We start from the raw sequence: 69970 nt of genomic DNA, 5'->3' as shown, positions 1-69970 counted from the left end.
CAGTACAGCCTGGGACAGCAGTGAGTGCGCACGCAGAGGGGAGGTTGGGCTGGACAAGGGCCGGGGCAGAAACCTGGGCCCCCGGGGGTGGGTGCTCACCCTGCATCGAGGCCCTGGCTGCGAGCGCCTTGGGCAGGGCACGCTGCTGCTGGCACCGGGCCTGGGTGCAGCCCTTGCTGCCTCCCAGCTGCCTCGTTCCCTCTCCTGCCTGTCCCCAGCTCCCTGCGGCTCCTGCATCCACTCCCCCCGCCACCAGCTCCCTTCCTCCTTCCCTCCCTCCCAGCCACACTGAATTCTTTCTCTCTTCTGCAGGCCATGGCTGTCACAAACCGCTCACTCTGGGTTCTGCAACAGCTCATCCTGAATGTGCATGTCGTCAGTGATGAGATGGATGAAGCCACACGTGGCCGCATGGAGCACCGTACCAAGCAGCTGAGCCGGGACACGACTCGGCTGCTGCAGGAGCTGGAGCAGAAGAGCCAGGAGCAGAGGAGCAAGGAGCAAACTCCCGTGGCCTGGAGAGGCCTGCTCTTTGCTGCCTTGCAGCACTGGCAATTCTGGGCGATTGCTGGCATGCTGCTCCTCCTGATTCTTTGGGTCTGCTGGTGCCTCAGGAGGAGCCATGAGGAGGGCAGCAGCAGTGAAGAGGACAGCTCCAGCAGCAGCAGTAGAGAAGAGGAAGAGCGGGAAGAGCAGAATGAAGAGGAAGAAAGTGAATACACAAAGGACCTGACAAGGCATTTTGAGGAGCACATACAATGGCCTAATCAGAACCTGTTCACAGTGTCTGAATCTGTGAGGAGCCTTGTGAATGCTTTTATCCTTGCTGCCAGACAAGTCTTGTCAGACAGCTCCTTCCCAGTGCTGGAACCATGCTTTGGCATAGGCAGCGCACATGAAGGCTGGAGTCCCGATGAAGAAAACATCGTCTATCAAGTGCTTGTGCCCCTGGGCCCCCCGTCTGGCCACGCCTTTCTCCCGGAGCTCTGCAGTCCGGGGCAGGTGCCAGAGAGGAACTTCCGCATCCGCGTGGAGCTGCAGTGTACATGCCTGGCAGAGCAGCTGGAGGGGGGCATGCTGTGCTTCCTCCACCACGACAATGAGGAGCTGAGAATGTATCAGGGCCGCAGCCTCCTACAGACCCTCTGCACCGGCTCCTACCTAGATGTGGAGAAAACAGCTTGCAGGCTTCATGAGCTGGTGAAAGCATGCTGGGTGCTTCTGCCTCATTCACACCAGTGGCTTTTAACTATGCTGCCCTACAGCCGCTCCTGCAAATTCAAGATAGCAAGAGCAGAGAAGGAAGCCATCATTGAAATTATGTTGGGCGTGCAGCAAGGCGACTCGGACATCTTCCTGAGCAGCCAGGCTAGTGAGGCTATCTTCACCCCAAGCACAACCTGGACATTGAGCTGTGCTGTGGCAGAGGCAAAGTTCTTTGAGCTGACGACCAGGCGGGCCCCAGATGGCAGCTTCCACCTCAGATGCCTGCAGCTCTGCGCCCGCACTCTGGTGGGCACAGGCTTTTCCAGCTGTACCTTGAAGACAGTGGTGATGCACCTCCTGAACACCACACCCCTGTCAGGCTGGCACAAGACACGTTTCCTGCTAAGGCTGGATGACATCATGCGGTACCTGTGCCACTGCTTGGAGGAGAAACGCCTTGACCACTTCTTCTTTGGGAATGAGAAGATTCCTGAGGAGATCATCTTGCCCCCAGCCTTGCAAAGAGCCGAGCCATTCAACCTCTTCCAGCATCTGGCACAGGATCCGGATGCCCAAGCTGAGGCAATGAGGCAGTTCATGGACCTGCAAGATCGCCTCACAAGAATGCTGACCTACGGCCACTGAAAGTGGTCTTCGTGCACAGAGCTGTGTTTGCAGGGTGCAAAGCTGACAGCAGATGACAAACTTGTACCTGAGGGAAAAAGAGGGGAGAGACAGAAAGAGGACACAGAAAGCACAAGGAAAACTGTGCCGCAGGCCTCTCAGAGGAGTGGCAGCGTTCTCCCCTTGACGTTCTCCCCAGCGCAGCAGCAGGTTATACCTGTGGCGGCGTCCTGGGTTCAGCAGTAGCAGTCAATTTTCTCCTTCTTAGGATCCTGTTTGCACTAGGGTCTCTGACTGTAATGCATGTAACCATGTTGTCGTGGTTTAAACCCAGTCAGGTAACTTGTTCACTCACTCCCAGTGAGTGGTGCCGAGCTGACAACAACCGAGGTCCGTCCCTCCCCCCGGAGGAACAGGGAGGAGGATCGAAAGAGTGCAACTCCCACGGGTTGAGACAAGAACAGTCCAGCAACCAATGTACAACACAAATCACCACCGCTACTATCAACTACAACAATGATAAGGGAAAATAACAAGGGAAGAGAATACGATACCACCGGCAGGGAAGACGAGTTCCACCCGGAAGCCCGTGTCCTTCCGGGTAACTCCCAGTCACCCCCCACCCCGGCCATGACGTGCTGTGGTATGGAATACCTCCCTGGCTAGCCCGGGTCAGGCGCCCCATCTCTGCTTCCTCACAGCTTCCCCTCCTCCCTGGCAGAGCATGAGCCTCACAAAGTCCTTGGTCAGGGTAAACATCACTTAGCAACAACTGAAAACATCGGCTTCACCAACACTGTTCTCAGGCTGGAAGTCAAAACACAGCGCTGCACCAGCTACCACCAAGGAAAAACATGACTGCTACTGCTGAACCCAGGACACATGTCTAAACCAAAAATCATTTAAACACCTTCCCGCACAACAGGACTCTTCTTGAGAATAAAGTTCATTTATTAATGAAACACGGATCTGTGCTTTTGCAATGAGAGAGAAAATATCACAGTGCACAAACTGGCAGAAGACCAACTATGTGCAGGACAATTTATTTTTCCCTTTTAAGCTAAATTTCCAAACACCCTTTGCTCTAATTAGCCTTCTCTTTTCTCAAAACACAGTCAATCTGTTCCTCTTCTGGGTTATTTAGGACAGGATTCGTGTCCATATGCCTGATTTATTCTGATTTTACCTGCAGATGCAGTTCAAAGACCCAGCAGTTGCACTTCAATAGGGCTTGCAAAAATGGTGTTCATGTATGATGCTTCTCTGGTCACAAAGATCATGCAGAAAATCTACTTTCAGCAGTGGTCCCAAACTTGGTGTACTCCCAGGTCACCCAGGAACGCAGTTCAGGCTGTCTGTAGATCCCATCTCACCTTCAAATGGGATCACTAAGGATCTGTCTGCTCTAAGAAAATCTCTTGTGGGCAGAGTATTTCACATCTTCTCTTGCTTTCCCTCCTGCTCACAGTCTTGTCAACAGGAGTTTTCAATGATTAAGCTACAGTTTATGCTAACAGTGACAGCAAGAGTGTGCTGAAGGCTAAGGTAAACTTGTGGAAGTGCCTTGTAATTCAGAACAGTGGGAAAAGTGTTGAAGTTACCTTGCCTGAATAATACAAATTCATATTACCAGCATGATGCTGAAAACATGGGGTTGATTTCCTGTGTAGCTCATTCTTGGGTACTGTGCTGCGGGGGCTGCGGTTATGTATTACACAGGTTATCTCCTCTCTAAGGTGCATTTGGAAGAGCAAGTGATGAGAGGGAATGAGCAAAGTCAGTCTGAGCTGTGTGTGCACAGTGTGAAGTGGGAGAGAGCCCTCAGCAAAGCTTGTGCTGGCTGGACACCAGGCACAGTCTGGTACGCAGGACTAGATGGGGCTGGTGAGCTGCCTTTCCCTTACAAGCCTTACATTGTCAGATCAGACTTAGAAATGTTTTCAGCTGCAAGGTGGGATGACGCAGACGTGAACTTTTGGTTGCAGAGAGAAAGCTGCTCACACAAACGAGCATGATGCTGTGCACGTTTATTGCAGGGAGAAAGCCACAGAGGACTGCATAAGCTAAGGTCAGCGGTGCAAGTACCCAGGTACCTTACAGTCTCGTCCTTTCAGGCTCCCCGGCTCTCTGGGGAAGCAGATGTACAAATATTCCATCTATTTCCAACAGCCAAAGTAACTCCTTTTACTAGCCTAAATAAAAAGGCAGGCAGGAGGCTTTAAGTTCCTTTAGGAATTTGTAGGGCAAATAGGGATGCTGAATTTGAGGCACTGCATTTTAGTATAAAGTTTTGTCCCCATCTTTGACTCCTTGGTAGTCTAAGGTGGACCTGCACGTTGTGTCTTCTGCAAAGCTTGGGGTTGCTGTTTATATTTCACCCTTTTTCAGGCAGGGTGGTTTTGAAGCTAAAACTCTGTTACCCTGTTTGGGGCTTTAGGATGTAGAGTAGAGGAAAATTTCAAAACAGAAGTTTCATGGTACGAAGCATCCGAATGTTGTAATATGGGAGTCAAGGCTAGTAAGCATTATCTTGGGCTTTCTTGGAGATAAAAAAAAGGCTCTTACTCAGATTCTTAAATTCACAGGCATGATTGGGACTGGAGTTGAGAGCTCAGGGTGAAACTTCTTGCATGGATGGCTAGATCAGGGTCTTACTGATGACTGTTGGATTTTTTTCACTATGCTATTTATATCGTTCACACATGCTGTTCGTTCTGTGTTGTGAACTGTCTTTGCATCTTCAACTGCAGTCATCACATACATCTCTCAGATGTCACGGGGAGTTGAATCTCAGCAATCTTCTCTTTGAAGGCTATGAGATTTCTCCTCAGAACTGCAGGATGAAGACCAAAGCTTGCTACAGTGATGAGGAGGAAAGTTCACCTTAAAACTGCTTAAGGAAGAGACTTACAGTTGGTCTTGTTCAGGCTGAACTCATATACAGTTTTATAAGTCTTGGAAACAGGGTAAATTCAGGTAGAGGCTGATGATGGGCTCTGAAGTCAATGGAAGCTGCTCCAGCGACTTGAAGGGTGAGGGCCCATCCACAGGGACAGTGTTTCATGTGTGCATTGGTAACGAAGAAAAGACATAGCCTATTCATTGTTTTATGTGGGGAAGCCTTACTGTGGGTGTGAATCTTCCTCAGCAACAGATCATGTGTGTGTAATGTTTCGGAAGACCTGAAATATTGGCTTTTGCTTGTTTTCAGTCAAAGTTTCTTTTAGGTTTTTTTTTTTTTTTTTGCAATGAGCGGGAATCAACTAAGGTTGATGCTTGATTTCAACTGACTTAGTGTAAGGGTAGAGCCACGACTATAGTTCCCATACTAACAGTGTGCTTTAGCTGGTGCAAACCCTTCTGCTGAGCCTGGGAACAATATTATGGGTCCCAGAACGTGTCAAAAAGCATCATCTCTGTGCTGCCCTACACCTGTGGGGTTTGATTTTTGCCATTTATACATGGCTTTTGACTTGAACTGTTCTCTGTTGGGGCTTGAGGGAAGAAGACCAAAGTAGCCTTTTTGAAGAAAGTGCCTGTCTGTGAATTCGGGAATGGTTTTTTCTTCCTGCTTCTGCATCCTTGCCTGTATGTTGTGTGTAATGATACTTGCTTTCATTTTGTATATATTTTTTTCCCATTCCTGCTGATAGGAGTGTATTTAATATAAAAATTGCTTGATATAAATTGATTTGTTTTCTTCTTTTTAATAGGAATACTGCAGTGGATTGAAAGCGAGATAAGAAAGAGCTGCTCCTGGGAAAAGAAGCCTCTCTGCAAGGCTGTCGTGGTTTAAACCCAGTCAGGTAACTTGTTCACTCACTCCCAGTGAGTGGTGCCGAGCTGACAACAATCGAGGTCCGTGTCCCCCCCCCCACCGGGGTTCTCCCCCACTCCCGGAGGAACGGGGAGGAGGATCGAAAGAGTGCAACTCCCACGGGTTGAGACAAGAACAGTCCAGCAACCAATGTACACAAATCACCACCGCTACTATCAACTACAACAATGATAAGGGAAAATAACAAGGGAAGAGAATACGATACCACCGGCAGGGAAGATGAGTTCCACCCGGAAGCCCGTGTCCTTCCGGGTAACTCCCAGTCACCCCCCACCCCGGCCATGACGTGCTGTGGTATGGAATACCTCCCTGGCTAGCCCGAGTCAGGCGCCCCATCTCTGCTTCCTCCCGGCTTCCCCTCCTCCCTGGCAGAGCATGAGCCTCACAAAGTCCTTGGTCAGGGTAAACATCACTTAGCAACAACTGAAAACATTGACTTCACCAACACTGTTCTCAGGCTGGAAGTCAAAACACAGCACTGCACCAGCTAGCACAAAGGAAAAAAAAAAACAAAACATGACTGCTACTGCTGAACCCAGTACAAAGGCCAACCCTGAAGATGTGGACTGCCGTTGTATTCTTCCTGCTGATCTCTTTCTGTATATGCGAGCACAGGTTTTCTGTCCTGAAAGGGAGAGGAGTCCATGTAGTGCGAATAAACATGCTTACAACTGAAAAGGAGTGCAGGCAGGCTTGTCAAAGCCTGGGTGCTTCAGGTGAAGGTCTTGTCCCTTAGCTGAAATTTCAGCTGTGTTTTCTGTTCCTTAAAGGTCTCCTCTGCTTCCCTGACAACTGTCATTCTTAATTTCAGTTGTTTACAGGCATTTACAGTTACGGCGGCTCTGTGCAGTCCAGTGGTGCTAAATAACTGATTAAACTGAATCCAGAACAACCATTTCCCAGGGCCCTTCTACCTTCTGTAAGAAACAGCATGCATGTGTTCTTGGTGAGCACTGGCAGCTTGCAAACAGTGTTAGGTCACTTGACTTGAAAATGATTTTTCCATGCTGCCAGATGTTTGCAAGTGAACAGTGCTCTTGTAGATGGCTGCACTGGGATGAGTAGTCTGTGCTCACTGGTATTTATGTGTGGTTTTTCTACCTCAGAAGAAACCAATCGTATCCTGCAATGAAGGGTTAAACAAGTTTTGCAGAATGAGAGCCTTCTGCTTTCTTCTTCTGGTGTCTTTAAAAAGCATTAAACTTCTAAATGAGTTTTTCAGAATTGTCCTTATGAAGGCCCTGATCTTATCTAGCCACACTTGAAAGCTTGTGGCACCTACAAACAATTGGTGATAATGTGGTGAAGATGAGACCTTGATTCAGGTGGATGAATGTCTGACAATCGGATTGATAGGAATATCATAAAGATGCCTTTTTCTAAAGCCCAGTGGTTTCAAACCTTTATTTTAAACATGAGACTTCCCTTCGTGGTGGAAAGAAAGCACCTTTGTAAACTGTTTTATTTAGGAGGTAAAAGATGAGTGGGTTTGTCTCCCAGGCACCAGAGCTGTGAAAACTCCTGCTTTTTAAGGTGGTAAACCATAGAAAGATGACACATTCACACCGACTTTGCTGACACTTAGGGTATGTAGCACTGCATGTTTGTCTGTTCCACCTGAGAATCTCTAAACACTGCCCATGTAATTTTAACTTCCTGATATTTTGATAAGGGTAGAAAAGTTGCTATCAGCTGCCTCATCCTGGGGATGTGAGGAATTTAGTCCATGGTCAGGGCTGGGAGATGATCTGAGTGCATGCTTCATCCTGTGACTGACTTCAACCACGTTTTTTTTTATGCCCTTCACCTTGTTCTCTCCTGCTCTGTTTTGTACAGAGCAAGTCCAGTTGAGTGTTGCCTTTATTGGGCAGAAGGGGTGGACCCTCTGGAATTAGGTGACCCTTTCCACCCTCAGGATGGACACAAAACTAAACCAAGGTTTTATGTTCTGTATTAAACCCACTGAAGCAGTTTATTGCTAGTTGTTACTTGATGGCCCATCTGCTGCACTGCCTGGTGTCAAGGGAAATGGAAAATATGCAAGCTCTTCATATCAGTGTATTAGCCATGTGCATAGAAAGAAGGACCTGAAATGTCTTTAAGAAAAAAAAAAACAAACCAAAAAACAACTTCAGGTTTTAAGATCAGCATTACTGCTCTTGTTCTCCATTCCCACCTTCCCCTATTTATTTTTGTGCTTTCTTTCATTACAAATGTGAGGCCTGAGGCTTAGGTGTCAGAATAGTTATACCTATGTAACTGTCAGTAAAGGAGCAGTGGTTGTTATTTTTTAAGGTAGTGTAGTGTTAACTTACAGGCCAAGGTTGCATGGGGAGGCGTCTCACAGCTACGTTGCTTGGAGAAGTGGAAAAATAACATTCCTGGCTGGTTAGGCTCTATTCTGCAGATGTTATGACAGCAAGGGTACAAATCACATCACTAACTTGGAGTAGTGTAACTGTCACAAGAAGAACTTTTGCTAGTATATTCACGTCTCAGATATGCTCTGCAGAAAAGGGAATGTTTGCTGGTCTAGCTATTCCAGCATTGCCTTCAAGCACCCACAGCATCAGCCAGGGTACATAGTTAGCAAACTAACATATCACAAAACAGAACCCTAACCATTCTGTGATTGTATCAGTATCATGAAACAGTTTGACACTTCAATTGCATGCTAATAAAAGCAGCAAAACTCCCTAGGGCTGACAACATGGGTAGTAGATTTAACCTCCATTTGTTGTCTAATGCAATGGGTTCAAGTCTCCAGATACTGCTAGGGCAAGCATCTTAGCAAAGATCTGGCAATCCAGGATTCCCAGGTGCTTCATGAATGTGGTGAACTTGTGTTGGAAGGTAAGACCATGCTCTTGCATTTGCATCCTCAGCCATATTCAGAGCTCTCTCAAGTTTCTTCTATGGCAGCCAGTCCAGAGCTGAAGGGGAAAATCCTGGTCATCTGAGCAATCTGGCTCTGAGAACATACTTTTGGGCTATCCTGCATACTCTGGGAAAAATAAAGGAAAAATATGACATGGCTGCAAGAGCAAATATTCCTGCTCACTAATTCCACAGTGCAGCTGCTTACCTGGCTTCTGTTTGCCTATGTGTATCTGCAGTTTCTTTCCAGTAGCAGCAGGCTTAAGCATGAAGTAAACCAGTTTTAGGGAAAACCTTGGCATCTGCCTACATAGTTTCCTTTCAGAATAGCTCTGAAGAACATTTGTTGTCCTTCCACATTTTTATTCTTTTTTTTTTTTTTCCTTCTGTCTCCTAATTAGAAGTAAGCAAAAAGGAGCCACTGGGTGGCATGTGTCTTGCAGTGTACATGTCGGCTGGAGCTTCAGTCTGGAGTTGCATGAGAGAGTATTAATCAGTACAGCTCAGTAGAGGTCTCTGGTTCTCCTGGGGAGCAACAGGGAAGTCATGAGCAGCTGGATACCATCCTGAAGGCATCAGAAACCAGGGTGTTTTAATGATGCTGACCACATTTGTCTCTTGATCTTTCTGAACTGACTGACTTAGACAAGTAGCCAGTGCAAGAGAGGCTGGTGGCTTTTTGTTTTCCCCTTCCCAAGAAATGGGAAATGGCATGATTTACAGTAGTAGATGGCCTGCATTTCTCCACTAGTGTGGCTTGTCAGGTGAGGGACAGGAGGTGGGATTTGGAATTGGGGCACATCCAAATGTGCTTTCATTTCTGAGGAGTGGGTTTTAATTTCTTGAAATGTAATTGGTTCAGCAAATGAAGAGTAAATTTCTGTGGAACTCCAAGCACTGAGATGAGAGCCCTCTCCCATGGGTGATGAGTGGCTTCTCAGTTACAGCTCACTTCCCCTCACCCTACCCCCCTATTCAGACATGTGGATTAATGCTAGCATTTAGATGGGTCCAAACTGTACAGCACTCTCTTTGTCATTGTCTGGGTGAGTAAATTGCTGTTGTTAGGAGATGTTGATACCAAAAGACAAGCAGGTAGGTAGGCTGCAGCAGCTATATTGATTGAACTAATCTTCCAGTTGTTTTCACTAAGGCTGTTAGGATCCCTTAAGGCCTGACCTTCCAGCTATTGTGGTTGGGGTTTAGTTTTGTTTTTAATTCTTTAATTACAGACCTGAAGCAGTGCATTCAGTATACAGTGTGTAGTGACCCAACTGGTTAGATTCTTTAACTGGCAGTGTTCAAGGCCAGGTTGGACAGAGCCTTGGACAACCTGATCTAGTGGGAGGTGTCCCTGCCCATGGCAGAGGGGTTGGAACTCGATCTTAAGGTCCTTTCCAACCCAAACCATTCTGTGATAACATGACTTTATTTTCTCTGTTGTTTTCAGGTAACCATCACTGTAATTGGTTTGTGCCCTACCAAAATTATTGCATCCTCTTCCGCTGTCACCAGCTGAGTGTGTGCCACAATGCTGGGGAACGAGACATCAAAGATCTGCTTGGAGGTAATTCCATGCTTCAGGCTCCTGCTAAATCCAGGATCCTTGTCCTTTTGCTTTAAATGCCTGTGTTTACACATTGACTGGCTTTTCGCAGAGAGAAATGGGTTGCGAGATGCCTTGCAGGACGATTCTGTAGGTGAACTTAGTCCACTGGAAAAACTGTTTCTTCAGCCTTGTGAGGACTCTGGCACTTACAGGTACATGATCTGTCTTTGAGTAACAGTTTGTCACCATATTGAGCACATCATTCATTCAAGCTGTTTGCACTCCACGCACCCTCCTTTGGAACATAAAGGCATAACAGATGTATTTACATTTTTTTAAGAGAAAGGAAAAATGCTTTGGCATTGCTTTTCCAGAGATTGCAGGATTTTGCGCCAGAGGCAGCAGGCTGTTTCTATAATGGGAGCAGCCTTAGTAGCAATTGCTCATGGTGACTTTACAGTGCCAGGGTCTTCAATTTTAATTAAGTGACACAACAACAAAATGGAGCTTGTTGGAAACTGGGGAATCAATTTTCTACAGTATGTTTCAAGAGTTTGCTGTACCCAAGTTTTTTGTTGATTTTTGGTTGGTTGGTTGGTTTTGTTGTTGTGGTTTTGTTTTTGGTTTGGGTTTGGTTTTTTTTTTTTTTTTTTTAGAAAAAAGAAGTTTGTCCATGGTTCTTTTGGCTTGGCAAAGTTTTCTTTGCAGTATAGCTACAGACCTTTGATAAGCAAAGGTCTTTGATGGGATTTAGGTCTCTATAAATCTAGGTCACTAATTGTGAAGGAGATTCTTCTGAAGTATGAAAGTGTAAGCGGAAATTTCCACTCAGTTTTGAGAGATGGAAATTATGAATCTAAGCATGAAGGCTTTGTTGATGCTGTGTAACTTTGAAAGTGTGAGAGCTTCTTCTCAGGAGCTGGCACTTGTAACGCTACTCCTGTTGATAATGTGCTTCTACATTGCAACTCTGCACTTCCTTACTCCCCTTTTGTGGAGATAATTCCTTGGTTGGGCAAATGCCAGTGGTCTGAGGCAAATACAAATGACAAACAACATCTTGCCCTTTCCCCCCCCCCCCAAAAAAAAAAAAAAATTGCTGACTTTAGGACTGATTTATTTCAGTTGTACTACATGTGCTGCAGAATGTGTTCTGGTTTGCATGTTGGGGTTTGAAGTCAGATTTGATCTTGAGAGTTTTAGTCTTACGACACTCATTGTTTTTGTCTTTTTGAAGGAATCCTGTTTCACCACCAAAGCTATCCACAGAAAAAGAGGAGGATGCTGAATGCACAAGTTGACCAAAACAATGTGGAAAACCTGTCCTTACCTGTTCAAACTCACAAGATTCATCTGAGGGATTTTCTTGGGGCTGACAGTGGAAATGTAACAACAAATGCAACAGAAACAATTGCAAGCAATACTAACACTGCTGCCACAGCCGTAACAACAACTGCAAGAGAAACAATTGCAAGCAATGCTACCACCACCATAGCAACCACCACTGCTGTCACAGACATAACAAAAGATGTTATAAATGCAACTGTCCTCACTTCAGCTTATGAAACAACTGCTGAAGCCTCAAATGCCCGTGAAGTTTCTGGTCATCTTTCTACAGCTATGTCATCCATTCCCTCTTTTCCCACGTCTGGTAACATCTCTGCTTCCACATCCAGCCATGTCACCAAGCGTGTGGCCACCACTGAAAAATCAGGAAATAGTAGCTCTGTCTCAGGGTTGTCCCCCACTTCTGCTCTTCTCACTGTCACTTCAGGTACTCCAGTGAGTCAGACAGAGCAGTTTAATCCAGCCATCACCACCACCAGCACTCCCTGCTCTAGTAGCCCCACCACTACTGAAGCTGGCCTGAAGACACTGACCACAACACTGGCCACCTCCATCCCACCAGCTGTAGGAACATCTGCCACTACTTCCACTCATGCCATGAAAATTACACCCTTGGAGAGTTCTCACTCTGTGAATCCACTCCCTGTTACATTGCCAAATCTAGATTCAGAAGCACGTATAGCCACAACATCCTTGAGTAAATCGACTTCTCATATGGGCTCTACAAGAAGTGCCACAGTTTTAATTACTGCCCATATAGCAGAAACTGTGCCTGGGCATGGGATAGAGTCAACAGCTCACATTTTTTCAACAGCCATCGTTCCAGCAGGTGCACCCAAAGCAACAGTTTCGGGCCTTGCAGAAACTCAGGACATAGACAATGAGTATCTTCTCATTGCAGCAGAGCCCCTGACTCAGTACTTGGTGGATAAAAGTTTGCTTCTTGCAGTGCTTTTAGTTGGTATGGTGTTTTTCATAACTGTTATAGTTCTTTTCCTTATGCAGGCCTATGAGAGCTACAAGAAGAAGGATTACACGCAGGTGGATTACCTGATCAATGGAATGTATGTGGACTCTCAGATGTGAAAGGGTGGGGATAAAACAGTGGGCAGAGAGATGGAAAGGAGACTGAAGGCCTGCCTGACTTATTTTTCTTTCCTGTTTGCCTATAACACAAACTGAAAGCGCTTCCAAATTTACTTGTGCAATTGAGGAGAAATGCCATGTACTGTATTAAGAAAAATGTTATTTTTTATTCAGCTGTGCCACAGGTTGCTGTAAAAATAATTTTAAAAAGAAGTATTCATTTTTAAAACTTCCATAATGCACAGTAGCTTTGGCTGTTATTTCTCATTGCAAACCAAACCTGACAAGGGGTAAAAGCCATCATGCTTGGAACATGCTGTGGTACTTTCTCAACTTTTTACAGTGCAAGTTGCTTGTGTTTCATTTGTTTCACATGGGCTCTTCTGAAAATGTTTTGTGAAGTGCCCTGAAATCTCAAGATGAGAAGTGGGGAGTATTGCTGCAACAGGTAACTTCTAATCCAAGGTGTGTCATGTTTCAGTATGCCTCTTGCTTGTAAAGAGGTCTGTTTACAAGGCATTGTGAACTGCGTTTACTGCTAACCCAAGATATCTTTTAGCCATGGAGCAGATTATTGTGCCTCTGCACTTAAATTATATTATTTTTGTATTCACTTAATAAATGGGGCCCTGGAAGAGCATATCTTATTGCATTTCTGTTTTCGTTCCTGTCACTGACAGTTCAGAAGCAGGCAAGTGGCTTTGAGGGCAGATTAGCTCTACTTCTATGTTTCAGGTGTGGGAGCTTTGAAGGCCTCACTGGATGTATGGACATGTCAGAGAAGATGCTGATCCTCTTCCAGGGTACTGCTTCTGTAATATCAGAGCAGCATGCTTCCAGTCTCCCGGGTATGCAGGCCCATTTACTGCTTATTGTCTTTCACATGTAGAGCATCAGGCTCTGTTCAGGTTTTTGTTCTGCATTCAGGACCAGCTCCTAGTTGCTAGTAGTTTGGAAACCTTATTGCACATGGTGTTGCAGCTCACCTGCTAAGATCTGCATCTGAGAGTGTGAGTAGAAACAATTAATTTTCAGGAAGTATTTTTCAGTGATTAATGCGTCTTATTTGAATGACACATACATACCAATAGCAAAATGCTAGATCAATGGAACGTATGTGGACTCTGAGTGGAGTGTATTATTTTTTTACCAGACTGATATCTTGCCTCTCACTTTGAATTACTTTACTCTTCTTTAATTCTGCTTGCATGTTATCTTGAGGCTGATAATAGGCAAACCTCAGAATTTGAGCTGTTGGATTTTGGTTTGGTTATTTATCCAAATTCTTTGGCTGTTTAGAATTTGGAGGGAGTCATTACCGTGGAAGAGGCTACTTTGTATTGTATAAGAAACTTCTTATTCATCATTCTCGTGGTTTAAACCCAGCCAGACAGCTTGTTCACTCACTCCCAGTGAGTGGTGCTGTGCTGGAAGCAGTCGAGGACTGTGTCCCTTTCCCCGCTGCCAGAGGGATGGGGAGGAGAATCGAAAGAATGCAACTCCCACGGGTTGAGACAAGAACAGTCCAGCAACCGATGTACAACACAAATCACCACTGCTACCACCAATGACAACAATGATAAGAGAAAATAACAAGGGAAGAGAATACGATACCACCTGCCAAAAAACGAGTCTGACCCAGAAGACCCCGTGTCCTTTCGGGTAACTCCCAGTTACCACCCCACCCTGGGACATGACGTGCTGTGGTATGGAATACCTCTTTGGCTAGCCTGGATCAGGTGTCCTGTCTCTGCTTCCTCCCGGCTTCCCCTCCTCCCTGGCAGAGCATGAGCCTCACAAGTCAGGGTAAACATTACTTAGTGACAACTCAAAACATTGGTGTTATCAGCACTGTTCCCACGCTGAAAGTCAAAACACAGCGCTGCACCAGCTACCAAGAAGGAGAAAAATCGACTGCTACTGCTAAACCCAGGACAGTATCCACCCCTTATTCCATACCATTCACTTCATGCTCAGATCCCACATACACACACAGACCAAGAGAAAGAGATCATTTTTTTAGTGCATGGACCAATTCCTATAATGCTGCCGATTCAATTCCGTCCATTGTGTCAGGTTCCATCTCTTGTAAGAGTCTTTCAGGGCAGGAGAGGCTGTGTGCAGTATTGGATCGTTGCCTGCTGCTACCGGTCGTTCCTTTACTGCGGAACTCGTCTGGTTCTATCAAAGTTTATCCTCTGTTGGGATGATGGTAGGAGGGAAGTCAGGGCTAGTCGCTGATGCCCTGAAGACATCTAGTTGATGGGCTACAAAAGTATTACATAGCAGGCAACTGCATACAATTAAGTTCATTGGCTGTTTCCCCCTAAAATCAAATCCCCTTGAGGTATACATCAAGAGTTCCCCGTCGTCCTGCATTACCCACCAAGTATATCCAGGTCCCTGAGCAAAAGCAATCCCACGAGTGGATTTGCTTTGACCTGAAGCAGGAGTAACCCAGACTGTCTTCCCCAGCAAATTCGCCATATGCACCACAGGAACCTTGTCCCCCTCTCCAATATGTAAAAGTTCCGACTGGGCTGGTCTAGCCCTGTTGGCAGATCCTCTGGTGTTGACCAACCAGGTGGCCTTTGGTAAGTGTGTATCCCAATGCTTGAAAGTTCCCCCACCCATTGCTCTCAGTGTAGTTTTTAACAGCCCATTGTACCTTTCAATTTTCCCAGAGGCTGTGAGAGACTGTGTCAAATGCTTTGCTGAAGTCAAGGTAGACCACATCCACTGCTCTGCCATCATCCATCCACCGTGTTATTTCCTCATAAAAGGCTAAGAGATTGGTCAAACATGATTTCCCCTTGGTGAAGCCATGTTGACTGCCCCTCATAACCCTCTTATCCTTGATATGCCTTAAGATGGCACCAAGGATAAGGTGTTCCATCACTTTCCCAGGGATGGAGGTGAGGCTGACCGGTCTATAGTTACCCGGGTCCTCATTCTTGCCCTTTTTGAAGACCGGAGTGACATTTGCTTTCCTCCAGTCCTCCAGGCACCTCTCCCGTTTCCCAAGACTTGGTAAAGATCATGGAGAGTGGTCTAGCAATGACTTTCGCCAGTTCCCTCAGCACCCGCGGGTGCATCCCATCTGGACCCATGGATTTATGGATGTCCAGATTGCTCAACTGGTCTCTAACCCATTCCTCATCGACTAAGGCAAACCGCTCCGTTGACCTGACTTCATCTAAGGTCTCAGGGGTACAGGGCTCTTCAGGACTGCCTACAGCAGAGTAGACAGAGACAAAGAAGGCATTCAGTAACTCTGCCATCTCTGTATCTTCTGTCACCAGGGCACCCATCCCGTTCATCAGTGGGCCTACATTGCCTCTGGTGTTAGTTTTGTCTGCCATGTATTTGAAAAAGCTCTTTTTGCTGTCCTTGACCCTTCCCGCCAGGTTTAAGTCTAAGGAGGCCTTAGTCATCCTAGCTGCCTTCCTACATCCTCTAGCAGCAGCCTTATATTCCTCCCAAGTGGCCAGCCCCTCCTTCCATGACCTGTAAACTCTCCTCTTCCACTTGAGCATACCCAGCAATTCCCTATTTAGCCACGCAGGTCTCCTGGCCCTCTTCCTTGACTTCCTACGTGTCGGGATGCTCCGATCTTGAGCTCGGAAAAAGCAATCCTTGAATGTCAACCAACTATCTTGGGTCCCTTTACCTTCAAGCAGCCTTGCCCATGGGATTTCCCCTAGCAATTGCTTGAAAAGGCCAAAGTTTGCCCTGCTAAAGTCCAGGGTTGCAATTCTACTTGCTATTCTACTGGTCCTACCACACAAGATCCTGAATTCCACCATCTCGTGGTTGCTGCAGAGGGCCCTCTGTTCCTCTCAGAAGGGAATCCCCTACTACAATGACCCTTCTTTCTTTCTTAACAGAGGCAGTCTTGAGGTGCAAAGTCGACCGCCTTTTCCTATGTGGCCTTGTGGGCTGGCCTTGCCCCACATTCTCACCTACATCTCCTTCAAGATCCAGGGCCTCAAACCTATTACGGAGGGACACCTGGGGAAGCAGGGCAGGAAGGGGGGAGGGTTTCCCACAACGCCGAAGTGGAACTCGCTTCCAACCCTCGTCGTCTTTTTGGTCCCCTGCCTCTGTGCAACAGCTACAGGGCAGGGGCTGTCTCGGGCCATCCCCCTCTGTGTGAGAAGGCAGGGGGTCCTTCCCCTTTTGGGGAGTATCTCCCTGGAACCGTTCCGACTGGCACGCCAGGGAGTTACTCCACCAGTCGATCTTCCTTTCACATTCCCTGATGGTCCTCAGCGTCTCAACCTCCTCCTTAAGTTTTGCCACCAGGCTAAGCAGATCTTCTACCTGCTCACACCTCACGCAGGTGGAATGCTGTCCTCCCTCCTCCGGCAGCAGCAGGCTCTGGCACTCCCTGCACCCAGAGACCTGAACAGCCACGGTTTGGGACGGGGTCTCTGTCTGAGTTGCTGCAGTCACCTTACTGCAAGCTCTCTTTCTGGAGGCGACCATATTGGTCCGCAGTCTGGGACACCAGCAACAGGGTCAGCAACACGACCTGCTTGCTCCTCCCTGCGCCTGGTGGTGTCGCTGCCCTCTCAGAGGCTCTTCCAAGGCAAGGGGCAGCGGAGTGGTCACCGTCACTGTGGGAACGCCCCCCGGCACGTCAGCCGCGCTCTCGCAAGGGCTGCTGGGGCTTCGGGGATCGGGAGATGTCGGGAATCACGATGTCTCTGCGCTATCCCCTCTGATTTTCCTAATCTCCGGTGACCCCCGTGGTCGCTGAAGCCTGCCGGCTGCGGCTCTAGCTAGGCTAGCTCCGATCAGCTGACTGAATCTTATTACAGTGCTTTTTATAAAAGCGGGGAATTGAGCCTGAGACTCTAAAGCAGCTAGCAGGTCTAGTGGCTGAAGGGAAGGCTAAGGGATTTTTTGTAGATCCTAATACAGTTTTTGAGGAGAGTGAGTGGCGAAAGTTTGGTGATGAGCTATTTGACTCAATGCTAAATGATGATAAAACGGCAAAGAAACTCGGTAAACCACAGAGAGAAGTAATGAACTGTATAAAAAGATACAAGGCAGAAAAGAAAACTGCCGTGGTAGCAATGAAGAAACTTGGAACAGACGTCCCCGGTCGGTTGAAACCAGGGGAAGATTACAACTCGTTTCCCCCAACTCGCGGGAGCACAGGGTTTCCCCCTCCCCCCTTCCTTTTCTCCCCCTCCATCAGAAGGTGCCGCGGAGGAGGTGTAACCCCCTGCTCCCCCACCACCCCAGTTCCGAAAGTAGGGACTTTGAAAAGGACAGAGAAAGTATATTGGAAGGTATGCACATGATAAATGTCGAGGAATCCGAAAGAAAGAGGGCGGTGCCTCGGCGCCAGATCGATTGCGGTGCCATTTTGAAGCACGCAGTAGAAAATAGGGATCATGCGCTAGCGGGAGATTTAAAGGAACTGCGAGCCTCTCCAACCCACTATGCCCTAGAGTGGAAATTTTTAACTCAGTTACGGAGAAGCCAGGTCTGCAGATGGCTACATACCGAACGGGAGACATCTGATAAGAAAGACACAGCTGCGAGCAACGGAGACCCTGAGTTCGGCTCAGGATCAGCCCCCGAATCCCCTGAATCCGAGCCAGATTTATATCCTCTGCTTCCAGACTCTGACTCTTCATCTTCCTGGTCGGTCTGCTCAGACTCACTGGCCCTGGAGACGCTCAGCTGTAACAATGGGTAACCAAGGATGTGATCATTACTGGGGAATTTTCTGCAATGGGCATCTTTGCATATCCTGTATTTACTACACAGCAGGGGGCTAAAGAGTGGGAAGCTCTTGATCTCAAAATAGTTAAGGAGGCCTGACAAACAGTGACCACGTATGCGTTAAAATCCTCTTACACTCAAGCTGTATATGTTATGATTTTTTCTTGCAATTGACAGGGGGAGCCCATACAGTTTCTCTGTGATACTCATGTACTAGAAGTTGGTAAATATAAGTATGTCCAGGTTTCTATCAACCCTTGGAGACCTCTGTAGATACTGCTGGCCACTTCTTCCAGCACAGGCTGGCCACCTCTGTCGGAATGAGTGTGCATTTTGGTCAGTATAAAAGCCCAAGCCTCATACGATGTGGGGGAGGCAGAGCCTCTGTGGGGACACCCGCTAAGGTTGAGCCTGCCACCTCGCACTGCAATGATGCCTCTCGGAGCTGGTTTGCTGTTAGTCTCCACAGGGTCCTTGTGCCATGTTCTGTACGTGGAACTGTAGTGGGAGTAATGATTGTCTGGATTTTGTGCTTCAAATATTGTGTGGTGTGCTTGTGGGATCCCAGACGCGTGTGTTTGTATGTGTGTGCTGAGGGCAGACGGTGTTCTGTGTATTTTTCTTGTTGTTGGGTTCATGTAAAAGCTTTCAACGGGTAGCTGTTTAACAGTTCGGGCATGAAAGGGTTAACATAAAGGTGCGGTTGCCGGAGGGTATTTATGGTTGCTGCTGAAGCAGGCAGGCCGCTATTGTTGCTGCCCAGCAGGATGGCTTTTGCAAATAAAAAAGGGGGGGGGGGAGAGAGAGAGAGAGTAATGATGCTGCATTTAACCTGTCTACTTCTCAAGAACTGAAGAACTGATAACCTGTGGGAGGGGGTATATTTGTGTCCTCCTGCCTACAGGTCCATGGCGACTGCCTGCAAAGTTTGTCAAGCCCTGCCATGAGCTGGACAGACGAATGGAAAAACCTGATGCCTCAGCTAAAGGAGCTGACCGTGAATACCCCAAGCAGAATGAGATAGAGGAAGAGAAAGAACGATTAACTGCAAAACATCACTTGGGGACAACTGAAAAGTAACATCCTGAATATGTGTGCTTGTAAAGTAGCTATTATTAGAGGTTGTGATTTTGTGTATAAAACCACCTGTATTTACTAGCTAGTTGCTAATAAGAAACTGCACCTTGCATTGTATAGATTTGTCACTTGTAAAAGAGATGTTAGAGTGTGGAAATTTGCAGTAGCTGCTAGAAAATGCTAAGGCAAAAGCTAGAAAGATTTTAATACAATGGTAGTCTTATAAAGCAGGTGATAGAACAAATTAAGAGGGTGGGAGAATTCCACTGGTAAGAAATTTCTTTGGCTAGTCCCTCACTGCCATCAGCATCTTCAACATGCTGCTGCACCCTGTAATAGTTACTCTGCTAATGTAAATTTGTGTGTGCCTTGCTGTAGTAGCAACTTGTTACTGGAGAAAACAAAAGGGGGGAGATGTGGAGACAGTGTTCTCATGGGAGAATGCATAATTGGTACATAAACTTTGAATAGTCCTGAAAGGTACAGCAAGGCCATGAGAGGCCCGAAGAAGCTTAAGCAAGCAAGATAAGAGGCTGGAATTCACCAAGTTAATGAGAACTGTGGACTGTTGGCAAGCTTTCAAGGTTGAGTTCTCACACCTGTGTTTAACCAATTATATGTTAGTCATTAAGGGTCTTCCAAAACATGTATCCAATCATAATATGCCAAATCACTGTAAGTGCTTCAGCCGGGGCCTTGGCTCAACTAAGCAGACTGAGTTGCTAAGCAGACAAATACTACATCGAAGGCAATTTCTGATTTGTTGTTTAAATGTTGACTCTCTAAGACATGCAACACTGCAGAACCTTTTGTTGTTGGAACAGGGACATGGCTGTGAAGAGTTTGATGGAATGTGTTGTATAAATCTTTCTGGTCATTTTAATTCGATACATGCACAGCTGAAAACCCTGGCTCAGCTTACCCAGCAATAGTAAATGAGCAATATCCTAGGAATAACTAGATGGTTGTCTTCACGGGGCGTTACAGGTTGAGTTAAACACTGCTGTTTGAAGTACTGCACTTATGTATCATTGTTAGGTTAATCATTGTAGCTATTAGACTTGCTTATAGTTGTGTGATAAAACAGGTGAACAGAATAACCCACAATGCCATGCTCGCACAAAGAAAAAGGGGGGAATTGTTGCAGAATGACTCTAAGAGCAGGGCCATGGAGCCCTGGAGGACTGTGCGAGCAAGGCGGGGGGGGGGCCCCCACAGGTAACCGGAAACCGGACATGGGAGGAGAATGTGGAGGAAGCTGTGTGGGGCTAACCAATACTGGTGTGCCTAGGAGGAGTGGCTGAATACCACTCCTATATATATGTGAACTGCGTCACAAATAAAGTAGAAGTTTGCTTATCACCCATATTGGGTTGGCCTGTCTGCTTCTCCTCGCCGCTTACACCCCCGGGCATGACGTGCTGTGGTATGGAATACCTCTTTGGCTAGCCTGGGTCAGGTGTCCTGTCTCTGCTTCCTCCCGGCTTCCCCTCCTCCCTGGCAGAGCATGAGCCTCACAAAGTCCTTGGTCAGAGTAAACATTACTTAGTGACAACGGAAAACATCGGTGCTATCAGCACTGTTCCCACACTGAAAGTCAAAACACAGCGCTGCACCAGCGAAAAACTGACTGCTACTTGCTAAACCCAGGACAATCATCAAGCTGAAAGTGCTATGAAAATAGCTGCAAATAGCACAAGCAGCAGCAGAAGCACGGGGTTGCTTGAAAGAAATGGGCAGAAGGGAATCTTACAACATAAGATTACCTTTAAGTTCAAGAGGACAAAATCTGAGCAAGTATGGAGTTGAGGAAATGAAAGAGATAGCTTTGGAAGTGAGGTGACTTGGTTGTCAGCATGTTCTGGTTTCATGTGAGATAGAGTTTATTTTCTTCCTAGCAGCTGGTACAATGCTGTGTTTTTGATAGCCCCTTCTTGGTACCCAGCATGTGCCTGGAAGGGTTGAGATAACAACAGATCTGACTAGACCATGTTAAAACAAATTTGTTGTGAGCATTCACCATAATGGTTTAATAGTCCCTGGCCATGATTTTGATTTATTTGCTGTCAGAGTTGTTGTGCTTGTTTGTAGGGTTGTGTTATATGATACCTTACTTGCAGTATGTGTTCCCTCTGATTATGTTGATTATCCTTGGGGCTTGGGCTAAGATTATAATTTTGTTGTACTTTGTCATACTGGTTTATGATATGATAGAAACACCGCTTGTGAAACTAATCTGGTATGTGTACTCAGCATTGTCATAATTTCTGTACTTTGGAAGTCATCTATTGGGAACTATTAATAATTACGCCTTTGACTTTTCTCCTCTGAGTGCCAATCTACGTGGAAGACAGCTTCCTTCAGCTTTCTTCCTTCTTTCCTTTCCTCCTTCCTTGCAACAGCTTCATTCTCCTCTAAGCTGAATACAGTAGTGTTTGATAATTTTTAATAATTTTGAATAGCCCTTGAGCACCCTTGAAAGCAACCTGGTCCTTTTGCTAGGAGCCAGCATGTTGCTGCATACAGCTCAGGTTTTGTTTAAGGTTAAACAACTATTTAAGAATACACCCAGAGAGTTGCCCAGAGATTGGACAGTTACAAGTGGCATGGTGACTCCTGTCACTCCAGAAATAGAAATGGATTCCACCCCTTGACAGCTTGATAGCATCAGGGTACACTGTGCACCGGTATCTACTAGTGCCTTATACTTCTGTGGGACTGATGTGCCAGGCCATTTGATCCACACAGTCCAGTAAATCCGATTATCCCCTACCTCCACCTGGCTGGAGGCAGGGCCCCTCTAATGGTCATCACGTTGGTCACTTACGTCTTGTTGAGAGGGATTAGTCTTCATCACAGGAGCTGAAGTAAAATCGGCTCTTCCGCTCCATCTGGGAATCTGCTCACCAGAGACTGAAGCCGCAGCTTTCATGGGATGATCATCCTTGACCTTTGCTCTCCTCTTTAAATTCACTCACCTGTTCCTCCAGAGAGGAACTGGAGGGGCCCACTGGCCTAGATACTTGCCCATACTGTCCCACACACCCTGCGACTCATGACTGTCCAGCCTCGGGGAAAATCTCTTGGTCCTCCTATATCATGGTCTAACCCTAGACAAGGCCCAAACCCAACTCTGCTTAACTTTCGAGATCAGATGAAATGGTCATCGGTAAAACACACTCTGTATGTGTGCCAACACGGTGATGCCCGTCACAATCAGCAGGCAGGTCTCAGGGGTACTCAAAGACCATTCAACACCTTCAGAACCCTCAAATGATGCTGGAAACGGTCTGGTGGGGGAGCTGGGAAGGTAAGGGAATGTCTCCTTCACAGGTTGACCACCCGAGAAGGAGAAAAAAGATGCGTAATTGCTAAGCGCTTTTATTATATACCTCCCAAAGTATAGAGGTGGTGACCACACTGAGAAGGCAAGCCAGATCAGTTTCATGATCAATGATTGTGTTGTATCACAAGTCATTACTATAAAGTACAATGAGACAAGAACCTTAGCCCAAGGCCCCCAACCGATAAACAGTAAGACAGCAAATGCCAGCTGTAAGTAAGGTACGACATGCTGAAACTGTGAGATCAAGAGCAACAACTTTGAGAGCCGATAAATCAGCATTGTGACGAGTGACTATTAATCCAAAACAATGAATGCTTGTCACCAATACGATTAGACGCACTCTGGTCAGATCTGTTGTTATCTCAACCTTTTGTGCCCCACGCTGGGCACCACAATAAACTGTTGTGATTTAAGCCCAGGCGGCAACCCAGAAACCATGCAGCCGTTCACTCGCTCCCCCACCTTCCTCCCCCAGCTCCCAGAGGGATGGGCAGGAGAATCGAAAGAATGTGACTCCCATGGGTTGAGAGAAGAACAGCCCAGTAACTAAGGTGTAACACAAAACCACTACTGCTACCACCAATAACAATGATAAGGGAAATAACAAGGGAAGAGAATACAACTGCTCACCACGTGCCGACCGATACCCAGCCTGTCCCGAGCAGTGATCTGGCCCTTCTGGATAACTGCCCCCAGTTCATATAGCAGGCATGACATGCTGTGGTATGGAATAGCCCTTTGGCTAGTCTGGGTCAGGTGTCCTGTCTCTGCTTCCTCCCGGCTTCCTATCCTCCGTGGCAGAGCATGAGAATCAGAGAGTCGCTGGTCAGAGTAAACATTACCGAGCAAGCACTAAAAACATCGGTGTTATCAGCGTTGTTCCCAGGCTGAAAGTCAAAAACACAGCACTGCACCAGTTACTAAGTAAGAGAAAAATGACTGCTACTGCTGAACCCAGGACAGTGCAGTGTTGGATTGTTGCCTGCTGAAGACACAGCGGAACTCATCCGGTCACTGCTGAGCTGGTCTGTTTTTTCAAAGTTCATTCTTTGTTGGGATGGTGATTGGAGGGAAGTCAGCGCCAGACACTGGTGACCTGAAGACTAGCTGGCGGGCTATAAAAGTGCTACATAGCAGGCAACAGCATACAATTAAGTTCATTGGCTGTTTTCCCCCACAATCAAATCCCCTTGAGGTACACACTGGACTTCCCCGTCTTCCCGCATTACTCACCAAGTATATCCGGGTCCCTGAGCAAAAGCAATGCCACGAGTGGGTTTGCCTTTACATGAAGCACGAGTAACCCAGACTGTCTTTCCCAGCAAATTCCTCATGTGCACCACAGGAACTTTATCCCCTTCTACAGTATGTGAAAGTTCCGACTGGGCCGGGCCAGCCCTGTTGGCAGATCCTCTGGTGTTGACCAACCAGGTGGCTTTTGGTAAATGTGCATCCCAGTGTTTGAAAGTTCACCCACCCATTGCTCTCAGTGTAGCTTTTAGCAGCCCATTGTACCGTTTGATTTTCCCAGAGGCTGCTGCATGGTAGGGGATGTGATATACCCACTCAATGCCATGCTCTTTGGCCCAAGTGTTTATAAGTTTGTTCTGGAAATGAGTCCCATTGTCTGACTCAGGTCTCTCTGGGGTGCCATGTCAACACAAGATTTGTTTCTCAAGGCCCAGGACTGCATTTCTGGCAGTGGCGTGGGAAGCAGCTGGCCCGTGGTTGTGTGGGCGGGACTGCGGTGCACCCCCAGTGCCTGTGACATCACAGGGGACGAGTCACAGGGGGGGATGGATATGAGGGTGCCAGCAGGCAGCACTGGCCCAGTACAGCCTGGGACAGCAGTGAGTGCGCACGCAGAGGGGAGGTTGGGCTGGACAAGGGCCGGGGCAGAAACCTGGGCCCCTGGGGGTGGGTGCTCACCCTGCATCGAGGCCCTGGCTGCGAGCGCCTTGGGCAGGGCACGCTGCTGCTGGCACCGGGCCTGGGTGCAGCCCTTGCTGCCTCCCAGCTGCCTCGTTCCCTCTCCTGCCTGTCCCCAGCTCCCTGCGGCTCCTGCATCCACTCCCCCCACCACCAGCTCCCTTCCTCCTTCCCTCCCTCCCAGCCCCACTGAATTCTTTCTCTCTTCTGCAGGCCATGGCTGTCACAAACCTCTCACTCTGGGTTCTGCAACAGCTCATCCTGAATGTGCATGTCGTCAGTGATGAGATGGATGAAGCCACACGTGACCGCATGGAGCACCGTGCCAAGCAGCTGAGCCGGGAGATGACTCGGCTGCTGCAGGAGCTGGAGCAGAAGAGCCAGGAGCAGAGGAGCAAGGAGCAAACTCCCGTGGCCTGGAGAGGCCTGCTCTTTGCTGCCTTGCAGCACTGGCAATTCTGGGCGATTGCTGGCATGCTGCTCCTCCTGATTCTTTGGCTCTGCTGGTGCCTCAGGAGGAGCCATGAGGAGGGCAGCAGCAGTGAAGAGGACAGCTCCAACAGCAGCAGTAGAGAAGAGGAAGAGCGGGAAGAGCAGAATGAAGAGGAAGAAAGTGAATACACAAAGGACCTGACAAGGCATTTTGAGGAGCACATACAATGGCCTAATCAGAACCTGTTCACAGTGTCTGAATCTGTGAGGAGCCTTGTGAATGCTTTTATCCTTGCTGCCAGACAAGTCTTGTCAGATAGCTCCTTCCCAGTGCTGGAACCATGCTTTGGCATAGGCAGCGCACATGAAGGCTGGAGTCCCGATGAAGAAAACATCATCTATCAAGTGCTTGTGCCCCTGGGCCCCCCGTCTGGCCACACCTTTCTCCCGGAGCTCTGCAGTCCGGGGCAGGTGCCAGAGAGGAACTTCCGCATCCGCGTGGAGCTGCAATGTACATGCCAGGCCGAGCAGCTGGAGGGGGGCATGCTGTGCTTCCTCCACCACGACCATGAGGAGCTGAGAATGTATCAGGGCCGCAGCCTCCTACAGACCCTCTGCACCGGCTCCTACCTAGATGTGGAGAAAACAGCTTGCAGGCTTCATGGGCTGGTGAAAGCATGCTGGGTGCTTCTGCCTTATTCACACCAGTGGCGTTTAACTATGCTGCCCTACAGCCGCTCCTGCAAATTCAAGATAGCAAGAGCAGAGAAGGAAGCCATCATTGAAATTATGTTGGGCGTGCAGCAAGGCGACTCGGACATCTTCCTGAGCAGCCAGGCTAGTGAGGCTATCTTCACCCCAAGCACAACCTGGACATTGAGCTGTGCTGTGGCAGAGGCAAAGTTCTTTGAGCTGATGACTAGGCAGGCCCCAGATGGCAGCTTCCACCTCAGATGCCTGCAGCTCTGCGCCCGTGCTCTGGTGGGCACAGGCTTTTCCAGCTGTACCTTGAAGACAGTGGTGATGCACCTCCTGAACACCACACCCCTGTCAGGCTGGCACAAGACACGTTTCCTGCTAAGGCTGGATGACATCATGCGGTACCTGTGCCACTGCTTGGAGGAGAAACGCCTTGACCACTTCTTCTTTGGGAATGAGAAGATTCCTGAGGAGATCATCTTGCCCCCAGCCTTGCAAAGAGCCGAGCCATTCAACCTCTTCCAGCATCTGGCACAGGATCCGGATGCCCAAGCTGAGGCAATGAGGCAGTTCATGGACCTGCAAGATCGCCTCACAAGAATGCTGACCTACGGCCACTGAAAGTGGTCTTCGTGCACAGAGCTGTGTTTGCAGGGTGCACAGCTGACAGCAGATGACAAACTTGTACCTGAGGGAAAAAGAGGGGAGAGACAGAAAGAGGACACAGAAAGCACAAGGAAAACTGTGCCGCAGGCCTCTCAGAGGAGTGGCAGCGTTCTCCCCTTGACGTTCTCCCCAGCGCAGCAGCAGGTTATACCTGTGGCGGCGTCCTGGGTTCAGCAGTAGCAGTCAATTTTCTCCTTCTTAGGATCCTGTTTGCACTAGGGTCTCTGACTGTAATGCATGTAACCATGTTGTCGTGGTTTAAACCCAGTCAGGTAACTTGTTCACTCACTCCCAGTGAGTGGTGCCGAGCTGACAACAACCGAGGTCCGTGTCCCCCCCCGGAGGAACAGGGAGGAGGATCGAAAGAGTGCAACTCCCACGGGTTGAGACAAGAACAGTCCAGCAACCAATGTACAACACAAATCACCACCGCTACTATCAACTACAACAATGATAAGGGAAAATAACAAGGGAAGAGAATACGATACCACCGGCAGGGAAGACGAGTTCCACCCGGAAGCCCGTGTCCTTCCGGGTAACTCCCAGTCACCCCCCACCCCGGCCATGACGTGCTGTGGTATGGAATACCTCCCTGGCTAGCCCGAGTCAGGCGCCCCATCTCTGCTTCCTCACAGCTTCCCCTCCTCCCTGGCAGAGCATGAGCCTCACAAAGTCCTTGGTCAGGGTAAACATCACTTAGCAACAACTGAAAACATCGGCTTCACCAACACTGTTCTCAGGCTGGAAGTCAAAACACAGCGCTGCACCAGCTACCACCAAGGAAAAACATGACTGCTACTGCTGAACCCAGGACACATGTCTAAACCAAAAATCATTTAAACACCTTCCCGCACAACAGGACTCTTCTTGAGAATAAAGTTCATTTATTAATGAAACACGGATCTGTGCTTTTGCAATGAGAGAGAAAATATCACAGTGCACAAACTGGCAGAAGACCAACTATGTGCAGGACAATTTATTTTTCCCTTTTAAGCTAAATTTCCAAACACCCTTTGCTCTAATTAGCCTTCTCTTTTCTCAAAACACAGTCAATCTGTTCCTCTTCTGGGTTATTTAGGACAGGATTCGTGTCCATATGCCTGATTTATTCTGATTTTACCTGCAGATGCAGTTCAAAGACCCAGCAGTTGCACTTCAATAGGGCTTGCAAAAATGGTGTTCATGTATGATGCTTCTCTGGTCACAAAGATCATGCAGAAAATCTACTTTCAGCAGTGGTCCCAAACTTGGTGTACTCCCAGGTCACCCAGGAACGTAGTTCAGGCTGTCTGTAGATCCCATCTCACCTTCAAATGGGATCACTAAGGATCTGTCTGCTCTAAGAAAATCTCTTGTGGGCAGAGTATTTCACATCTTCTCTTGCTTTCCCTCCTGCTCACAGTCTTGTCAACAGGAGTTTTCAATGATTAAGCTACAGTTTATGCTAACAGTGACAGCAAGAGTGTGCTGAAGGCTAAGGTAAACTTGTGGAAGTGCCTTGTAATTCAGAACAGCGGGAAAAGTGTTGAAGTTACCTTGCCTGAATAATACAAATTCATATTACCAGCATGATGCTGAAAACATGGGGTTGATTTCCTGTGTAGCTCATTCTTGGGTACTATGCTGCGGGGGCTGCGGTTATGTATTACACAGGTTATCTCCTCTCTAAGGTGCATTTGGAAGAGCAAGTGATGAGAGGGAATGAGCAAAGTCAGTCTGAGCTGTGTGTGCACAGTGTGAAGTGGGAGAGAGCCCTCAGCAAAGCTTGTGCTGGCTGGACACCAGGCACAGTCTGGTACGCAGGACTAGATGGGGCTGGTGAGCTGCCTTTCCCTTACAAGCCTTACATTGTCAGATCAGACTTAGAAATGTTTTCAGCTGCAAGGTGGGATGACGCAGACGTGAACTTTTGGCTGCAGTGAGAAAGCTGCTCACACAAACGAGCATGATGCTGTGCACGTTTATTGCAGGGAGAAAGCCACAGAGGACTGCATAAGCTAAGGTCAGCGGTGCAAGTACCCAGGTACCTTACAGTGTCGTCCTTTCAGGCTCCCCGGCTCTCTGGGGAAGCAGATGTACAAATATTCCATCTATTTCCAACAGCCAAAGTAACTCCTTTTACTAGCCTAAATAAAAAGGCAGGCAGGAGGCTTTAAGTTCCTTTAGGAATTTGTAGGGCAAATAGGGATGCTGAATTTGAGGCACTGCATTTTAGTATAAAGTTTTGTCCCCATCTTTGACTCCTTGGTAGTCTAAGGTGGACCTGCACGTTGTGTCTTCTGCAAAGCTTGGGGTTGCTGTTTATATTTCACCCTTTTTCAGGCAGGGTGGTTTTGAAGCTAAAACTCTGTTACCCTGTTTGGGGCTTTAGGATGTAGAGTAGAGGAAAATTTCAAAACAGAAGTTTCATGGTACGAAGCATCCGAATGTTGTAATATGGGAGTCAAGGCTAGTAAGCATTATCTTGGGCTTTCTTGGAGATAAAAAAAAGGCTCTTACTCAGATTCTTAAATTCACAGGCATGATTGGGACTGGAGTTGAGAGCTCAGGGTGAAACTTCTTGCATGGATGGCTAGATCAGGGTCTTACTGATGACTGTTGGATTTTTTTCACTATGCTATTTATATCGTTCACACATGCTATTCGTTCTGTGTTGTGAACTGTCTTTGCATCTTCAACTGCAGTCATCACATACATCTCTCAGATGTCACGGGGAGTTGAATCTCAGCAATCTTCTCTTTGAAGGCTATGAGATTTCTCCTCAGAACTGCAGGATGAAGACCAAAGCTTGCTACAGCGATGAGGAGGAAAGTTCACCTTAAAACTGCTTAAGGAAGAGACTTACAGTTGGTCTTGTTCAGGCTGAGCTCATATACAGTTTTATAAGTCTTGGAAACAGGGTAAATTCAGGTAGAGGCTGATGATGGGCTCTGAAGTCAATGGAAGCTGCTCCAGCGACTTGAAGGGTGAGGGCCCATCCACAGGGACAGTGTTTCATGTGTGCATTGGTAACGAAGAAAAGACATAGCCTATTCATTGTTTTATGTGGGGAAGCCTTACTGTGGGTGTGAATCTTCCTCAGCAACAGATCATGTGTGTGTAATGATTCGGAAGACCTGAAATATTGGCTTTTGCTTGTTTTCAGTCAAAGTTTCTTTTAGTTTTTTTTTTTTTTTTTGCAATGAGCGGGAATCAACTAAGGTTGATGCTTGATTTCAACTGACTTAGTGTAAGGGTAGAGCCACGACTATAGTTCCCATACTAACAGTGTGCTTTAGCTGGTGCAAACCCTTCTGCTGAGCCTGGGAACAATATTATGGGTCCCAGAACGTGTCAAAAAGCATCATCTCTGTGCTGCCCTACACCTGTGGGGTTTGATTTTTGCCATTTATACATGGCTTTTGACTTGAACTGTTCTCTGTTGGGGCTTGAGGGAAGAAGACCAAAGTAGCCTTTTTGAAGAAAGTGCCTGTCTGTGAATTCGGGAATGGTTTTTTCTTCCTGCTTCTGCATCCTTGCCTGTATGTTGTGTGTAATGATACTTGCTTTCATTTTGTATATATTTTTTTCCCATTCCTGCTGATAGGAGTGTATTTAATATAAAAATTGCTTGATATAAATTGATTTGTTTTCTTCTTTTTAATAGGAATACTGCAGTGGATTGAAAGCGAGATAAGAAAGAGCTGCTCCTGGGAAAAGAAGCCTCTCTGCAAGGCTGTCGTGGTTTAAACCCAGTCAGGTAACTTGTTCACTCACTCCCAGTGAGTGGTGCCGAGCTGACAACAATCGAGGTCCGTGTCCCCCCCCCCACCGGGGTTCTCCCCCACTCCCGGAGGAACGGGGAGGAGGATCGAAAGAGTGCAACTCCCACGGGTTGAGACAAGAACAGTCCAGCAACCAATGTACACAAATCACCACCGCTACTATCAACTACAACAATGATAAGGGAAAATAACAAGGGAAGAGAATACGATACCACCGGCAGGGAAGATGAGTTCCACCCGGAAGCCCGTGTCCTTCCGGGTAACTCCCAGTCACCCCCCACCCCGGCCATGACGTGCTGTGGTATGGAATACCTCCCTGGCTAGCCCGAGTCAGGCGCCCCATCTCTGCTTCCTCCCGGCTTCCCCTCCTCCCTGGCAGAGCATGAGCCTCACAAAGTCCTTGGTCAGGGTAAACATCACTTAGCAACAACTGAAAACATTGACTTCACCAACACTGTTCTCAGGCTGGAAGTCAAAACACAGCACTGCACCAGCTAGCACAAAGGAAAAAAAAAAACAAAACATGACTGCTACTGCTGAACCCAGTACAAAGGCCAACCCTGAAGATGTGGACTGCCGTTGTATTCTTCCTGCTGATCTCTTTCTGTATATGCGAGCACAGGTTTTCTGTCCTGAAAGGGAGAGGAGTCCATGTAGTGCGAATAAACATGCTTACAACTGAAAAGGAGTGCAGGCAGGCTTGTCAAAGCCTGGGTGCTTCAGGTGAAGGTCTTGTCCCTTAGCTGAAATTTCAGCTGTGTTTTCTGTTCCTTAAAGGTCTCCTCTGCTTCCCTGACAACTGTCATTCTTAATTTCAGTTGTTTACAGGCATTTACAGTTACGGCGGCTCTGTGCAGTCCAGTGGTGCTAAATAACTGATTAAACTGAATCCAGAACAACTATTTCCCAGGGCCCTTCTACCTTCTGTAAGAAACAGCATGCATGTGTTCTTGGTGAGCACTGGCAGCTTGCAAACAGTGTTAGGTCACTTGACTTGAAAATGATTTTTCCATGTTGCCAGATGTTTGCAAGTGAACAGTGCTCTTGTAGATGGCTGCACTGGGATGAGTAGTCTGTGCTCACTGGTATTTATGTGTGGTTTTTCTACCTCAGAAGAAACCAATCGTATCCTGCAATGAAGGGTTAAACAAGTTTTGCAGAATGAGAGCCTTCTGCTTTCTTCTTCTGGTGTCTTTAAAAAGCATTAAACTTCTAAATGAGTTTTTCAGAATTGTCCTTATGAAGGCCCTGATCTTATCTAGCCACACTTGAAAGCTTGTGGCACCTACAAACAATTGGTGATAATGTGGTGAAGATGAGACCTTGATTCAGGTGGATGAATGTCTGGCAATCGGATTGATAGGAATATCATAAAGATGCCTTTTTCTAAAGCCCAGTGGTTTCAAACCTTTATTTTAAACATGAGACTTCCCTTCGTGGTGGAAAGAAAGCACCTTTGTAAACTGTTTTATTTAGGAGGTAAAAGATGAGTGGGTTTGTCTCCCAGGCACCAGAGCTGTGAAAACTCCTGCTTTTTAAGGTGGTAAACCATAGAAAGATGACACATTCACACCGACTTTGCTGACACTTAGGGTATGTAGCACTGCATGTTTGTCTGTTCCACCTGAGAATCTCTAAACACTGCCCATGTAATTTTAACTTCCTGATATTTTGATAAGGGTAGAAAAGTTGCTATCAGCTGCCTCATCCTGGGGATGTGAGGAATTTAGTCCATGGTCAGGGCTGGGAGATGATCTGAGTGCGTGCTTCATCCTGTGACTGACTTCAACCACGTTTTTTTTTATGCCCTTCACCTTGTTCTCTCCTGCTCTGTTTTGTACAGAGCAAGTCCAGTTGAGTGTTGCCTTTATTGGGCAGAAGGGGTGGACCCTCTGGAATTAGGTGACCCTTTCCACCCTCAGGATGGACACAAAACTAAACCAAGGTTTTATGTTCTGTATTAAACCCACTGAAGCAGTTTATTGCTAGTTGTTACTTGATGGCCCATCTGCTGCACTGCCTGGTGTCAAGGGAAATGGAAAATATGCAAGCTCTTCATATCAGTGTATTAGCCATGTGCATAGAAAGAAGGACCTGAAATGTCTTTAAGAAAAAAAAAAACAAACCAAAAAACAACTTCAGGTTTTAAGATCAGCATTACTGCTCTTGTTCTCCATTCCCACCTTCCCCTATTTATTTTTGTGCTTTCTTTCATTACAAATGTGAGGCCTGAGGCTTAGGTGTCAGAATAGTTATACCTATGTAACTGTCAGTAAAGGAGCAGTGGTTGTTATTTTTTAAGGTAGTGTAGTGTTAACTTACAGGCCAAGGTTGCATGGGGAGGCGTCTCACGGCTACGTTGCTTGGAGAAGTGGAAAAATAACATTCCTGGCTGGTTAGGCTCTATTCTGCAGATGTTATGACAGCAAGGGTACAAATCACATCACTAACTTGGAGTAGTGTAACTGTCACAAGAAGAACTTTTGCTAGTATATTCACGTCTCAGATATGCTCTGCAGAAAAGGGAATGTTTGCTGGTCTAGCTATTCCAGCATTGCCTTCAAGCACCCACAGCATCAGCCAGGGTACGTAGTTAGCAAACTAACATATCACAAAACAGAACCCTAACCATTCTGTGATTGTATCAGTATCATGAAACAGTTTGACACTTCAATTGCATGCTAATAAAAGCAGCAAAACTCCCTAGGGCTGACAACATGGGTAGTAGATTTAACCTCCATTTGTTGTCTAGTGCAATGGGTTCAAGTCTCCAGATACTGCTAGGGCAAGCATCTTAGCAAAGATCTGGCAATCCAGGATTCCCAGGTGCTTCATGAATGTTGGAAGGTAAGACCATGCTCTTGCATTTGCATCCTCAGCCATATTCAGAGCTCTCTCAAGTTTCTTCTATGGCAGCCAGTCCAGAGCTGAAGGGGAAAATCCTGGTCATCTGAGCAATCTGGCTCTGAGAACATACTTTTGGGCTATCCTGCATACTCTGGGAAAAATAAAGGAAAAATATGACATGGCTGCAAGAGCAAATATTCCTGCTCACTAATTCCACAGTGCAGCTGCTTACCTGGTGTCCTGGGTTCAGCAGTAGCAGTCATGTTTTTTCCTTTGTGTTAACTGGTGCAGTGCTGTGTTTTGACTTCTAGTTTGAGAACAGTGTTGGTGAAGCCGATGTTGTCGCTTGTTGCTAAGTGATGTTTACCCTGACCAAGGGCTCTGTGAGACTCAGGCTCTGCCAGGGAGGAGGGGAAGCTGTGAGGAAGCAGAGACGGGGCGCCTGACCCGGGCTAGCCGGGGAGGTATTCCATACCACAGCACGTCATGCCCGGGGTGGGGGGTAACTGGGAGTTACCCGGAAGGACAGGGGCTTCCGGGTGGAACTCGTTTTCTTGGCCGGTGGTATCGTATTCTCTTCCCTTGTTATTTTCCCTTATCATTGTTTTAGCTGATAGTAGCGGTGGTGATTTGTTGCTGGACTGTTCTTGTCTCAACCCGTAGGAGTTGCACTCTCTCGATCCTCCTCCCCGTTCCTCCGGGAGCGGGGAAGGGGAGAGCCCCGGTGCAGGGAGGGGGGGGAGACGAACACGGACCTTGATTGTTGTCAGCTCGGCACCACTCACTGGGAGTGAGTGAACAAGTTACCTGACTGGGTTTAAACCACGACAGTTCTTTTTTGGCGCCCAACGTGGGGCACGAGGGGTTGAGATAAGAACAGATCTGACTGGATTGATAGTCACTCGTCACAATGCTGATTTATTGGCTCTCAAGGTTTTTCCTCTTCATCTCACAGTTTCAGTATACCATATCTTACGTCCATCCGGTATTGGCTGTATTAGTGTTTTTCAAGTGTGGGGCTTGGGCTAAGGTTTTTATCCCATTGTACTTTATGGTAATGACTTGTAATACTATAGAATCATTGATCATGAAACTGATCTGGTTTATGTTCCCAGTGTGGTCGCCACCTTTATACTTTGGGAGGTATATGATGGAGGTGCTTAGCAATTACACATCTTTTTTCTCCTTCTCAGGTGCTCAACCTGTGAAGGAGACATCCTTTTACCCTCCTAGTCGTCCCCCCAGACCATTTACATTTGAGAGTTTTGAATTTTTTGAATGGCCTTTTAATGCTGTTGAGACTTGTTTGCTGATGGTGATGGGAATCACCATGCTAACACGCATACAGAGTGTGTTTTGCCCACTACTGATTTCAAGAGTTAAGCAGATTCAGGTTTGGGTCTTGTCTGGGGTCAAAAGACGATGTAGGAGGACCGAGAGATTTTCCCAGAGGCTGGACAGCCATGAGTGGCAGGGTTTGTGGGATAGTATGGGCAAGTATCTAGGTCAGTGGGCCCCTCCAGTATTTTGGAATTTCACTACCGAACAACTGCAAAATCCAGAAGAATTAGTAAAACACTTAAATGAGGTGTGTGGTCATTCTGGCCATACCAGAGATGGACAAATCACGGCAACGTGCTGGGGCTTGGCCTATGCTTACAGGGCCTTGTTCAACACTATCCAGCACCTTCAAAAGGAAAAGAATATCGGCGGATTTGAGGGCAAAGCGACAGTCGCTACTCAAACTTTGGCTGCAATGAACTGCGCAGCTACCCCAGTGGCAAGTACAGCAGCTGCTCAAACTTCAACTGCAATAGACAGCGCGGTTACCCCAGCTCCAAACACGGTAGCTACACCACCCCCAGCAACAAGTACAGTCGCTACTCAAACCACGACACTTGCAAAGCTCTATCTTGGTTTAGCATCTGAAACCTCACCGGGGTGTCTTGTACTTACTATTATGTGGGATGGATACACATTTTATCCCATCTTTTTACCTGTTTATGATCTGTCACGTTTTGTTCTGCAGAAGCTTTTATTTCCTCTTTAAGGACACAGGAAAGATGTTGCTTCTCTACCAGTTCTGAATTAATCTAATTCTACCAATATCAGTTGCCCCTGTACGCAAGAGAACAAGCAAAAAGGAGGCAAAAAGGGTGAAGCGAGATGAAGAACCAATGAATTCACCACCCGGTCCAGAATCTGATCAGGAGTCATCATCACATGACGAAGAAGAAGAAGAAGAGGTAACTTCTCGACCTCGAACCTCAACCGAGCTGCGGAATATGCGAAAAGATTTTACCCGTCAACCAGGGGAGCACATCATCACCTGGTTACTCCGATGCTGGGACAATGGGGCCGATGGTCACGAACTAGAAGGTACAGAAGCCAAGCAGCTGGGATCACTTGCTAGAGAAGGGGGAATTGACAAAGCAATTGCAAGAGAGAAAAAGTCCCTCAGCCTTTGGAGGCGGCTCTTGGCAGCTGTGAAAGAAAGGTTTCCGTACAAGGACGATGTTACGAGTCGTTCGGCCAAGTGGACTACTATAGACAAAGGCATCCAGTCTCTGAGGGAATCGGCCATCGTAGAGATGATCTATCACATCAAGCCGAATAACGGGGATACACCTATAGATCCAGATGAAGTTGAATGTACACGACCCATGTGGCGAAAACTTACACGGAATGCACCGTCATCATATGCCCATTCATTGGCAACAGTGACCTGGAATGACATAGTACCACTAACAGTGGATGAAATGGTTCATAAACTCCGAGAGTTCGAAGACAATCTCACTCCTTCCATCATCTCAGCTGTGAAAAAACTGTCCCAGGACCTCGACAAATTGAGGGACGATGTATCTGATTTATCCAGCTCCTCACGTGTACCAACACACGTCTCAGCTATTAACAAAAGACGTCCTATTATTCAAGAGAGGAGATACAGAAGGTATACGCCACGGGGTACCCTATGGTTTTACCTGCTGGATCACGGAGAAGACATGACAAAGTGGGATGGAAAACCTACTTCAGCTTTGGAGGAACGGGTGAGTGAACTGAAGAGGGGAGCAAGGGCCAAGACTGATCGTCCCATGAGAGCTACGGCTTCAGTCTCTGGTGAGCAGTTTCCCAGATGGAGTGGAAGAGCTGATTTTACTCCAGCTCCTGTGATAATGAAGAATAATCCCTTTCAACACGACTTAAGTGTCCAGTGCTGTGACGACCATTAGAGGGGCCCTGCCTCCAGCCAGGTGGAGGTAGGGGACAATCGGATTTACTGGACTGTGTGGATCAGATGGCCTGGCACATCAGTCCCACAGAAGTATAAGGCTCTAGTAGATACCGGTGCACAGTGTACCCTGATGCCATCAAGCTGTCAAGGGGTGGAACCCATCTATATTTCTGGAGTAACAGGAGGATCCCAAGAGTTGACTGTGCTGGAGGCTGAAATCAGCCTGACTGGGAGGGAGTGGCAAAAGCACCCTATTGTGACTGGTCCAGAGGCTCCATGCATCCTCGGCATAGACTACCTCAAGAGAGGGTACTTCAAAGACCCAAAAGGGTACCGGTGGGCTTTTGGTATTGCTGCTTTGGAGACTGAGGAAATTGAGCAGCTGTCCACCTTGCCTGGTCTCTCAGAAGATCCCTCTGCTGTGGGGTTGCTGAAAGTTGAAGAACAACAAGTGCCAATTGCGACCACAAAAGTGCACCGGCGGCAATATCGCACCAACCGAGACTCCCTGATTCCCATCCATCAGCTGATCCGTAGACTGGAGAGTCAGGGGGTGATCAGCAGGACCCGCTCACCCTTCAATAGCCCCATATGGCCAGTGCGAAAGTCTAATGGAGAATGGAGACTAACAGTAGACTATCGTGGCCTGAATGAAGTCACACCACCATTGAGTGCTGCCGTACCGGACATGCTAGAACTTCAGTATGAACTAGAGTCAAAGGCAGCCAAGTGGTATACCACGATTGATATTGCCAATGCATTTTTCTCCATTCCTTTGGCAGCAGAGTGCAGGCCACAGTTTGCTTTTACTTGGAGGGGTGTCCAGTTCACTTGGAACCGACTGCCCCAGGGGTGGAAACACAGCCCTACCATTTGCCATGGACTGATGCAGACTGCACTGGAACAGGGGCAAGCTCCAGAACACCTGCAATACATTGATGACATTATTGTGTGGGGCGATACAGTGGAAGAAGTCTTTGAGAAAGGGAGGAAAATAATCCAAATCCTGCTGAAAGCTAGTTTTGCCATAAAACGGAGTAAGGTCAAGGGACCTGCACAGGAGATTCAATTTTGGGGCATAAAATGGCAAGATGGACATAGACAGATCCCCACAGATGTGATCAACAAGATAACAGCAATGTCTCCACCAACTAATAAGAAAGAAACGCAAGCTTTCTTGGGTGCAGTGGGGTTCTGGAGAATGCACATCCCAAATTACAGTTCGATTGTAAGCCCTCTCTATCATGTGACCCGGAAGAAGAATGATTTTAAATGGGGCCCTGAGCAGCAACAAGCCTTTGAGCAAATTAAACGTGAGATAGTTCATGCAGTAGCCCTTGGACCAGTCCGGACCGGGCCAGATGTAAAAAATGTGCTGTACACTGCAGCTGGGGAGAACGGTCCTACCTGGAGCCTCTGGCAGAAAGCTCCAGGGGAGACTCGAGGTCGACCCCTCAGCTTTTGGAGTCGGGGATACAAAGGATCTGAGGCCAGCTATACCCCAACTGAGAAAGAGATACTGGCAGCGTATGAAGGGGTTCGAGCTGCTTCGGAAGTGATTGGCACTGAAGCACAGCTCCTCCTGGCGCCCCGGCTGCCCGTGCTGGGCTGGATGTTCAAAGGCAGGGTCTCCTCTACACATCATGCAACTGATGCTACATGGAGTAAATGGGCTGCACTAATTACACAACGAACTCGAATAGGAAATCCCAGTCGTCCAGGCATTCTAGAAGTCATCATGGACTGGCTAGAGGGCAAAGATTTCGGAATGTCACCAGAGGAGGAGGTGGTGCGTGCTGAAGAGGCCCCACCATATAATAAACTGTCAGAAAGTGAAAAGCAGTATGCCTTCTTTACTGATGGCTCTTGCCGTATTGTGGGAAAGCATCGGAGACGGAAGGCAGCTGTATGGAGTCCTGGACGACAAGTTGCAGAAACTGCTGAAGGAGAGGGTGAATCGAGTCAATTTGCCGAGGTGAAAGCCATCCAGCTGGCCCTGGACATTGCTGAACGAGAAAAGTGGCCAGTACTTTATCTCTATACTGACTCATGGATGGTGGCAAATGCCCTGTGGGGGTGGTTGCAGCAATGGAAGCAGAGCAACTGGCAACGCAGAGGTAAACCCATCTGGGCTGCTGCACTGTGGAAAGATATTGCTGCCCGGGTGCAGAACCTGGTGGTGAAGGTACGTCATGTAGATGCCCATGTACCCAAGAGTCGGGCCACTGAGGAACACCAGAGCAACCAACAAGTGGATAAAGTGGCTAGATTGAAGTGGCTCAGATGGACTTAGATTGGCAACATAAAGGTGAATTATTTTTGGCCCGGTGGGCCCATGACACTTCAGGCCATCAGGGCAGAGATGCAACATATAGACGGGCCCGTGACCGAGGGGTGGACTTAACAATGGACACTATTGCCCAGGTTATTCATGAGTGTGAAACATGTGCTGCAATTAAACAAGCCAAGCGGTTAAAGCCTCTTTGGTATGGAGGACGATGGTTGAAGTATAAATATGGGGAGGCCTGGCAGATTGACTATATCACACTGCCACCAACCCGCCAAGGCAAGCGCCATGTGCTTACCATGGTGGAAGCAACCACCGGGTGGCTGGAAACATACGCTGTGCCCCATGCCACTGCCCAGAACACTATCCTGGGCCTTGAGAAACAGATTTTGTGGCGACACGGCACCCCAGAGAGAATTGAGTCAGACAATGGGACTCATTTCCGGAATAACCTTATAGACACTTGGGCCAAAGAGCTTGGCATTGAGTGGGTATATCACATCCCCTACCATGCACCAGCCTCTGGGAAAATCAAACGGTACAATGGGCTGTTAAAAACTACACTGAGAGCGATGGGTGGGGGAACTTTCAAGCATTGGGATACACATTTACCAAAGGCCACCTGGTTGGTCAACACCAGAGGATCTGCCAACAGGGCTGGCCCAGCCCAGTCAGAACTTTTACATATTGTAGAGGGGGACAAAGTTCCCGTGGTGCATATGAAGAATTTGCTGGGGAAGACAGTCTGGGTTATTCCTGCTTCAGGTCAAAGCAAACCCACTCGTGGGATTGCTTTTGCTCAGGGACCTGGATATACTTGGTGGGTAATGCGGGAAGATGGGGAAGTCCGATGTATACCTCAAGGGGATTTGATTTTAGGGGAAAACAGCCAGTGAACTCAATTGTATGCAGTTGCCTGCTGTGTAATGCTTTTATAGCCCATCAACTAGATGTCTCCAGGTCACCAGCGACTGGCCCTGACTTCCCTCCAGCCATCATCCCAACAGAGAATGAACTTGGAACATCATGGACCGAATGGACTCGGCAGCATTATAGGGATTGGTCCATGCACTAAGAAAATTATTTTTTTCCTCTTGGTCTTTATGTATATGGATGTATATATGTGGGAGAGCGATGGTGTATTGAAAATGTGGGATCTGAGCACGACGTGAATGGTATGGAATAAGGGGTGGATAATGTCCTGGGTTCAGCAGTAGCAGTCATGTTTTTTCCTTTGTGTTAACTGGTGCAGTGCTGTGTTTTGACTTCTAGTTTGAGAACAGTGTTGGTGAAGCCGATGTTGTCGGTTGTTGCTAAGTGATGTTTACCCTGACCAAGGACTCTGTGAGGCTCATGCTCTGCCAGGGAGGAGGGGAAGCTGTGAGGAAGCAGAGACGGGGCGCCTGACCCGGGCTAGCCGGGGAGGTATTCCATACCACAGCACGTCATGCCCGGGGTGGGGGGTAACTGGGAGTTACCCGGAAGGACAGGAGCTTCCGGGTGGAACTCGTTTTCTTGGCCGGTGGTATCGTATTCTCTTCCCTTGTTATTTTCCCTTATCATTGTTTTAGCTGATAGTAGCAGTGGTGATTTGTTGCTGGACTGTTCTTGTCTCAACCCGTAGGAGTTGCACTCTCTCGATCCTCCTCCCCGTTCCTCCGGGAGCGGGGAAGGGGAGAGCCCCGGTGCAGGGGGGGGAAGACGGACACGGACCTTGATTGTTGTCAGCTCGGCACCACTCACTGGGAGTGAGTGAACAAGTTACCTGACTGGGTTTAAACCACGACACCTGGCTTGTTTGCCTATGTGTATCTGCAGTTTCTTTCCAGTAGCAGCAGGCTTAAGCATGAAGTAAACCAGTTTTAGGGAAAACCTTGGCATCTGCCTACATAGTTTCCTTTCAGAATAGCTCTGAAGAACATTTGTTGTCCTTCCACATTTTTTTTTTTTTTTTTTTTTCCTTCTGTCTCCTAATTAGAAGTAAGCAAAAAGGAGCCACTGGGTGGCATGTGTCTTGCAGTGTACATGTCGGCTGGAGCTTCAGTCTGGAGTTGCATGAGAGAGTATTAATCAGTACAGCTCAGTAGAGGTCTCTGGTTCTCCTGGGGAGCAACAGGGAAGTCATGAGCAGCTGGATACCATCCTGAAGGCATCAGAAACCAGGGTGTTTTAATGATGCTGACCACATTTGTCTCTTGATCTTTCTGAACTGACTGACTTAGACAAGTAGCCAGTGCAAGAGAGGCTGGTGGCTTTTTGTTTTCCCCTTCCCAAGAAATGGGAAATGGCATGATTTACAGTAGTAGATGGCCTGCATTTCTCCACTAGTGTGGCTTGTCAGGTGAGGGACAGGAGGTGGGATTTGGAATTGGGGCACATCCAAATGTGCTTTCATTTCTGAGGAGTGGGTTTTAATTTCTTGAAATGTAATTGGTTCAGCAAATGAAGAGTAAATTTCTGTGGAACTCCAAGCACTGAGATGAGAGCCCTCTCCCATGGGTGATGAGTGGCTTCTCAGTTACAGCTCACTTCCCCTCACCCTACCCCCCTATTCAGACATGTGGATTAATGCTAGCATTTAGATGGGTCCAAACTGTACAGCACTCTCTTTGTCATTGTCTGGGTGAGTAAATTGCTGTTGTTAGGAGATGTTGATACCAAAAGACAAGCAGGTAGGTAGGCTGCAGCAGCTATATTGATTGAACTAATCTTCCAGTTGTTTTCACTAAGGCTGTTAGGATCCCTTAAGGCCTGACCTTCCAGCTATTGTGGTTGGGGTTTAGTTTTGTTTTTAATTCTTTAATTACAGACCTGAAGCAGTGCATTCAGTATACAGTGTGTAGTGACCCAACTGGTTAGATTCTTTAACTGGCAGTGTTCAAGGCCAGGTTGGACAGAGCCTTGGACAACCTGATCTAGTGGGAGGTGTCCCTGCCCATGGCAGAGGGGTTGGAACTCGATCTTAAGGTCCTTTCCAACCCAAACCATTCTGTGATAACATGACTTTATTTTCTCTGTTGTTTTCAGGTAACCATCACTGTAATTGGTTTGTGCCCTACCAAAATTATTGCATCCTCTTCCGCTGTCACCAGCTGAGTGTGTGCCACAATGCTGGGGAACGAGACATCAAAGATCTGCTTGGAGGTAATTCCATGCTTCAGGCTCCTGCTAAATCCAGGATCCTTGTCCTTTTGCTTTAAATGCCTGTGTTTACACATTGACTGGCTTTTCGCAGAGAGAAATGGGTTGCGAGATGCCTTGCGGGACGATTCTGTAGGTGAACTTAGTCCACTGGAAAAACTGTTTCTTCAGCCTTGTGAGGACTCTGGCACTTACAGGTACATGATCTGTCTTTGAGTAACAGTTTGTCACCATATTGAGCACATCATTCATTCAAGCTGTTTGCACTCCACGCACCCTCCTTTGGAACATAAAGGCATAACAGATGTATTTACATTTTTTTAAGAGAAAGGAAAAATGCTTTGGCATTGCTTTTCCAGAGATTGCAGGATTTTGCGCCAGAGGCAGCAGGCTGTTTCTATAATGGGAGCAGCCTTAGTAGCAATTGCTCATGGTGACTTTACAGTGCCAGGGTCTTCAATTTTAATTAAGTGACACAACAACAAAATGGAGCTTGTTGAAAACTGGGGAATCAATTTTCTACAGTATGTTTCAAGAGTTTGCTGTACCCAAGTTTTTTGTTGATTTTTGGTTGGTTGGTTGGTTTTGTTGTTGTGGTTTTGTTTTTGGTTTGGGTTTGTTTTTTTTTTTTTTTTTTTAGAAAAAAGAAGTTTGTCCATGGTTCTTTTGGCTTGGCAAAGTTTTCTTTGCAGTATAGCTACAGACCTTTGATAAGCAAAGGTCTTTGATGGGATTTAGGTCTCTATAAATCTAGGTCACTAATTGTGAAGGAGATTCTTCTGAAGTATGAAAGTGTAAGCGGAAATTTCCACTCAGTTTTGAGAGATGGAAATTATGAATCTAAGCATGAAGGCTTTGTTGATGCTGTGTAACTTTGAAAGTGTGAGAGCTTCTTCTCAGGAGCTGGCACTTGTAACGCTACTCCTGTTGATAATGTGCTTCTACATTGCAACTCTGCACTTCCTTACTCCCCTTTTGTGGAGATAATTCCTTGGTTGGGCAAATGCCAGTGGTCTGAGGCAAATACAAATGACAAACAACATCTTCCCCTTCCCCCCCCCCCAAAAAAAAAAAAAAAATTGCTGACTTTAGGACTGATTTATTTCAGTTGTACTACATGTGCTGCAGAATGTGTTCTGGTTTGCATGTTGGGGTTTGAAGTCAGATTTGATCTTGAGAGTTTTAGTCTTACGACACTCATTGTTTTTGTCTTTTTGAAGGAATCCTGTTTCACCACCAAAGCTATCCACAGAAAAAGAGGAGGATGCTGAATGCACAAGTTGACCAAAACAATGTGGAAAACCTGTCCTTACCTGTTCAAACTCACAAGATTCATCTGAGGGATTTTCTTGGGGCTGACAGTGGAAATGTAACAACAAATGCAACAGAAACAATTGCAAGCAATACTAACACTGCTGCCACAGCCGTAACAACAACTGCAAGAGAAACAATTGCAAGCAATGCTACCACCACCATAGCAACCACCACCGCTGTCACAGACATAACAAAAGATGTTATAAATGCAACTGTCCTCACTTCAGCTTATGAAACAACTGCTGAAGCCTCAAATGCCCGTGAAGTTTCTGGTCATCTTTCTACAGCTATGTCATCCATTCCCTCTTTTCCCACGTCTGGTAACATCTCTGCTTCCACATCCAGCCATGTCACCAAGCGTGTGGCCACCACTGAAAAATCAGGAAATAGTAGCTCTGTCTCAGGGTTGTCCCCCACTTCTGCTCTTCTCACTGTCACTTCAGGTACTCCAGTGAGTCAGACAGAGCAGTTTAATCCAGCCATCACCACCACCAGCACTCCCTGCTCTAGTAGCCCCACCACTACTGAAGCTGGCCTGAAGACACTGACCACAACACTGGCCACCTCCATCCCACCAGCTGTAGGAACATCTGCCACTACTTCCACTCATGCCATGAAAATTACACCCTTGGAGAGTTCTCACTCTGTGAATCCACTCCCTGTTACATTGCCAAATCTAGATTCAGAAGCACGTATAGCCACAACATCCTTGAGTAAATCGACTTCTCATATGGGCTCTACAAGAAGTGCCACAGTTTTAATTACTGCCCATATAGCAGAAACTGTGCCTGGGCATGGGATAGAGTCAACAGCTCACATTTTTTCAACAGCCATCGTTCCAGCAGGTGCACCCAAAGCAACAGTTTCGGGCCTTGCAGAAACTCAGGACATAGACAATGAGTATCTTCTCATTGCAGCAGAGCCCCTGACTCAGTACTTGGTGGATAAAAGTTTGCTTCTTGCAGTGCTTTTAGTTGGTATGGTGTTTTTCATAACTGTTATAGTTCTTTTCCTTATGCAGGCCTATGAGAGCTACAAGAAGAAGGATTACACGCAGGTGGATTACCTGATCAATGGAATGTATGTGGACTCTCAGATGTGAAAGGGTGGGGATAAAACAGTGGGCAGAGAGATGGAAAGGAGACTGAAGGCCTGCCTGACTTATTTTTCTTTCCTGTTTGCCTATAACACAAACTGAAAGCGCTTCCAAATTTACTTGTGCAATTGAGGAGAAATGCCATGTACTGTATTAAGAAAAATGTTATTTTTTATTCAGCTGTGCCACAGGTTGCTGTAAAAATAATTTTAAAAAGAAGTATTCATTTTTAAAACTTCCATAATGCACAGTAGCTTTGGCTGTTATTTCTCATTGCAAACCAAACCTGACAAGGGGTAAAAGCCATCATGCTTGGAACATGCTGTGGTACTTTCTCAACTTTTTACAGTGCAAGTTGCTTGTGTTTCATTTGTTTCACATGGGCTCTTCTGAAAATGTTTTGTGAAGTGCCCTGAAATCTCAAGATGAGAAGTGGGGAGTATTGCTGCAACAGGTAACTTCTAATCCAAGGTGTGTCATGTTTCAGTATGCCTCTTGCTTGTAAAGAGGTCTGTTTACAAGGCATTGTGAACTGCGTTTACTGCTAACCCAAGATATCTTTTAGCCATGGAGCAGATTATTGTGCCTCTGCACTTAAATTATATTATTTTTGTATTCACTTAATAAATGGGGCCCTGGAAGAGCATATCTTATTGCATTTCTGTTTTCGTTCCTGTCACTGACAGTTCAGAAGCAGGCAAGTGGCTTTGAGGGCAGATTAGCTCTACTTCTATGTTTCAGGTGTGGGAGCTTTGAAGGCCTCACTGGATGTATGGACATGTCAGAGAAGATGCTGATCCTCTTCCAGGGTACTGCTTCTGTAATATCAGAGCAGCATGCTTCCAGTCTCCCGGGTATGCAGGCCCATTTACTGCTTATTGTCTTTCACATGTAGAGCATCAGGCTCTGTTCAGGTTTTTGTTCTGCATTCAGGACCAGCTCCTAGTTGCTAGTAGTTTGGAAACCTTATTGCACATGGTGTTGCAGCTCACCTGCTAAGATCTGCATCTGAGAGTGTGAGTAGAAACAATTAATTTTCAGGAAGTATTTTTCAGTGATTAATGCGTCTTATTTGAATGACACATACATACCAATAGCAAAATGCTAGATCAATGGAACGTATGTGGACTCTGAGTGGAGTGTATTATTTTTTTACCAGACTGATATCTTGCCTCTCACTTTGAATTACTTTACTCTTCTTTAATTCTGCTTGCATGTTATCTTGAGGCTGATAATAGGCAAACCTCAGAATTTGAGCTGTTGGATTTTGGTTTGGTTATTTATCCAAATTCTTTGGCTGTTTAGAATTTGGAGGGAGTCATTACCGTGGAAGAGGCTACTTTGTATTGTATAAGAAACTTCTTATTCATCATTCTCGTGGTTTAAACCCAGCCAGACAGCTTGTTCACTCACTCCCAGTGAGTGGTGCTGTGCTGGAAGCAGTCGAGGACTGTGTCCCTTTCCCCGCTGCCAGAGGGATGGGGAGGAGAATCGAAAGAATGCAACTCCCACGGGTTGAGACAAGAACAGTCCAGCAACCGATGTACAACACAAATCACCACTGCTACCACCAATGACAACAATGATAAGAGAAAATAACAAGGGAAGAGAATACGATACCACCTGCCAAAAAACGAGTCTGACCCAGAAGACCCCGTGTCCTTTCGGGTAACTCCCAGTTACCACCCCACCCTGGGACATGACGTGCTGTGGTATGGAATACCTCTTTGGCTAGCCTGGATCAGGTGTCCTGTCTCTGCTTCCTCCCGGCTTCCCCTCCTCCCTGGCAGAGCATGAGCCTCACAAGTCAGGGTAAACATTACTTAGTGACAACTCAAAACATTGGTGTTATCAGCACTGTTCCCACGCTGAAAGTCAAAACACAGCGCTGCACCAGCTACCAAGAAGGAGAAAAATCGACTGCTACTGCTAAACCCAGGACAGTATCCACCCCTTATTCCATACCATTCACTTCATGCTCAGATCCCACATACACACACAGACCAAGAGAAAGAGATCATTTTTTTAGTGCATGGACCAATTCCTATAATGCTGCCGATTCAATTCCGTCCATTGTGTCAGGTTCCATCTCTTGTAAGAGTCTTTCAGGGCAGGAGAGGCTGTGTGCAGTATTGGATCGTTGCCTGCTGCTACCGGTCGTTCCTTTACTGCGGAACTCGTCTGGTTCTATCAAAGTTTATCCTCTGTTGGGATGATGGTAGGAGGGAAGTCAGGGCTAGTCGCTGATGCCCTGAAGACATCTAGTTGATGGGCTACAAAAGTATTACATAGCAGGCAACTGCATACAATTAAGTTCATTGGCTGTTTCCCCCTAAAATCAAATCCCCTTGAGGTATACATCAAGAGTTCCCCGTCGTCCTGCATTACCCACCAAGTATATCCAGGTCCCTGAGCAAAAGCAATCCCACGAGTGGATTTGCTTTGACCTGAAGCAGGAGTAACCCAGACTGTCTTCCCCAGCAAATTCGCCATATGCACCACAGGAACCTTGTCCCCCTCTCCAATATGTAAAAGTTCCGACTGGGCTGGTCTAGCCCTGTTGGCAGATCCTCTGGTGTTGACCAACCAGGTGGCCTTTGGTAAGTGTGTATCCCAATGCTTGAAAGTTCCCCCACCCATTGCTCTCAGTGTAGTTTTTAACAGCCCATTGTACCTTTCAATTTTCCCAGAGGCTGTGAGAGACTGTGTCAAATGCTTTGCTGAAGTCAAGGTAGACCACATCCACTGCTCTGCCATCATCCATCCACCGTGTTATTTCCTCATAAAAGGCTAAGAGATTGGTCAAACATGATTTCCCCTTGGTGAAGCCATGTTGACTGCCCCTCATAACCCTCTTATCCTTGATATGCCTTAAGATGGCACCAAGGATAAGGTGTTCCATCACTTTCCCAGGGATGGAGGTGAGGCTGACCGGTCTATAGTTACCCGGGTCCTCATTCTTGCCCTTTTTGAAGACCGGAGTGACATTTGCTTTCCTCCAGTCCTCCAGGCACCTCTCCCGTTTCCCAAGACTTGGTAAAGATCATGGAGAGTGGTCTAGCAATGACTTTCGCCAGTTCCCTCAGCACCCGCGGGTGCATCCCATCTGGACCCATGGATTTACGGATGTCCAGATTGCTCAACTGGTCTCTAACCCATTCCTCATCGACTAAGGCAAACCGCTCCGTTGACCTGACTTCATCTAAGGTCTCAGGGGTACAGGGCTCTTCAGGACTGCCTACAGCAGAGTAGACAGAGACAAAGAAGGCATTCAGTAACTCTGCCATCTCTGTATCTTCTGTCACCAGGGCACCCATCCCGTTCATCAGTGGGCCTACATTGCCTCTGGTGTTAGTTTTGTCTGCCATGTATTTGAAAAAGCTCTTTTTGCTGTCCTTGACCCTTCCCGCCAGGTTTAAGTCTAAGGAGGCCTTAGTCATCCTAGCTGCCTTCCTACATCCTCTAGCAGCAGCCTTATATTCCTCCCAAGTGGCCAGCCCCTCCTTCCATGACCTGTAAACTCTCCTCTTCCACTTGAGCATACCCAGCAATTCCCTATTTAGCCACGCAGGTCTCCTGGCCCTCTTCCTTGACTTCCTACGTGTCGGGATGCTCCGATCTTGAGCTCGGAAAAAGCAATCCTTGAATGTCAACCAACTATCTTGGGTCCCTTTACCTTCAAGCAGCCTTGCCCATGGGATTTCCCCTAGCAATTGCTTGAAAAGGCCAAAGTTTGCCCTGCTAAAGTCCAGGGTTGCAATTCTACTTGCTATTCTACTGGTCCTACCACACAAGATCCTGAATTCCACCATCTCGTGGTTGCTGCAGAGGGCCCTCTGTTCCTCTCAGAAGGGAATCCCCTACTACAATGACCCTTCTTTCTTTCTTAACAGAGGCAGTCTTGAGGTGCAAAGTCGACCGCCTTTTCCTATGTGGCCTTGTGGGCTGGCCTTGCCCCACATTCTCACCTACATCTCCTTCAAGATCCAGGGCCTCAAACCTATTACGGAGGGACACCTGGGGAAGCAGGGCAGGAAGGGGGGAGGGTTTCCCACAACGCCGAAGTGGAACTCGCTTCCAACCCTCGTCGTCTTTTTGGTCCCCTGCCTCTGTGCAACAGCTACAGGGCAGGGGCTGTCTCGGGCCATCCCCCTCTGTGTGAGAAGGCAGGGGGTCCTTCCCCTTTTGGGGAGTATCTCCCTGGAACCGTTCCGACTGGCACGCCAGGGAGTTACTCCACCAGTCGATCTCCCTTTCACATTCCCTGATGGTCCTCAGCGCCTCAACCTCCTCCTTAAGTTTTGCCACCAGGCTAAGCAGATCTTCTACCTGCTCACACCTCACGCAGGTGGAATGCTGTCCTCCCTCCTCCGGCAGCAGCAGGCTCTGGCACTCCCTGCACCCAGAGACCTGAACAGCCACGGTTTGGGACGGGGTCTCTGTCTGAGTTGCTGCAGTCACCTTACTGCAAGCTCTCTTTCTGGAGGCGACCATATTGGTCCGCAGTCTGGGACACCAGCAACAGGGTCAGCAACACGACCTGCTTGCTCCTCCCTGCGCCTGGTGGTGTCGCTGCCCTCTCAGAGGCTCTTCCAAGGCAAGGGGCAGCGGAGTGGTCACCGTCACTGTGGGAACGCCCCCCGGCACGTCAGCCGCGCTCTCGCAAGGGCTGCTGGGGCTTCGGGGATCGGGAGATGTCGGGAATCACGATGTCTCTGCGCTATCCCCTCTGATTTTCCTAATCTCCGGTGACCCTCGTGGTCGCTGAAGCCTGCCGGCTGCGGCTCTAGCTAGGCTAGCTCCGATCAGCTGACTGAATCTTATTACAGTGCTTTTTATAAAAGCGGGGAATTGAGCCTGAGACTCTAAAGCAGCTAGCAGGTCTAGTGGCTGAAGGGAAGGCTAAGGGATTTTTTGTAGATCCTAATACAGTTTTTGAGGAGAGTGAGTGGCGAAAGTTTGGTGATGAGCTATTTGACTCAATGCTAAATGATGATAAAACGGCAAAGAAACTCGGTAAACCACAGAGAGAAGTAATGAACTGTATAAAAAGATACAAGGCAGAAAAGAAAACTGCCGTGGTAGCAACGAAGAAACTTGGAACAGACGTCCCCGGTCGGTTGAAACCAGGGGAAGATTACAACTCGTTTCCCCCAACTCGCGGGAGCACAGGGTTTCCCCCTCCCCCCTTCCTTTTCTCCCCCTCCATCAGAAGGTGCCGCGGAGGAGGTGTAACCCCCTGCTCCCCCACCACCCCAGTTCCGAAAGTAGGGACTTTGAAAAGGACAGAGAAAGTATATTGGAAGGTATGCACATGATAAATGTCGAGGAATCCGAAAGAAAGAGGGCGGTGCCTCGGCGCCAGATCGATTGCGGTGCCATTTTGAAGCACGCAGTAGAAAATAGGGATCATGCGCTAGCGGGAGATTTAAAGGAACTGCGAGCCTCTCCAACCCACTATGCCCTAGAGTGGAAATTTTTAACTCAGTTACGGAGAAGCCAGGTCTGCAGATGGCTACATACCGAACGGGAGACATCTGATAAGAAAGACACAGCTGCGAGCAACGGAGACCCTGAGTTCGGCTCAGGATCAGCCCCCGAATCCCCTGAATCCGAGCCAGATTTATATCCTCTGCTTCCAGACTCTGACTCTTCATCTTCCTGGTCGGTCTGCTCAGACTCACTGGCCCTGGAGACGCTCAGCTGTAACAATGGGTAACCAAGGATGTGATCATTACTGGGGAATTTTCTGCAATGGGCATCTTTGCATATCCTGTATTTACTACACAGCAGGGGGCTAAAGAGTGGGAAGCTCTTGATCTCAAAATAGTTAAAGAGGCCTGACAAACAGTGACCACGTATGCGTTAAAATCCTCTTACACTCAAGCTGTATATGTTATGATTTTTTCTTGCAATTGACAGGGGGAGCCCATACAGTTTCTCTGTGATACTCATGTACTAGAAGTTGGTAAATATAAGTATGTCCAGGTTTCTATCAACCCTTGGAGACCTCTGTAGATACTGCTGGCCACTTCTTCCAGCACAGGCTGGCCACCTCTGTCGGAATGAGTGTGCATTTTGGTCAGTATAAAAGCCCAAGCCTCATACGATGTGGGGGAGGCAGAGCCTCTGCGGGGACACCCGCTAAGGTTGAGCCTGCCACCTCGCACTGCAATGATGCCTCTCGGAGCTGGTTTGCTGTTAGTCTCCACAGGGTCCTTGTGCCATGTTCTGTACGTGGAACTGTAGTGGGAGTAATGATTGTCTGGATTTTGTGCTTCAAATATTGTGTGGTGTGCTTGTGGGATCCCAGACGCGTGTGTTTGTATGTGTGTGCTGAGGGCAGACGGTGTTCTGTGTATTTTTCTTGTTATTGGGTTCATGTAAAAGCTTTCAACGGGTAGCTGTTTAACAGTTCGGGCATGAAAGGGTTAACATAAAGGTGTGGTTGCCGGTGGGTATTTATGGTTGCTGCTGAAGCAGGCAGGCCGCTATTGTTGCTGCCCAGCAGGATGGCTTTTGCAAATAAAAAAGGGGGGGGGGGGGGGGGGAGAGAGAGAGAGAGTAATGATGCTGCATTTAACCTGTCTACTTCTCAAGAACTGAAGAACTGATAACCTGTGGGAGGGGGTATATTTGTGTCCTCCTGCCTACAGGTCCATGGCGACTGCCTGCAAAGTTTGTCAAGCCCTGCCATGAGCTGGACAGACGAATGGAAAAACCTGATGCCTCAGCTAAAGGAGCTGACCGTGAATACCCCAAGCAGAATGAGATAGAGGAAGAGAAAGAACGATTAACTGCAAAACATCACTTGGGGACAACTGAAAAGTAACATCCTGAATATGTGTGCTTGTAAAGTAGCTATTATTAGAGGTTGTGATTTTGTGTATAAAACCACCTGTATTTACTAGCTAGTTGCTAATAAGAAACTGCACCTTGCATTGTATAGATTTGTCACTTGTAAAAGAGATGTTAGAGTGTGGAAATTTGCAGTAGCTGCTAGAAAATGCTAAGGCAAAAGCTAGAAAGATTTTAATACAATGGTAGTCTTATAAAGCAGGTGATAGAACAAATTAAGAGGGTGGGAGAATTCCACTGGTAAGAAATTTCTTTGGCTAGTCCCTCACTGCCATCAGCATCTTCAACATGCTGCTGCACCCTGTAATAGTTACTCTGCTAATGTAAATTTGTGTGTGCCTTGCTGTAGTAGCAACTTGTTACTGGAGAAAACAAAAGGGGGGAGATGTGGAGACAGTGTTCTCATGGGAGAATGCATAATTGGTACATAAACTTTGAATAGTCCTGAAAGGTACAGCAAGGCCATGAGAGGCCCGAAGAAGCTTAAGCAAGCAAGATAAGAGGCTGGAATTCACCAAGTTAATGAGAACTGTGGACTGTTGGCAAGCTTTCAAGGTTGAGTTCTCACACCTGTGTTTAACCAATTATATGTTAGTCATTAAGGGTCTTCCAAAACATGTATCCAATCATAATATGCCAAATCACTGTAAGTGCTTCAGCCGGGGCCTTGGCTCAACTAAGCAGACTGAGTTGCTAAGCAGACAAATACTACATCGAAGGCAATTTCTGATTTGTTGTTTAAATGTTGACTCTCTAAGACATGCAACACTGCAGAACCTTTTGTTGTTGGAACAGGGACATGGCTGTGAAGAGTTTGATGGAATGTGTTGTATAAATCTTTCTGGTCATTTTAATTCGATACATGCACAGCTGAAAACCCTGGCTCAGCTTACCCAGCAATAGTAAATGAGCAATATCCTAGGAATAACTAGATGGTTGTCTTCACGGGGCGTTACAGGTTGAGTTAAACACTGCTGTTTGAAGTACTGCACTTATGTATCATTGTTAGGTTAATCATTGTAGCTATTAGACTTGCTTATAGTTGTGTGATAAAACAGGTGAACAGAATAACCCACAATGCCATGCTCGCACAAAGAAAAAGGGGGGAATTGTTGCAGAATGACTCTAAGAGCAGGGCCATGGAGCCCTGGAGGACTGTGCGAGCAAGGCGGGGGGGGGGCCCCCACAGGTAACCGGAAACCGGACATGGGAGGAGAATGTGGAGGAAGCTGTGTGGGGCTAACCAATACTGGTGTGCCTAGGAGGAGTGGCTGAATACCACTCCTATATATATGTGAACTGCGTCACAAATAAAGTAGAAGTTTGCTTATCACCCATATTGGGTTGGCCTGTCTGCTTCTCCTCGCCGCTTACACCCCCGGGCATGACGTGCTGTGGTATGGAATACCTCTTTGGCTAGCCTGGGTCAGGTGTCCTGTCTCTGCTTCCTCCCGGCTTCCCCTCCTCCCTGGCAGAGCATGAGCCTCACAAAGTCCTTGGTCAGAGTAAACATTACTTAGTGACAACGGAAAACATCGGTGCTATCAGCACTGTTCCCACACTGAAAGTCAAAACACAGCGCTGCACCAGCGAAAAACTGACTGCTACTTGCTAAACCCAGGACAATCATCAAGCTGAAAGTGCTATGAAAATAGCTGCAAATAGCACAAGCAGCAGCAGAAGCACGGGGTTGCTTGAAAGAAATGGGCAGAAGGGAATCTTACAACATAAGATTACCTTTAAGTTCAAGAGGACAAAATCTGAGCAAGTATGGAGTTGAGGAAATGAAAGAGATAGCTTTGGAAGTGAGGTGACTTGGTTGTCAGCATGTTCTGGTTTCATGTGAGATAGAGTTTATTTTCTTCCTAGCAGCTGGTACAATGCTGTGTTTTTGATAGCCCCTTCTTGGTACCCAGCATGTGCCTGGAAGGGTTGAGATAACGACAGATCTGACTAGACCATGTTAAAACAAATTTGTTGTGAGCATTCACCATAATGGTTTAATAGTCCCTGGCCATGATTTTGATTTATTTGCTGTCAGAGTTGTTGTGCTTGTTTGTAGGGTTGTGTTATATGATACCTTACTTGCAGTATGTGTTCCCTCTGATTATGTTGATTATCCTTGGGGCTTGGGCTAAGATTATAATTTTGTTGTACTTTGTCATACTGGTTTATGATATGATAGAAACACCGCTTGTGAAACTAATCTGGTATGTGTACTCAGCATTGTCATAATTTCTGTACTTTGGAAGTCATCTATTGGGAACTATTAATAATTACGCCTTTGACTTTTCTCCTCTGAGTGCCAATCTACGTGGAAGACAGCTTCCTTCAGCTTTCTTCCTTCTTTCCTTTCCTCCTTCCTTGCAACAGCTTCATTCTCCTCTAAGCTGAATACAGTAGTGTTTGATAATTTTTAATAATTTTGAATAGCCCTTGAGCACCCTTGAAAGCAACCTGGTCCTTTTGCTAGGAGCCAGCATGTTGCTGCATACAGCTCAGGTTTTGTTTAAGGTTAAACAACTATTTAAGAATACACCCAGAGAGTTGCCCAGAGATTGGACAGTTACAAGTGGCATGGTGACTCCTGTCACTCCAGAAATAGAAATGGATTCCACCCCTTGACAGCTTGATAGCATCAGGGTACACTGTGCACCGGTATCTACTAGTGCCTTATACTTCTGTGGGACTGATGTGCCAGGCCATTTGATCCACACAGTCCAGTAAATCCGATTATCCCCTACCTCCACCTGGCTGGAGGCAGGGCCCCTCTAATGGTCATCACGTTGGTCACTTACGTCTTGTTGAGAGGGATTAGTCTTCATCACAGGAGCTGAAGTAAAATCGGCTCTTCCGCTCCATCTGGGAATCTGCTCACCAGAGACTGAAGCCGCAGCTTTCATGGGATGATCATCCTTGACCTTTGCTCTCCTCTTTAAATTCACTCACCTGTTCCTCCAGAGAGGAACTGGAGGGGCCCACTGGCCTAGATACTTGCCCATACTGTCCCACACACCCTGCGACTCATGACTGTCCAGCCTCGGGGAAAATCTCTTGGTCCTCCTATATCATGGTCTAACCCTAGACAAGGCCCAAACCCAACTCTGCTTAACTTTCGAGATCAGATGAAATGGTCATCGGTAAAACACACTCTGTATGTGTGCCAACACGGTGATGCCCGTCACAATCAGCAGGCAGGTCTCAGGGGTACTCAAAGACCATTCAACACCTTCAGAACCCTCAAATGATGCTGGAAACGGTCTGGTGGGGGAGCTGGGAAGGTAAGGGAATGTCTCCTTCACAGGTTGACCACCCGAGAAGGAGAAAAAAGATGCGTAATTGCTAAGCGCTTTTATTATATACCTCCCAAAGTATAGAGGTGGTGACCACACTGAGAAGGCAAGCCAGATCAGTTTCATGATCAATGATTGTGTTGTATTACAAGTCATTACTATAAAGTACAATGAGACAAGAACCTTAGCCCAAGGCCCCCAACCGATAAACAGTAAGACAGCAAATGCCAGCTGTAAGCAAGGTACGACATGCTGAAACTGTGAGATCAAGAGCAACAACTTTGAGAGCCGATAAATCAGCATTGTGACGAGTGACTATTAATCCAAAACAATGAATGCTTGTCACCAATACGATTAGACGCACTCTGGTCAGATCTGTTGTTATCTCAACCTTTTGTGCCCCACGCTGGGCACCACAATAAACTGTTGTGATTTAGGCCCAGGCGGCAACCCAGAAACCATGCAGCCGTTCACTCGCTCCCCCACCTTCCTCCCCCAGCTCCCAGAGGGATGGGCAGGAGAATCGAAAGAATGTGACTCCCACGGGTTGAGAGAAGAACAGCCCAGTAACTAAGGTGTAACACAAAACCACTACTGCTACCACCAATAACAATGATAAGGGAAATAACAAGGGAAGAGAATACAACTGCTCACCACGTGCCGACCGATACCCAGCCTGTCCCGAGCAGTGATCTGGCCCTTCTGGATAACTGCCCCCAGTTCATATAGCAGGCATGACATGCTGTGGTATGGAATACCCCTTTGGCTAGTCTGGGTCAGGTGTCCTGTCTCTGCTTCCTCCCGGCTTCCCATCCTCCGTGGCAGAGCATGAGAATCAGAGAGTCGCTGGTCAGAGTAAACATTACCGAACAAGCACTAAAAACATCGGTGTTATCAGCGTTGTTCCCAGGCTGAAAGTCAAAAACACAGCACTGCACCAGTTACTAAGTAAGAGAAAAATGACTGCTACTGCTGAACCCAGGACAGTGCAGTGTTGGATTGTTGCCTGCTGAAGACACAGCGGAACTCATCCGGTCACTGCTGAGCTGGTCTGTTTTTTCAAAGTTCATTCTTTGTTGGGATGGTGATTGGAGGGAAGTCAGCGCCAGACACTGGTGACCTGAAGACTAGCTGGCGGGCTATAAAAGTGCTACATAGCAGGCAACAGCATACAATTAAGTTCATTGGCTGTTTTCCCCCACAATCAAATCCCCTTGAGGTACACACTGGACTTCCCCGTCTTCCCGCATTACTCACCAAGTATATCCGGGTCCCTGAGCAAAAGCAATGCCACGAGTGGGTTTGCCTTTACATGAAGCACGAGTAACCCAGACTGTCTTTCCCAGCAAATTCCTCATGTGCACCACAGGAACTTTATCCCCTTCTACAGTATGTGAAAGTTCCGACTGGGCCGGGCCAGCCCTGTTGGCAGATCCTCTGGTGTTGACCAACCAGGTGGCTTTTGGTAAATGTGCATCCCAGTGTTTGAAAGTTCACCCACCCATTGCTCTCAGTGTAGCAGCCCATTGTACCGTTTGATTTTCCCAGAGGCTGCTGCATGGTAGGGGATGTGATATACCCACTCAATGCCATGCTCTTTGGCCCAAGTGTTTATAAGTTTGTTCTGGAAATGAGTCTCATTGTCTGACTCAGGTCTCTCTGGGGTGCCATGTCAACACAAGATTTGTTTCTCAAGGCCCAGGACTGCGTTTCTGGCAGTGGCGTGGGAAGCAGCTGGCCCGTGGTTGTGTGGGCGGGACTGCGGTGCACCCCCAGTGCCTGTGACATCACAGGGGACGAGTCACAGGGGGGGATGGATATGAGGGTGCCAGCAGGCAGCACTGGCCCAGTACAGCCTGGGACAGCAGTGAGTGCGCACGCAGAGGGGAGGTTGGGCTGGACAAGGGCCGGGGCAGAAACCTGGGCCCCCGGGGGTGGGTGCTCACCCTGCATCGAGGCCCTGGCTGCGAGCGCCTTGGGCAGGGCACGCTGCTGCTGGCACCGGGCCTGGGTGCAGCCCTTGCTGCCTCCCAGCTGCCTCGTTCCCTCTCCTGCCTGTCCCCAGCTCCCTGCGGCTCCTGCATCCACTCCCCCCGCCACCAGCTCCCTTCCTCCTTCCCTCCCTCCCAGCCACACTGAATTCTTTCTCTCTTCTGCAGGCCATGGCTGTCACAAACCGCTCACTCTGGGTTCTGCAACAGCTCATCCTGAATGTGCATGTCGTCAGTGATGAGATGGATGAAGCCACACGTGGCCGCATGGAGCACCGTACCAAGCAGCTGAGCCGGGACACGACTCGGCTGCTGCAGGAGCTGGAGCAGAAGAGCCAGGAGCAGAGGAGCAAGGAGCAAACTCCCGTGGCCTGGAGAGGCCTGCTCTTTGCTGCCTTGCAGCACTGGCAATTCTGGGCGATTGCTGGCATGCTGCTCCTCCTGATTCTTTGGCTCTGCTGGTGCCTCAGGAGGAGCCATGAGGAGGGCAGCAGCAGTGAAGAGGACAGCTCCAGCAGCAGCAGTAGAGAAGAGGAAGAGCGGGAAGAGCAGAATGAAGAGGAAGAAAGTGAATACACAAAGGACCTGACAAGGCATTTTGAGGAGCACATACAATGGCCTAATCAGAACCTGTTCACAGTGTCTGAATCTGTGAGGAGCCTTGTGAATGCTTTTATCCTTGCTGCCAGACAAGTCTTGTCAGACAGCTCCTTCCCAGTGCTGGAACCATGCTTTGGCATAGGCAGCGCACATGAAGGCTGGAGTCCCGATGAAGAAAACATCGTCTATCAAGTGCTTGTGCCCCTGGGCCCCCCGTCTGGCCACGCCTTTCTCCCGGAGCTCTGCAGTCCGGGGCAGGTGCCAGAGAGGAACTTCCGCATCCGCGTGGAGCTGCAGTGTACATGCCTGGCAGAGCAGCTGGAGGGGGGCATGCTGTGCTTCCTCCACCACGACAATGAGGAGCTGAGAATGTATCAGGGCCGCAGCCTCCTACAGACCCTCTGCACCGGCTCCTACCTAGATGTGGAGAAAACAGCTTGCAGGCTTCATGAGCTGGTGAAAGCATGCTGGGTGCTTCTGCCTCATTCACACCAGTGGCTTTTAACTATGCTGCCCTACAGCCGCTCCTGCAAATTCAAGATAGCAAGAGCAGAGAAGGAAGCCATCATTGAAATTATGTTGGGCGTGCAGCAAGGCGACTCGGACATCTTCCTGAGCAGCCAGGCTAGTGAGGCTATCTTCACCCCAAGCACAACCTGGACATTGAGCTGTGCTGTGGCAGAGGCAAAGTTCTTTGAGCTGACGACCAGGCGGGCCCCAGATGGCAGCTTCCACCTCAGATGCCTGCAGCTCTGCGCCCGCACTCTGGTGGGCACAGGCTTTTCCAGCTGTACCTTGAAGACAGTGGTGATGCACCTCCTGAACACCACACCCCTGTCAGGCTGGCACAAGACACGTTTCCTGCTAAGGCTGGATGACATCATGCGGTACCTGTGCCACTGCTTGGAGGAGAAACGCCTTGACCACTTCTTCTTTGGGAATGAGAAGATTCCTGAGGAGATCATCTTGCCCCCAGCCTTGCAAAGAGCCGAGCCATTCAACCTCTTCCAGCATCTGGCACAGGATCCGGATGCCCAAGCTGAGGCAATGAGGCAGTTCATGGACCTGCAAGATCGCCTCACAAGAATGCTGACCTACGGCCACTGAAAGTGGTCTTCGTGCACAGAGCTGTGTTTGCAGGGTGCAAAGCTGACAGCAGATGACAAACTTGTACCTGAGGGAAAAAGAGGGGAGAGACAGAAAGAGGACACAGAAAGCACAAGGAAAACTGTGCCGCAGGCCTCTCAGAGGAGTGGCAGCGTTCTCCCCTTGACGTTCTCCCCAGCGCAGCAGCAGGTTATACCTGTGGCGGCGTCCTGGGTTCAGCAGTAGCAGTCAATTTTCTCCTTCTTAGGATCCTGTTTGCACTAGGGTCTCTGACTGTAATGCATGTAACCATGTTGTCGTGGTTTAAACCCAGTCAGGTAACTTGTTCACTCACTCCCAGTGAGTGGTGCCGAGCTGACAACAACCGAGGTCCGTCCCTCCCCCCGGAGGAACAGGGAGGAGGATCGAAAGAGTGCAACTCCCACGGGTTGAGACAAGAACAGTCCAGCAACCAATGTACAACACAAATCACCACCGCTACTATCAACTACAACAATGATAAGGGAAAATAACAAGGGAAGAGAATACGATACCACCGGCAGGGAAGACGAGTTCCACCCGGAAGCCCGTGTCCTTCCGGGTAACTCCCAGTCACCCCCCACCCCGGCCATGACGTGCTGTGGTATGGAATACCTCCCTGGCTAGCCCGGGTCAGGCGCCCCATCTCTGCTTCCTCACAGCTTCCCCTCCTCCCTGGCAGAGCATGAGCCTCACAAAGTCCTTGGTCAGGGTAAACATCACTTAGCAACAACTGAAAACATCGGCTTCACCAACACTGTTCTCAGGCTGGAAGTCAAAACACAGCGCTGCACCAGCTACCACCAAGGAAAAACATGACTGCTACTGCTGAACCCAGGACACATGTCTAAACCAAAAATCATTTAAACACCTTCCCGCACAACAGGACTCTTCTTGAGAATAAAGTTCATTTATTAATGAAACACGGATCTGTGCTTTTGCAATGAGAGAGAAAATATCACAGTGCACAAACTGGCAGAAGACCAACTATGTGCAGGACAATTTATTTTTCCCTTTTAAGCTAAATTTCCAAACACCCTTTGCTCTAATTAGCCTTCTCTTTTCTCAAAACACAGTCAATCTGTTCCTCTTCTGGGTTATTTAGGACAGGATTCGTGTCCATATGCCTGATTTATTCTGATTTTACCTGCAGATGCAGTTCAAAGACCCAGCAGTTGCACTTCAATAGGGCTTGCAAAAATGGTGTTCATGTATGATGCTTCTCTGGTCACAAAGATCATGCAGAAAATCTACTTTCAGCAGTGGTCCCAAACTTGGTGTACTCCCAGGTCACCCAGGAACGCAGTTCAGGCTGTCTGTAGATCCCATCTCACCTTCAAATGGGATCACTAAGGATCTGTCTGCTCTAAGAAAATCTCTTGTGGGCAGAGTATTTCACATCTTCTCTTGCTTTCCCTCCTGCTCACAGTCTTGTCAACAGGAGTTTTCAATGATTAAGCTACAGTTTATGCTAACAGTGACAGCAAGAGTGTGCTGAAGGCTAAGGTAAACTTGTGGAAGTGCCTTGTAATTCAGAACAGTGGGAAAAGTGTTGAAGTTACCTTGCCTGAATAATACAAATTCATATTACCAGCATGATGCTGAAAACATGGGGTTGATTTCCTGTGTAGCTCATTCTTGGGTACTGTGCTGCGGGGGCTGCGGTTATGTATTACACAGGTTATCTCCTCTCTAAGGTGCATTTGGAAGAGCAAGTGATGAGAGGGAATGAGCAAAGTCAGTCTGAGCTGTGTGTGCACAGTGTGAAGTGGGAGAGAGCCCTCAGCAAAGCTTGTGCTGGCTGGACACCAGGCACAGTCTGGTACGCAGGACTAGATGGGGCTGGTGAGCTGCCTTTCCCTTACAAGCCTTACATTGTCAGATCAGACTTAGAAATGTTTTCAGCTGCAAGGTGGGATGACGCAGACGTGAACTTTTGGTTGCAGAGAGAAAGCTGCTCACACAAACGAGCATGATGCTGTGCACGTTTATTGCAGGGAGAAAGCCACAGAGGACTGCATAAGCTAAGGTCAGCGGTGCAAGTACCCAGGTACCTTACAGTCTCGTCCTTTCAGGCTCCCCGGCTCTCTGGGGAAGCAGATGTACAAATATTCCATCTATTTCCAACAGCCAAAGTAACTCCTTTTACTAGCCTAAATAAAAAGGCAGGCAGGAGGCTTTAAGTTCCTTTAGGAATTTGTAGGGCAAATAGGGATGCTGAATTTGAGGCACTGCATTTTAGTATAAAGTTTTGTCCCCATCTTTGACTCCTTGGTAGTCTAAGGTGGACCTGCACGTTGTGTCTTCTGCAAAGCTTGGGGTTGCTGTTTATATTTCACCCTTTTTCAGGCAGGGTGGTTTTGAAGCTAAAACTCTGTTACCCTGTTTGGGGCTTTAGGATGTAGAGTAGAGGAAAATTTCAAAACAGAAGTTTCATGGTACGAAGCATCCGAATGTTGTAATATGGGAGTCAAGGCTAGTAAGCATTATCTTGGGCTTTCTTGGAGATAAAAAAAAGGCTCTTACTCAGATTCTTAAATTCACAGGCATGATTGGGACTGGAGTTGAGAGCTCAGGGTGAAACTTCTTGCATGGATGGCTAGATCAGGGTCTTACTGATGACTGTTGGATTTTTTTCACTATGCTATTTATATCGTTCACACATGCTGTTCGTTCTGTGTTGTGAACTGTCTTTGCATCTTCAACTGCAGTCATCACATACATCTCTCAGATGTCACGGGGAGTTGAATCTCAGCAATCTTCTCTTTGAAGGCTATGAGATTTCTCCTCAGAACTGCAGGATGAAGACCAAAGCTTGCTACAGTGATGAGGAGGAAAGTTCACCTTAAAACTGCTTAAGGAAGAGACTTACAGTTGGTCTTGTTCAGGCTGAACTCATATACAGTTTTATAAGTCTTGGAAACAGGGTAAATTCAGGTAGAGGCTGATGATGGGCTCTGAAGTCAATGGAAGCTGCTCCAGCGACTTGAAGGGTGAGGGCCCATCCACAGGGACAGTGTTTCATGTGTGCATTGGTAACGAAGAAAAGACATAGCCTATTCATTGTTTTATGTGGGGAAGCCTTACTGTGGGTGTGAATCTTCCTCAGCAACAGATCATGTGTGTGTAATGTTTCGGAAGACCTGAAATATTGGCTTTTGCTTGTTTTCAGTCAAAGTTTCTTTTAGGTTTTTTTTTTTTTTTTTGCAATGAGCGGGAATCAACTAAGGTTGATGCTTGATTTCAACTGACTTAGTGTAAGGGTAGAGCCACGACTATAGTTCCCATACTAACAGTGTGCTTTAGCTGGTGCAAACCCTTCTGCTGAGCCTGGGAACAATATTATGGGTCCCAGAACGTGTCAAAAAGCATCATCTCTGTGCTGCCCTACACCTGTGGGGTTTGATTTTTGCCATTTATACATGGCTTTTGACTTGAACTGTTCTCTGTTGGGGCTTGAGGGAAGAAGACCAAAGTAGCCTTTTTGAAGAAAGTGCCTGTCTGTGAATTCGGGAATGGTTTTTTCTTCCTGCTTCTGCATCCTTGCCTGTATGTTGTGTGTAATGATACTTGCTTTCATTTTGTATATATTTTTTTCCCATTCCTGCTGATAGGAGTGTATTTAATATAAAAATTGCTTGATATAAATTGATTTGTTTTCTTCTTTTTAATAGGAATACTGCAGTGGATTGAAAGCGAGATAAGAAAGAGCTGCTCCTGGGAAAAGAAGCCTCTCTGCAAGGCTGTCGTGGTTTAAACCCAGTCAGGTAACTTGTTCACTCACTCCCAGTGAGTGGTGCCGAGCTGACAACAATCGAGGTCCGTGTCCCCCCCCCCACCGGGGTTCTCCCCCACTCCCGGAGGAACGGGGAGGAGGATCGAAAGAGTGCAACTCCCACGGGTTGAGACAAGAACAGTCCAGCAACCAATGTACACAAATCACCACCGCTACTATCAACTACAACAATGATAAGGGAAAATAACAAGGGAAGAGAATACGATACCACCGGCAGGGAAGATGAGTTCCACCCGGAAGCCCGTGTCCTTCCGGGTAACTCCCAGTCACCCCCCACCCCGGCCATGACGTGCTGTGGTATGGAATACCTCCCTGGCTAGCCCGAGTCAGGCGCCCCATCTCTGCTTCCTCCCGGCTTCCCCTCCTCCCTGGCAGAGCATGAGCCTCACAAAGTCCTTGGTCAGGGTAAACATCACTTAGCAACAACTGAAAACATTGACTTCACCAACACTGTTCTCAGGCTGGAAGTCAAAACACAGCACTGCACCAGCTAGCACAAAGGAAAAAAAAAAACAAAACATGACTGCTACTGCTGAACCCAGTACAAAGGCCAACCCTGAAGATGTGGACTGCCGTTGTATTCTTCCTGCTGATCTCTTTCTGTATATGCGAGCACAGGTTTTCTGTCCTGAAAGGGAGAGGAGTCCATGTAGTGCGAATAAACATGCTTACAACTGAAAAGGAGTGCAGGCAGGCTTGTCAAAGCCTGGGTGCTTCAGGTGAAGGTCTTGTCCCTTAGCTGAAATTTCAGCTGTGTTTTCTGTTCCTTAAAGGTCTCCTCTGCTTCCCTGACAACTGTCATTCTTAATTTCAGTTGTTTACAGGCATTTACAGTTACGGCGGCTCTGTGCAGTCCAGTGGTGCTAAATAACTGATTAAACTGAATCCAGAACAACCATTTCCCAGGGCCCTTCTACCTTCTGTAAGAAACAGCATGCATGTGTTCTTGGTGAGCACTGGCAGCTTGCAAACAGTGTTAGGTCACTTGACTTGAAAATGATTTTTCCATGCTGCCAGATGTTTGCAAGTGAACAGTGCTCTTGTAGATGGCTGCACTGGGATGAGTAGTCTGTGCTCACTGGTATTTATGTGTGGTTTTTCTACCTCAGAAGAAACCAATCGTATCCTGCAATGAAGGGTTAAACAAGTTTTGCAGAATGAGAGCCTTCTGCTTTCTTCTTCTGGTGTCTTTAAAAAGCATTAAACTTCTAAATGAGTTTTTCAGAATTGTCCTTATGAAGGCCCTGATCTTATCTAGCCACACTTGAAAGCTTGTGGCACCTACAAACAATTGGTGATAATGTGGTGAAGATGAGACCTTGATTCAGGTGGATGAATGTCTGACAATCGGATTGATAGGAATATCATAAAGATGCCTTTTTCTAAAGCCCAGTGGTTTCAAACCTTTATTTTAAACATGAGACTTCCCTTCGTGGTGGAAAGAAAGCACCTTTGTAAACTGTTTTATTTAGGAGGTAAAAGATGAGTGGGTTTGTCTCCCAGGCACCAGAGCTGTGAAAACTCCTGCTTTTTAAGGTGGTAAACCATAGAAAGATGACACATTCACACCGACTTTGCTGACACTTAGGGTATGTAGCACTGCATGTTTGTCTGTTCCACCTGAGAATCTCTAAACACTGCCCATGTAATTTTAACTTCCTGATATTTTGATAAGGGTAGAAAAGTTGCTATCAGCTGCCTCATCCTGGGGATGTGAGGAATTTAGTCCATGGTCAGGGCTGGGAGATGATCTGAGTGCATGCTTCATCCTGTGACTGACTTCAACCACGTTTTTTTTTATGCCCTTCACCTTGTTCTCTCCTGCTCTGTTTTGTACAGAGCAAGTCCAGTTGAGTGTTGCCTTTATTGGGCAGAAGGGGTGGACCCTCTGGAATTAGGTGACCCTTTCCACCCTCAGGATGGACACAAAACTAAACCAAGGTTTTATGTTCTGTATTAAACCCACTGAAGCAGTTTATTGCTAGTTGTTACTTGATGGCCCATCTGCTGCACTGCCTGGTGTCAAGGGAAATGGAAAATATGCAAGCTCTTCATATCAGTGTATTAGCCATGTGCATAGAAAGAAGGACCTGAAATGTCTTTAAGAAAAAAAAAAACAAACCAAAAAACAACTTCAGGTTTTAAGATCAGCATTACTGCTCTTGTTCTTCATTCCCACCTTCCCCAAAGTATATTTATTTTTGTGCTTTCTTTCATTACAAATGTGAGGCCTGAGGCTTAGGTGTCAGAATAGTTATACCTATGTAACTGTCAGTAAAGGAGCAGTGGTTGTTATTTTTTAAGGTAGTGTAGTGTTAACTTACAGGCCAAGGTTGCATGGGGAGGCGTCTCACGGCTACGTTGCTTGGAGAAGTGGAAAAATAACATTCCTGGCTGGTTAGGCTCTATTCTGCAGATGTTATGACAGCAAGGGTACAAATCACATCACTAACTTGGAGTAGTGTAACTGTCACAAGAAGAACTTTTGCTAGTATATTCACGTCTCAGATATGCTCTGCAGAAAAGGGAATGTTTGCTGGTCTAGCTATTCCAGCATTGCCTTCAAGCACCCACAGCATCAGCCAGGGTACATAGTTAGCAAACTAACATATCACAAAACAGAACCCTAACCATTCTGTGATTGTATCAGTATCATGAAACAGTTTGACACTTCAATTGCATGCTAATAAAAGCAGCAAAACTCCCTAGGGCTGACAACATGGGTAGTAGATTTAACCTCCATTTGTTGTCTAATGCAATGGGTTCAAGTCTCCAGATACTGCTAGGGCAAGCATCTTAGCAAAGATCTGGCAATCCAGGATTCCCAGGTGCTTCATGAATGTGGTGAACTTGTGTTGGAAGGTAAGACCATGCTCTTGCATTTGCATCCTCAGCCATATTCAGAGCTCTCTCAAGTTTCTTCTATGGCAGCCAGTCCAGAGCTGAAGGGGAAAATCCTGGTCATCTGAGCAATCTGGCTCTGAGAACATACTTTTGGGCTATCCTGCATACTCTGGGAAAAATAAAGGAAAAATATGGCATGGCTGCAAGAGCAAATATTCCTGCTCACTAATTCCACAGTGCAGCTGCTTACCTGGCTTCTGTTTGCCTATGTGTATCTGCAGTTTCTTTCCAGTAGCAGCAGGCTTAAGCATGAAGTAAACCAGTTTTAGGGAAAACCTTGGCATCTGCCTACATAGTTTCCTTTCAGAATAGCTCTGAAGAACATTTGTTGTCCTTCCACATTTTTATTCTTTTTTTTTTTTTTTCCTTCTGTCTCCTAATTAGAAGTAAGCAAAAAGGAGCCACTGGGTGGCATGTGTCTTGCAGTGTACATGTCGGCTGGAGCTTCAGTCTGGAGTTGCATGAGAGAGTATTAATCAGTACAGCTCAGTAGAGGTCTCTGGTTCTCCTGGGGAGCAACAGGGAAGTCATGAGCAGCTGGATACCATCCTGAAGGCATCAGAAACCAGGGTGTTTTAATGATGCTGACCACATTTGTCTCTTGATCTTTCTGAACTGACTGACTTAGACAAGTAGCCAGTGCAAGAGAGGCTGGTGGCTTTTTGTTTTCCCCTTCCCAAGAAATGGGAAATGGCATGATTTACAGTAGTAGATGGCCTGCATTTCTCCACTAGTGTGGCTTGTCAGGTGAGGGACAGGAGGTGGGATTTGGAATTGGGGCACATCCAAATGTGCTTTCATTTCTGAGGAGTGGGTTTTAATTTCTTGAAATGTAATTGGTTCAGCAAATGAAGAGTAAATTTCTGTGGAACTCCAAGCACTGAGATGAGAGCCCTCTCCCATGGGTGATGAGTGGCTTCTCAGTTACAGCTCACTTCCCCTCACCCTACCCCCCTATTCAGACATGTGGATTAATGCTAGCATTTAGATGGGTCCAAACTGTACAGCACTCTCTTTGTCATTGTCTGGGTGAGTAAATTGCTGTTGTTAGGAGATGTTGATACCAAAAGACAAGCAGGTAGGTAGGCTGCAGCAGCTATATTGATTGAACTAATCTTCCAGTTGTTTTCACTAAGGCTGTTAGGATCCCTTAAGGCCTGACCTTCCAGCTATTGTGGTTGGGGTTTAGTTTTGTTTTTAATTCTTTAATTACAGACCTGAAGCAGTGCATTCAGTATACAGTGTGTAGTGACCCAACTGGTTAGATTCTTTAACTGGCAGTGTTCAAGGCCAGGTTGGACAGAGCCTTGGACAACCTGATCTAGTGGGAGGTGTCCCTGCCCATGGCAGAGGGGTTGGAACTCGATCTTAAGGTCCTTTCCAACCCAAACCATTCTGTGATAACATGACTTTATTTTCTCTGTTGTTTTCAGGTAACCATCACTGTAATTGGTTTGTGCCCTACCAAAATTATTGCATCCTCTTCCGCTGTCACCAGCTGAGTGTGTGCCACAATGCTGGGGAACGAGACATCAAAGATCTGCTTGGAGGTAATTCCATGCTTCAGGCTCCTGCTAAATCCAGGATCCTTGTCCTTTTGCTTTAAATGCCTGTGTTTACACATTGACTGGCTTTTCGCAGAGAGAAATGGGTTGCGAGATGCCTTGCGGGACGATTCTGTAGGTGAACTTAGTCCACTGGAAAAACTGTTTCTTCAGCCTTGTGAGGACTCTGGCACTTACAGGTACATGATCTGTCTTTGAGTAACAGTTTGTCACCATATTGAGCACATCATTCATTCAAGCTGTTTGCACTCCACGCACCCTCCTTTGGAACATAAAGGCATAACAGATGTATTTACATTTTTTTAAGAGAAAGGAAAAATGCTTTGGCATTGCTTTTCCAGAGATTGCAGGATTTTGCGCCAGAGGCAGCAGGCTGTTTCTATAATGGGAGCAGCCTTAGTAGCAATTGCTCATGGTGACTTTACAGTGCCAGGGTCTTCAATTTTAATTAAGTGACACAACAACAAAATGGAGCTTGTTGAAAACTGGGGAATCAATTTTCTACAGTATGTTTCAAGAGTTTGCTGTACCCAAGTTTTTTGTTGATTTTTGGTTGGTTGGTTGGTTTTGTTGTTGTGGTTTTGTTTTTGGTTTGGGTTTGTTTTTTTTTTTTTTTTTTTAGAAAAAAGAAGTTTGTCCATGGTTCTTTTGGCTTGGCAAAGTTTTCTTTGCAGTATAGCTACAGACCTTTGATAAGCAAAGGTCTTTGATGGGATTTAGGTCTCTATAAATCTAGGTCACTAATTGTGAAGGAGATTCTTCTGAAGTATGAAAGTGTAAGCGGAAATTTCCACTCAGTTTTGAGAGATGGAAATTATGAATCTAAGCATGAAGGCTTTGTTGATGCTGTGTAACTTTGAAAGTGTGAGAGCTTCTTCTCAGGAGCTGGCACTTGTAACGCTACTCCTGTTGATAATGTGCTTCTACATTGCAACTCTGCACTTCCTTACTCCCCTTTTGTGGAGATAATTCCTTGGTTGGGCAAATGCCAGTGGTCTGAGGCAAATACAAATGACAAACAACATCTTGCCCTTTCCCCCCCCCCCCAAAAAAAAAAAAAAATTGCTGACTTTAGGACTGATTTATTTCAGTTGTACTACATGTGCTGCAGAATGTGTTCTGGTTTGCATGTTGGGGTTTGAAGTCAGATTTGATCTTGAGAGTTTTAGTCTTACGACACTCATTGTTTTTGTCTTTTTGAAGGAATCCTGTTTCACCACCAAAGCTATCCACAGAAAAAGAGGAGGATGCTGAATGCACAAGTTGACCAAAACAATGTGGAAAACCTGTCCTTACCTGTTCAAACTCACAAGATTCATCTGAGGGATTTTCTTGGGGCTGACAGTGGAAATGTAACAACAAATGCAACAGAAACAATTGCAAGCAATACTAACACTGCTGCCACAGCCGTAACAACAACTGCAAGAGAAACAATTGCAAGCAATGCTACCACCACCATAGCAACCACCACTGCTGTCACAGACATAACAAAAGATGTTATAAATGCAACTGTCCTCACTTCAGCTTATGAAACAACTGCTGAAGCCTCAAATGCCCGTGAAGTTTCTGGTCATCTTTCTACAGCTATGTCATCCATTCCCTCTTTTCCCACGTCTGGTAACATCTCTGCTTCCACATCCAGCCATGTCACCAAGCGTGTGGCCACCACTGAAAAATCAGGAAATAGTAGCTCTGTCTCAGGGTTGTCCCCCACTTCTGCTCTTCTCACTGTCACTTCAGGTACTCCAGTGAGTCAGACAGAGCAGTTTAATCCAGCCATCACCACCACCAGCACTCCCTGCTCTAGTAGCCCCACCACTACTGAAGCTGGCCTGAAGACACTGACCACAACACTGGCCACCTCCATCCCACCAGCTGTAGGAACATCTGCCACTACTTCCACTCATGCCATGAAAATTACACCCTTGGAGAGTTCTCACTCTGTGAATCCACTCCCTGTTACATTGCCAAATCTAGATTCAGAAGCACGTATAGCCACAACATCCTTGAGTAAATCGACTTCTCATATGGGCTCTACAAGAAGTGCCACAGTTTTAATTACTGCCCATATAGCAGAAACTGTGCCTGGGCATGGGATAGAGTCAACAGCTCACATTTTTTCAACAGCCATCGTTCCAGCAGGTGCACCCAAAGCAACAGTTTCGGGCCTTGCAGAAACTCAGGACATAGACAATGAGTATCTTCTCATTGCAGCAGAGCCCCTGACTCAGTACTTGGTGGATAAAAGTTTGCTTCTTGCAGTGCTTTTAGTTGGTATGGTGTTTTTCATAACTGTTATAGTTCTTTTCCTTATGCAGGCCTATGAGAGCTACAAGAAGAAGGATTACACGCAGGTGGATTACCTGATCAATGGAATGTATGTGGACTCTCAGATGTGAAAGGGTGGGGATAAAACAGTGGGCAGAGAGATGGAAAGGAGACTGAAGGCCTGCCTGACTTATTTTTCTTTCCTGTTTGCCTATAACACAAACTGAAAGCGCTTCCAAATTTACTTGTGCAATTGAGGAGAAATGCCATGTACTGTATTAAGAAAAATGTTATTTTTTATTCAGCTGTGCCACAGGTTGCTGTAAAAATAATTTTAAAAAGAAGTATTCATTTTTAAAACTTCCATAATGCACAGTAGCTTTGGCTGTTATTTCTCATTGCAAACCAAACCTGACAAGGGGTAAAAGCCATCATGCTTGGAACATGCTGCGGTACTTTCTCAACTTTTTACAGTGCAAGTTGCTTGTGTTTCATTTGTTTCACATGGGCTCTTCTGAAAATGTTTTGTGAAGTGCCCTGAAATCTCAAGATGAGAAGTGGGGAGTATTGCTGCAACAGGTAACTTCTAATCCAAGGTGTGTCATGTTTCAGTATGCCTCTTGCTTGTAAAGAGGTCTGTTTACAAGGCATTGTGAACTGCGTTTACTGCTAACCCAAGATATCTTTTAGCCATGGAGCAGATTATTGTGCCTCTGCACTTAAATTATATTATTTTTGTATTCACTTAATAAATGGGGCCCTGGAAGAGCATATCTTATTGCATTTCTGTTTTCGTTCCTGTCACTGACAGTTCAGAAGCAGGCAAGTGGCTTTGAGGGCAGATTAGCTCTACTTCTATGTTTCAGGTGTGGGAGCTTTGAAGGCCTCACTGGATGTATGGACATGTCAGAGAAGATGCTGATCCTCTTCCAGGGTACTGCTTCTGTAATATCAGAGCAGCATGCTTCCAGTCTCCCGGGTATGCAGGCCCATTTACTGCTTATTGTCTTTCACATGTAGAGCATCAGGCTCTGTTCAGGTTTTTGTTCTGCATTCAGGACCAGCTCCTAGTTGCTAGTAGTTTGGAAACCTTATTGCACATGGTGTTGCAGCTCACCTGCTAAGATCTGCATCTGAGAGTGTGAGTAGAAACAATTAATTTTCAGGAAGTATTTTTCAGTGATTAATGCGTCTTATTTGAATGACACATACATACCAATAGCAAAATGCTAGATCAATGGAACGTATGTGGACTCTGAGTGGAGTGTATTATTTTTTTACCAGACTGATATCTTGCCTCTCACTTTGAATTACTTTACTCTTCTTTAATTCTGCTTGCATGTTATCTTGAGGCTGATAATAGGCAAACCTCAGAATTTGAGCTGTTGGATTTTGGTTTGGTTATTTATCCAAATTCTTTGGCTGTTTAGAATTTGGAGGGAGTCATTACCGTGGAAGAGGCTACTTTGTATTG

The 69970-nt window shown here is 47.0% G+C and overlaps 5 protein-coding genes and 1 pseudogene across 5 annotated transcripts; all 6 read left to right on the top strand.

The window, feature by feature from the left end:
• The first annotated feature begins 315 nt into the window (after positions 1–315).
• Positions 316–1851, top strand: LOC133274002 (inositol 1,4,5-trisphosphate receptor-interacting protein-like 1). The gene has a single exon (XM_061462752.1). The coding sequence runs from the start codon at positions 316–318 to the stop codon at positions 1849–1851; it is 1536 nt and encodes a 511-aa protein (XP_061318736.1).
• A 4366-nt stretch (positions 1852–6217) lies between these two features.
• Positions 6218–13174, top strand: LOC133273926 (uncharacterized protein C11orf24-like). Its single transcript, XM_061462634.1, has 3 exons — positions 6218–6384; positions 9996–10112; positions 11332–13174. The coding sequence occupies exons 1-3, from the start codon at positions 6228–6230 to the stop codon at positions 12525–12527; spliced, it is 1470 nt and encodes a 489-aa protein (XP_061318618.1). The 5' UTR covers positions 6218–6227; the 3' UTR covers positions 12528–13174.
• Positions 13175–24459: 11285 nt separating this feature from the next.
• On the top strand, positions 24460–26370 carry LOC133274001 (inositol 1,4,5-trisphosphate receptor-interacting protein-like 1). Its single transcript, XM_061462751.1, has one exon. The coding sequence runs from the start codon at positions 24835–24837 to the stop codon at positions 26368–26370; it is 1536 nt and encodes a 511-aa protein (XP_061318735.1). The 5' UTR covers positions 24460–24834.
• A 4365-nt stretch (positions 26371–30735) lies between these two features.
• LOC133273925 (uncharacterized protein C11orf24-like) lies at positions 30736–44749 on the top strand (annotated as a pseudogene).
• An 11660-nt stretch (positions 44750–56409) lies between these two features.
• On the top strand, positions 56410–57945 carry LOC133274000 (inositol 1,4,5-trisphosphate receptor-interacting protein-like 1). The gene has a single exon (XM_061462750.1). The coding sequence runs from the start codon at positions 56410–56412 to the stop codon at positions 57943–57945; it is 1536 nt and encodes a 511-aa protein (XP_061318734.1).
• Positions 57946–62311: 4366 nt separating this feature from the next.
• LOC133273924 (uncharacterized protein C11orf24-like) lies at positions 62312–69274 on the top strand. Its single transcript, XM_061462633.1, has 3 exons — positions 62312–62478; positions 66097–66213; positions 67432–69274. The coding sequence occupies exons 1-3, from the start codon at positions 62322–62324 to the stop codon at positions 68625–68627; spliced, it is 1470 nt and encodes a 489-aa protein (XP_061318617.1). The 5' UTR covers positions 62312–62321; the 3' UTR covers positions 68628–69274.
• Positions 69275–69970: the final 696 nt, after the last annotated feature.

Source organism: Pezoporus flaviventris, unplaced genomic scaffold, assembly GCF_033815535.1.
Source record: "Pezoporus flaviventris isolate CSIRO_AGI_PZ_B2104156 unplaced genomic scaffold, CSIRO_AGI_Pfla_v1 ptg000035l, whole genome shotgun sequence".
In the NCBI taxonomy this organism is placed as follows: Eukaryota; Metazoa; Chordata; class Aves; order Psittaciformes; family Psittacidae; genus Pezoporus; species Pezoporus flaviventris.
This window is presented reverse-complemented; position numbering and strand designations above follow the sequence as displayed.

What these genes read in the sequence shown, in the direction of transcription:
- LOC133274002 (XM_061462752.1), top strand. Translation starts at nt 316, where the DNA reads ATGGCTGTCACAAACCGCTCACTCTGGGTTCTGCAACAGCTCATCCTG.
- LOC133273926 (XM_061462634.1), top strand. Translation starts at nt 6,228, where the DNA reads ATGTGGACTGCCGTTGTATTCTTCCTGCTGATCTCTTTCTGTATATGC. An exon ending in TCAAAGCCTGGGTGCTTCAG is followed by an intron (nt 6,385 to 9,995) that starts GTGAAGGTCTTG and finishes TGTTGTTTTCAG; the next exon opens with GTAACCATCACTGTAATTGG. An exon ending in CATCAAAGATCTGCTTGGAG is followed by an intron (nt 10,113 to 11,331) that starts GTAATTCCATGC and finishes GTCTTTTTGAAG; the next exon opens with GAATCCTGTTTCACCACCAA.
- LOC133274001 (XM_061462751.1), top strand. Translation starts at nt 24,835, where the DNA reads ATGGCTGTCACAAACCTCTCACTCTGGGTTCTGCAACAGCTCATCCTG.
- LOC133274000 (XM_061462750.1), top strand. Translation starts at nt 56,410, where the DNA reads ATGGCTGTCACAAACCGCTCACTCTGGGTTCTGCAACAGCTCATCCTG.
- LOC133273924 (XM_061462633.1), top strand. Translation starts at nt 62,322, where the DNA reads ATGTGGACTGCCGTTGTATTCTTCCTGCTGATCTCTTTCTGTATATGC. An exon ending in TCAAAGCCTGGGTGCTTCAG is followed by an intron (nt 62,479 to 66,096) that starts GTGAAGGTCTTG and finishes TGTTGTTTTCAG; the next exon opens with GTAACCATCACTGTAATTGG. An exon ending in CATCAAAGATCTGCTTGGAG is followed by an intron (nt 66,214 to 67,431) that starts GTAATTCCATGC and finishes GTCTTTTTGAAG; the next exon opens with GAATCCTGTTTCACCACCAA.